Here is a 72,089-nt window from a genome sequence, read left to right as displayed (position 1 = left end):
AATGCAACTGAGCAGATGAGTAGTCTGGTCTCATGAGTCCATACAGGCAGATTAATCCTGATACAGAAACAGAGAGTCAACTATGCCACTAAACTTTATCATTGAATTTTCCTTCTTTCAATGATTGTTAGAAAAGACTGTAACAGTATGTGAGCATCTAGTGAAGGAAGTCTCCTGGAAGGAAAAAAGAGGTCTTAACCCAACCAAAATAGTCAGTTTAGAAAGTTAAGAATAGTAGCCATTACCTATTACTGTAAGGAGTTATTCTTTTAAAACACTTGTATTCACAGAGTTTTCTACTTGAAACTTTTCCTTTTAAATCTCTCAAAATTGAGTCTCTCATATATCCTGTCAGCTTCACAAAAAAAAAAATCATCACACCCAACTAATCAAAGTCCTTTCAGCAGCCAAGTGACAAGTCTGCTAGTGCCTCGAGAAAGTCAGAGAAGTAATGTGTTTTGACTTAGGCAAAGTTTTAGACTCTGTCCTACTTGGCATATACTGTAATAATCTGCTTCTAACATTCCACTGGCTGCAGAATGGAATCTGTCAATTCATTCATTCAGTCAGTCAACAAGCATTCTTTGTGCACTTACTGCATGCCAGACATGGTGCTTGGCACAGTCTGAGTTTCCAGCTTTACCACCGGCAGCACCAGCTGAAGCCTGCAAGAAAAGGGAGGGCGGAATAGAGGAAATTAGGGGAAGTGAGTGGGGAGAAGGAAGAGAGAAAGAGAAGGACAGAAGATAAGGAAAAAGATAAGAAGATTTATCCTTCGTTGGCCAGTTAATATTGGTAGCTGGCTTCTGTCCTGGCCATGCTCTTGGTTGGTGAGAATGAAGGGGAGGAAAAAGGCAGAGGCAAAATGAGGAGAGAAAACTGCCCAAGAGCTCTCTACCATCAGCCTTGGTGCTGTCCTTAATCTTCACACCATCCCACCACCAGCCCTATATTCAGAGGCAGATCTCCAGCACCATTTCCCTGATCCCAGAATGTTGGAGACAACTCTAGTGCCTTGAAACCACCAGGGCTGATACAGACGATGTGATCTTGGCTCCCGAGGATGTAACTCTGAATGAATATTCTGGTAACAGAGTCTCTGTTACCACCTACAGTAGTTCTGTAGAATTAATTTTTTGAATTCGCTGACTCATGCATTGGGGAGCCACTATTGTTAGTCATTCTTCTAGGCTGTGGGATGCAAGGATTACATAGTAGTAGAGGGACATATATAATAGACAAATAAATTAACAAGAAAATATCGAATGATAGATTTTTGAAGCTATACAAAGAATTAAAACAGGATAACAGAATAGAATGACTAGGTGGTTAATTTACATTGGGTGTCAGAAAAGACCTAATAGTTAAGGTGAGTCTACTAGGCAGGTGTTCCCAGGGATATATATATATATAGTTTTTTTGAACGTCTGAAGGACAAGAAGGAACCAGTCTTGCTAACATCAGAAAGACTAGCATCTAAGTGAGAAAAGAAGGAGCTCCAATGCTCTAAGGTGGGAACACACCTGACTTATTCAAGGGTCTCAAGAAAGAACAATGTGATTGGAGCACAGAAGGTGAGAGGAGAGTGGCATGAGGGGAGGTGTGAGAGGTAGTAGAAAGCAGGACAAAAAAGGCATTTTGGGAGAGTGAGGGGCTTGAGTTTTACTCCTGGAGTAAGAGAAGATCATTGAGTCAGAATATTGCAACGCATTGGCATTATTGTATGCTGCTAGCATCATCAGTACATGTCGCACTTCTACTCCATGTTAAATTAAGGTTGTGGACTTTTCTGGGATCCAACTCACCATGAGAAAAATTGCATCCATGAGAAAATGCTTTCTGAATTTCAGACAAAACACAGAATTCCAGCATAATCTCTTCACAACAGATCCTTTGTAACCTGGGTGGGGCTCTTCCCTTGGCTTGGGGATTATCCCAATAATGCATCAGTGTTTACTTTTATTCTTAATGAAAAATTTGGAAAATGAACAACTATAGACTATTTGAATTGTTAGGTCTCAAAGAGAATCTGGGTTATCATTTCTTTCTTTTCCAATGTATATACAATCTTGCCACTGGCGGAACACATTGGAGAGTGGTCACTTACATTAACTAGTGCTGAGTCTACAATTCTTAAGTCTTGTTTAATTGCTTTAAAATGTTTTCTAACAAAAAGAGAAAAAGCAATTCATGCCATCTTCTCCACAGTTTTAATTAAGGTGACTTTCACCTTGAATTTTTTCATAAATCTTTTTGATTTAAGAAGCAGTAGGAATAAATCATCACTACTTCAAAATTTCATTAGTAAGCAAAATGTGAAATGCAATTACATATTTAGTTATTTGTGAAAATTATTCTCTGAGGTTCAGTTACTCTACTTTGGGAAATATATCTTGTTTTTTAGGATTAAGAGATCACTCTAGTATATGTTATGGGCTACAACAATAATTTGAAACAAACTGGGACTTAAATAAATACATAAATGTAAAATGGTCTTCAAGAAACTTAACATGTGAACGCCACAGACCCACAAATCCAAATTGATCAAGTAATTTAGCAAAATTAAAATATGATTTCCCAGTTATGAATACTCATCACACAAAATACTGCCATAACACTTTCAAGAAACTTTATATTACAGAATCTTCAAACATACCCAAAAGTAGAGAACATAAGATAGTGAACCCCCAGACACACACCACTCAGCTTCAATAATTATCAGCATTTTGGCCATTTTGCTTTATTATCTAGCCCGACTTCTGACAATTTTAAGAACTGAAAAAAAAATATATATATATGCATAAACTGGTAGTTAATTTGATGTTAACTGCAAGATCACTTTCGTTTCTAAAACTATTTACCTTTTTATAATTTCCTTATGTTTATCACAAGTATTAGATCGAGATTTCTTAAGTAAGAATTTAGGCCAATTTAAGTAATAATTTACCATATTTTTTTTCACAGCATCACATCTCTGAGTGCCTTGTGGGAATTCAATAAGAGATAAGTACTAATTGTTCTGATATTTCCAGATTTTCTATTTCAGAACCTTAGTGGTAAGAGGTTGGGGGGGGCGGGGCAGTGGGTGGCAAATGAGCAAAGAAGTAAGATAACGCTGATAAGGACAAAACAGGAACTACTTTATTGCTTGATGATACTTGACGAGTTTAGACTAAGGATGTTAATGATAGGAGAAGAATCTCAAGATCTGGGAATCACCATAAAAGAATAAAATTCTTCCTGGGCTTGTGCCTAATGAATAATCTTAGATTTGTTTCCCAGATCGTAGAATCCAGTCTTACCAATCTCCATATCTACAGCCATTCTTCTATGAAGATTTTTATTTCCCCCATGCATTTCTGTGACTGCATCTTCCTCACTCCCTAACCCCAGTATATTTTCCACTTCATCTACCTGCAGTCAGGGAAATGTTTCTAAAACTCAAGTATAAGCATGTTGAAATTCCCCAGCAGTTCCTCCCTGATGTTAGGATAAGGCTGGCTTTAGTATGAGAACTTAGGAGAATATTTTATTTTATATTTTATTTTATTTTATATTTTTAAGATTTTATTTATTCAGGAAAGACACACACACAGAGAGAGACAGAGACAGAGACAGAGAGACAGAGACACAGGCAGAGGGAGAAGCAGGCTCCCCATAGGGAACTGATGAGGGACTCGATCCCAAGGACCCCGGGTCACGCCCTGAGCCACAGGCAGATGCTCAACCACTGAGCCACCCAGGCGTCTCACAGGGGAACATTTTAAACTTGACTCCAGCTTAACCTCTTTGCCACCACAGTATTTTTTTTTTGTTTTTTAATTTTTTTTTTTTATGATAGTCACACACAGAGAGAGAGAGAGAGAGAGAGAGGCAGAGACACAGGCAGAGGGAGAAGCAGGCTCCATGCACCGGGAGCCCGACGTGGGACTTGATCCCGGGTCTCCAGGACCTTTAAAGAAACAAATTTATTTTTAAATTGTATGTTTTATAAACAATACATAAGTGGGCAGTGCTATGCAAAGTGAAATAAGTTGATAAAAACAATGACAATTCACAACAGGTCTGCATCATACAACTACAGAAATCTTTAAACACAAGATCTAATTTCTAGAAGTTGAAGGCATATTGAAGGAATCCAATACAAGGCCTAGGTTTCAAAAAACTACCAATTCTAGAATGGATTCTACTCTGGAACTGTTTGTTTGGTTTTTTGTTTTGTTTTGTTTTTTATTTCTTGTTGCATCTCTTTCAGTGTGAAATGGAACCTTTGAAACTCAGGTGTGGCATCAACAAAGTCAAGAAGGTGGTCCAACCTCTCTCTTACAGCAGATAATTGAAATTCAGCAGTCTGTTCTTCATCTCCTCCTCCTTTCTGAATAACTTCCTTTGTAATTCCACTTTTTGGTTTTGGGAGCTACCCTTTTCTTCATCATCCCCATTAATCCACACCCTATCCTCAGCCAATGTGTTTCCAACTCCCCACATTTCTCAAGGATTTCTCTATAATCTCCATCTTCTAAGCCTTGAAGATCATAGTCAGGTTCCTTTTTGTAAAGATTTTCCCATGCATTTGCTATAGTTATTTGTTTTACTTCATCTCAACTCTTGGCCCAGTTAAAAACTGCACTTTTTATGTTGTAGATTTTAATCTTGGAAACTCCTTTTTCTCCTTTATCTTGTTCATCATCACTTTCTTCAAAAATTGCAAGACTCTCTTCAAGTTGCTTCCACCTATAAAGTCGTTTGCAGCTCAAGATCACGCCTTGATGCATTGGTTGAATCAAGGTTGAAGTGTTACGGAGAAAGAACATGCATTTTATTCGCACATCCTCACTGCTTAGTGATTTGGTGGAAGAGTGAACCAGAGAACTGTCCAGAAGTAACATGGCTCTGACATCCTCTTCGTGGAATCCTAAAACATTAAGTTGAAATGCCTGACCTCAGGAACAAAGTTTTGAAAGAATCATTCTGAAAACAATTATCTGGTGAACCAAACATCCTTACTAGGTTTATATATCACAGGTAATGCCCTTGTGTCCTCTTTCACACTTTTGGGCAGCTTTGATTTTCCAATAATGATTGACTTTAACTTAGAGTTCCATCTGCATTTGCACATAAAATAGCAGACCACCGTTGTTCTTCGTTTGTTTTCCTCCCAGGCAGGCAGATCTCTTTTCTGCTTGCCTGAATGTTTTCTGGCATTGACTCCCAAAAGAGGTCAGATTCATCCCCACTATGCAGCTGAGCTAGACTCAGCTTCTCCTCTTTAATGAGCGTGTATAGTTTTTGCCACCACAGTATTTTGAACTCGTTGCATGAACTAGGGTGACTGGCCAAGGTGTCTCTTCCTGGGGAAAACTAACTTTGCACAGTCTACTTATTTCAAAATGTCCTCTCATTTCCAGTCCTGAGCTTCATCTGTATGAAGTGCTCCCCCACCCCTGCTCCCAGAGCAGTAATCAGGTTATTTATTGTAAAATGTGTTAACTTTATTTCCCAACTAGACAAAACTCCCCGAGGCCAGTGACCAAACTTTGCTCATCACTGCATCCTCAGTGTGTTTCCTGTTGCTCAAAACATACCAAGTGTTTAATAAGTCTTTGTTGTAGAAATGACTGAGTGGAATGAAATACACAATTCTGCACTTATTTTATTTTTTTTTTTAGTAAGATGATTCTGCCAGAAAGAACATCAAAGAATCATCATTTGGGGTGTAATTTGCTATAATAAACCGTGGTAGAAAATTGCCTCCAGTCAAGAATAAAATTCTAGAGTTATTAAGATAAATATATTAATATTCTTATGTTATCCTTAATTTTTAAATCTATTTTCTTAAGTGGATATATTCTAGATCTATAATCTTAAAATATTATTATTCATTGTTATCAATCCACATAAGGGAAGCCTGGGTGGCTCAGTGGTTGAGCATCTGCCTTTGGCTCAGGGCGGGATCCCAGGGTCCTGGGATCGAGTCCCTCATCAGGGTCCTCATGGGGCCTGCTTCTCCCTCTGCCTGTTTCTCTGCCTCTCTCATGAATAAATAAATAAAATCTGGAAAAAAAAATCCACATTAACAATGCGCCTCAGTAGGGTTTCAATGGTACATTTTCATTGTGACCTAAATGTGGGTTCTTCACCTTCACACGCCACATGGGTTACTGTATTTTATTAGCAGCAACCTGAGTAACTCTATGTTCCCTAAGACACTCCAAGGAAATATGAATGGATGAGAAGATGTTGAGTCTATTTTTCTCCTCAAGAAAACCAGCAGACATCCTCCTAGAAACTGATAAGCACAGGTTACTTAGGTTTTTGATGGGATTTATTGATTTATTTGAGTTAAGTTTCAGGGTTTTATTGCAACTTTAAGCCATTTGTGTTCTATATACTCAAGTCCTTGAGAAACAGATGGAACAGGAATTTAAAATAAATAAAAGTGCGATTTAATCTATATATAACTACAGAATTTTCAACACTTATGCCACATAATATGTTGGTATATTTGTTTTATGTTTATGAAATGAAATAATTGATTTTGTTACCTATAGGATGAATTAAAACTTTATTGCCTTATTACCTTAAGGAGAATGTGCCTGTTTCATTTAAATAGCTCTGATCTTAATGCAGTGTATAACAGAGCAAAGATATGAAAAATTATGCACCTTTTAAGTGCCTGGGGAATATACAATCCTTTCAAATACATTTAAGAATAATTTATCTAAAAGGTTATAATTCAAGCTACAATTTATTTTTATGTCCAGATTTTTGCTATCATTTTTTTTATATTGGTTCTTCTGCCAAAAAAAAAAAATTTGCGTCTGTCTCTAGCAATATGTATTTTTAATAAGTCTGTGGAAGAACTTGCAGCTTTATTTTTTTTAACTTGCAGCTTTAAAGGTCCTCTAGTCTTATTTTAAAATAATAGGGAAAATTCTGTGACTCAGATTCAGATTCAGCAAACATTCACTGAAACGCTGCTATACGCCAACCATTGTGCCAAGTGCTTTATCACGATATCTCATCTGATCTCTATAACGGTGTGGGGAGGAAGGTATTATTAGCATCTCTATTTTACAGATGGGCAACAGAGACCCATGGCCATTGAGTAAGTTACTTACTATCACACAAATAGAATGGAAAATATCTCTAAACACTATGACACTGGTAGGCATTCAGTAAATACTTGCTGAACCTGAAACAACACTGCCTTTTAAGATAAATACTGTTTCTTTGCAGCATTCTTAGATCCTAAATGAGTAAAAATGATGCATGGCAAACATTCTGGCTTATTTATGTATTTATATTTTGTAATCTGTTCTTTATGTGAACAGAATATTGAAATGTCTGCCATTTTTAAAAACTCTCTTAGCAAGATTGAAGCCAAGCTTCTCAAATTATATTTTATTGAGGTATCTAAGATAATTTTTTTTCAGTGGAAGTAATTTGAGATTCTTTTAGTCAATCTAGAGTACCATCTCCTGTGTTTAATCAATGCTTATATGTACGAACATTGAAATTGGTTTTGCAAATGACAAATTGCTTTAAAGTCAAGCTTTATGTTTTCCTGATCATTTCTTCCCAGCATCAGATAGTACCTTATACATCATAGATATTCAATAAATATCAGATCAGTGAAATAATGAATGAACAATTTCTACGTTGAATGCCACACACATGTAAAACAAGTAATTCCTCCCTGAAATGTTTCTTTGGATTGATTCAATATGACTAGTTAGGACAATGTTCAATCTCCATCACTTGCTTGCTGTGGGGACTTGATCTAATCATACAACAATCCTAAACCTCAGTTTTCTTCTTTTTTAAAATGGTGACAGTGAATTCTATTCACAGAGCAAATTATGAAGTGATACAGTAAGTAGTTTTTGAAGTTTATACCTAATATGGGTCAGATCATGCCTCTCCTGGAGCAAAGAATCACGTGTTTAAGTCCTAACTCCTATTATCCCAAAATGTGACTTTACTTGGAGATAGTCTTTACAGAGGTAATCAAGTTAAAATGAAGTCATTAGAGTGGGCCCCAACCCAATATGAATGGCATCCTAATAAAAAAGGGAAGATACTCATTACCATGCTGGACTATAATTGGCTGTGGACTTGCTTGAGAAGAAACTTTGAGTCTTTTATCTATTTCCCTCAGGCTGAGCCAAGTTTCTGAATAAAGGGAATGTACAATATATGTTTCTTGGATCAAATATACTAATTAATGTAGAGAAATACCATATGCAAAGATATTCAACAACCTCTACAGGCATGACAAAATGGCCTAAGAGCTGATTTTTGGTATCACATGCATCTACTGCCTGGCCATATGTCACTATGTTCTAAAGGACAATGGTTGATACCACCACCCTCCACATCCTCACGCACCATGAAAGTACCACCCACTAGCAGCCCAGCTTGCTATCTGATGCTAAATGTATGTCTCCATTCAGTAGGAAAGTCTTTGGAATATTGGCATTTATTTTTTGAAAAGTTGTCAAGCACATTCCTAAGGGTGTGTTCTATTTTCCAACTGCACAACGTTTATTTAAAATGTATGACATGGACACTCTGAGAAGTCCTTTAGCATCGAGTCCCTCTCCAGTGATATATCAATCTTTTGGGAAATAGATAAATATGTAAAATAAAAGGAAAATTAAGGTGGTTGAAAAGTCTTAATTTTTATGCAATGTATCTCCAAAGGTATGAATTAATGAACAAGTACTACTTAAAAAAGTCTTAAAAGAATTAATAATCACAAATCCTATATTTTACTGAGCGTCTGCATTGGATTAATCTGCATTACTCTTGGTTTTATTTTATTTATTTATTTATTTATGATAGTCACAGAGAGAGAGAGAGAGAGAGAGAGAGAGAGAGAGAGAGAGGCAGAGACAGAAGCAGGCTCCATGTACCGGAAGCCCGACATGGGATTCGATCCCGGGTCTCCAGGATCGCGCCCTGGGCCAAAGGCAGGCGCCAAACCGTTGCGCCACCCAGGGATCCCTACTCTTGGTTTTAATTTAGATTTTTTTTCTGTTTATAAAATGGAAATGATTTAGGTGTTTCTACTATAATACATATTCACTTTCTACAAAATAGCAGACTAAAAATAATAGAGATTATGGGAAGAACAGAATGGGGCAGATCATTCAAAAGCTGTGGAATTTCATAACCCAACAAGAGCAATTAACAATCCTAGTACAAATATAAGCACAGTTAAATCTCTATTGGTATTTATACATAATCAGTAAATCTTTGCAGCCTTAACTTTTGGTGCTGGTGCTTCTCTGTGAGGTAGAAATGCTGGAGACAAACCATTCAAAGAGATCATTTAATTAAAATCTAATTCATAGTGTAACATTTTACAGTTTTTCATGTTTTATACAAGAGAAATGTCTTTCCACCTTCTTCATCTACACACGCGGTTTCTCAAGGAAGCTCTATATTGTAGAAAATACTGCAATTCTTGAAGCCATTAAACCAGCCTCTACCTGCAGTTCTGTAGATTTCCACAGTTCTTCCTAAGGTCGTTGCAGTTTGCTAAGGCTTTCTCTCAATTAGATGACTTCAAATCATTAACATGAGAAAAATCATCTAAGAAGAACCAATACATGACTAACATGTTAAAGAGATAATATTCTTCTATTTACCATGAGTAAATGGGATAATTAGTATTAAGAAAGCACATTTTGAAGTTGAACAGAGTAGCAAATCTAAACTTTATTTAATTAATGAACAAAATAATAATGAGATCATGTCAGAAAACTTTTCAAATTCCCTGGGACAAATGCATCATGTAGCAACATCCAGTATCACTTTGGAGCTTCACAAATAGTTGTTGCAATCACTTCCACTTTAACATTTAAAGGAAATGTGTTGTTAGTTATGGCAACTCCTATCCTGGCTACCTTCCCAGAAAGTTGTGTGCTAAATATAATCAGGAAAAACAATGAAGATTTTCTCAAATTTTGCTGCTGGAGTTTTTTTGTGGTTTTCAGTGAACACCTTACTGACCAAATGATTTGGAGGACACATTTCTAAATTCTGCAGGTGAAAATGCTTCCGCAGTGGTCTATCATTTTATTTCCCTCTAGGATGAGGACATTTAAGAACCATTGGAAAAGATCTTTGCTGAATCCTGCAGAAATATAAATCACCTCTTCCTAGGGCTACTAACTTGAATCAAAAACTGTTGGAATATAAATAAGTGTGATACTGGAGTGTATTGGTAAAAAATAAAGAGTGTTCCATTACAATCAGAATACCTTTAATTTTACTTTTTAATATAAAACTATGTTTTCTGGAGTTTGGATGACAACAGTGTAGTAACTATGCAGTGTTCTCATACAAAATTACTGTTTCACCTAGATATTTAGAATTCTTATCCTTCTGGATTGGTCTTAGATAAATTTCTATTGCATTTCTATTGTATTGTATATTATATACTCTTAGTCCATCTACTCATAAAATTATAGATTTGCAGAATCTAGATTCTGGATTGGACCTTAGAAATCAGTTGGATAATCTGTAATTTTTTTTCCATTGATCACAAAGTTGATAGAAAAAATGAATGGTGGGGATCCTGGGTGGCTCAGTGGTTTAGCGCCTGCCTTTGGCCCAGGGCGCGATCCTGGAGTCTCGGGATCGAGTCCCACATTGGGCTCCCTGCATGGAGCCTGCTTCTCCCTCCTCCTGTGTCTCTGCCTCTCTCTCTCTCTCTCTCTCTCTCTCTCTCTCTCTATCATGAATAAATAAATAAATCTTAAAAAAATGAATGGTGAGCTATATCACAGGGTATTAGAGGAGCTATTTTAACTAGGACAGTATGGCTTGTTCTTTATAAAATGGCATAATTTTAGCTGACACCTCAAATGAGAGGAAAGAGACATTTGAACATCTCAGAGAAAAGCATTCCAAAGATATGGAATAGCAAGTATAAAGTCCTTGAAGCACACACAAAAAAGGGATGTGTATTGGAATAAAGTGAAATGGAAAAAGAGAGCAATGAGTTCAAAAGGGAAGGCTGAAACCAGACCACAAAGGGCCTTGAGAACAGGATAAAGAATTTGGATTTTCTTGTCAGTTCTATGGGAAGCTATTTGGGGGTTTCATGGAGGGGAGTAAAATGACCTGATTTATATTTTATTTTATTTTATTTTATTTTAGAGAAGGAAGGAGAAAGAGAGAGAGTGAGAGAGTGGGCAGAGGGAGAGGGAAAGAGAATCCTCAAGCAGACTCCCCACCAAGCAAGGGAGCCCAATGTGGGACTCAATCCCAGACCCTGAGATCATGACCTGAGCTGAAATCAAGAGTCAGATGCTTAACCTACTGAGCCACCCAGAATCTCCCTGATTTATGCTTTAGATTGAGAACTCTAGTGTCTGTGTGGACAATAAACAGCAAAGTAGTCAGAACAGAGGCAGAGAGACAGGTTAAGATGTTATTGCAGTAGTTCATGAAAGATAGAATAATGGCTTGGACAAGGGTGCACGGAAAGTGTCAGAGGAATCAGATGATACATCTAAGTGTTTGGTTTGAGCAACCAGGTAGGAGGTGATGTCATTTGCTGATCTAGAGAAAGCTGAGAACAGAGAAGATTGAAGGGACAAGTTCAACTGGGCCCGCTGATCATGTTAAAGTTCAAGGTATCTCTTGGACATCCAAGCGGCAAAGCTGACTAGACAGGAGAGGCTGTGCTTCTGGCCAGAGGCCTGGAGTGGAGATTAAAAATTGGGGGTCTTCATCATGTGGGTAGCCTTTAAGAGTGAAATCACATGGAAAGTATATAGCTAGAGGAGAAACGGACAATGATTAGGTCTGTGGAGAACTCAGGAGGAGGACTGATAGAGAAGAAGTTGCCAGAAAATGAGGCAAATACAGGGTAGGCAGTGAACTAGGAGGATAAACAATGTGGTACCCTTGAAGCCAACTGACCTAATAACTAAATCAAACAAAACAAAAAACAACAAAAAGGAGGAGCAATCAATTGTATCAAGCATATCAAGATGCCAAGCAAGATGAGAACAAAGAAGGGAGAGCTTCCTTCATTTATATCAGATCTTTGTAGTCTTAAACAGAGTCATTTCAATGATCTGGTGGAGACAGAAAGATTGGAGACAGCCAACGAGAGAAGGAAATGAGGACATATAGACAACCCGTCGGGGAAATTTGTTGTGAACAAAGACACAGATTGGTAGCTGATCTGGTTGACATACTTGCCCAAGTTACAAATAGCAAACCATTGCTTTGAAACTTAGATGTTCTGAACTCCAATAGGACAACCTCCTAACCAAATATACTGTGTTTTAATTTTTACCTAAAAACCTAAAGAACATTTTTAAAAGTATTTTCTTTTTCTTTTTTTTTTTTAAATGATGCCTCTTAAAAAATTTTGTTTGTTTTTTTAATAATCTCTACACCCAACATGGGGCTCACACCTATGACCCTGAGATCAAAAGTCGCATGCTCTTTCAACTAACCAGCCAGGCACCCCTAAAGGTATTTTCTTTAAAAAAAAAAATTTATTTATTTATTTATTTATTTGACACAGAGAGAGAGAGAGCACAAGCAGGGGGAGCAGCAGGTAGAGAGGGAGAAACAGTCTCCCCATGGAGTAGGGAGCATGCTGCGGGCCTCGGATCTCAGGACCCTGGGATCATGACCTGCACTGAAGGCAGAGGCTTAACTGACTCAGCCACCCAGGTACCCCCCTAAAAGTTTTCTTAATATTGTTAATATTCTTAATATTTTCTTAATATTGTTAAAACTTTTTTCATCTTTAGCTAAATGTTGCTACAGGCAATTAGTGGCCTAATACTGAGATGCTGTAAGAGCTAACTCCTAGATAAGAGGACTGAGAATATTAGATAGCTGGCAGGGGCCCAAAGAATGCTGAAATGTGGCATAGATTTTATCCCTGAAGTGATTCACATCTGTCACAAGGGAGATGTGGGGTCCCATTTCAGTGAAGAAATATTTCCTATTTCCCAACTGGATTATTGTGTAAAAAGAGTAGAGATATAAGTGATTTCATCATGGCTTCATTAGAAAACTTATCTATGACACATAGGAAGATGATTTCTCTTTGGTTTGTATTGAAGGTCAGCCAGCATCAATAATATAGAAAATGAATGTCACGTGAAGTAGGACTGACTCAGAATAATAAAATATATTGTCATTTAAGTTTGGCAATGCGGTTCTTGAGGTAAAATGTAAAAGTAGGCTTTTTAAGACTGCATGTGATTTTATTGATAGTAAGAATTGGAAAGGAAGGAAAGAGAGAGGAAACCAAAGAAATGAGCAATTATTGATCAGTCATGTGCTAAGCACTATGCTAAGTACTTTAAAGTGCAGTACCTTTCTAGATTCTCACAGAAGGCCTGTTAAGGTTAGTATCTGCATTTTTCAAGGTGGCAAAAAATTGAGGCTCAGGGAAGTTAATCCCCTAATATAACATATCAGGAAACCAATGCATATTATGACGAAATTCCAGCTCTGGCAATTAAATATAAAACTACTATCAAAAAAAAAAAAACTACTATCCGTGCTAGCTAGCAAAAACTTCATCACAGAACTATAACGTATCACTGTATTGCTTGCTTAAGTTTATTTTGAAGAAGAAAAGCAATGGCATCGTGTAGGAATTCTTAGAATTCTCCTAAACACCATTCCATTCCATCTTGGCTGTGACTGTATGTCACGGGGTCATTCACGTGAGCACAACACAAGAGGGAAGAAATCCCTGTACCTCTCGTTCAAAATGCATTTGTAGTTCATTTACAAAGTCTTTCAGGGATGCAAAAATCAAAATGATGTAGGTTTGCTACTCTATTAATGGAAGAGGCACATTTATGTGGTCTCTTGTTTTAAAAGAGAGCAATCCATAAACGTTTCTCCTGTGCACTCCTGAAAGACTGGAAGGTTTTAGCTGAGAGCCCAGCACCTAATAGGAGGAGCTCAGTAAATATCCGCAGATAAATCGATCTTTGTATATGTTAAGCACTTTATATTTATATAAACATATATTTATATTATAAGAAGGTAAGAATAGCTCAGGCTGCCTGAAAAAAAGGGAAGCTAAAAATTCACACAATAAGACAGAGACCAAGACCCAGAAACCCAGACAACTCTGGGGACCAGCTTCTCCCTCTTCTCTTCTGAGCTTCGAGGTCTTTGTATCATAGATCCTGTGTACTGTTTCCTTCCCCTTTCTCTGTCTATTAGACAATCCTCTCATAGAATAACAAACATACTGGTGAAACACAGAATATGGGCAAGAAATTCATTGTTTCCCCCAAAATGAAGATGTTCATAAAATACATTTTAAGATATCAGGGACATGAGCATTGCTTGATAAGTGGGTTTTGTTTTTGTTTTTGTTTCAGTTTGGCACCTACACAAATATGCTGTAAAAATGTCTGCTTCTTGTCAAAGACAAATTTACGTATAATTAAACACATGGGGAAGGTAGATTATGCACTTCTCCCTTCTTTTAAAGTGATGAAAGCTTGCCATAGTCCATAAAATCCTTTAGCAGGAAGTAATAATAAATAAAGTGGAGGCCCAAATAGGAGATATTCAGGAATTTCTGAAGAATATAATTTTTGCTTGGCATCTAACACAAATATTATGTAAAAGGATATTTGAATGGCATTATGGATTGAATTGTGTCCCTCCCCCTCAAAAAAAAGATATATTGGAGTCTCAACTGTCCATTCTTCACAGTGTGACCTTATTTGGAAATAGGTTAAGTGCAGAGATAATTAGTTAAGATGAGGTCATAGTGGAGTAGTGTGAGCCCCTAGTCCAATATGACTTATGGCCTCATAAAAAGGGGAAATTTGGACACAGACACACAGATAGAACCCCCTGTGGAGACTGGAGTTACACCACCACACATAAAGAAACTACCAGAAGCTAGGAAAGGAGCCCAGAACAGATCCTTCGCCAGCTCCCTCAGAGGCCCAGACAACAGCTTGATCTTGGACTTCTAGCCTCTGGAACTCTGAGGCAACAAAGTGTAGTTTAAGCCACTCAGCTGGTGGCACTGAATTCATAAGAATGTTAAGATTGCATGCTATGGAGGAGCAGAGTTGGATGATACCCAACAGGTCTGTTAAAATGAATTAGTTTATATAAGAACTGAAAATCCGCTGTTGAAAAAGACACAGGAACACTGACCCCACTGGGATTCAAGTCTGTAAAAACATGTAAACTGAGTGGCACATGACTAAAATCAGACTGAACCATGAAAGCAAAGGTACCAAAAGGTAAAATAGAGTCTGAATCTCAAGCTGCCCATAGCTTGAAGGCCAAAAGGCCTTGGTGCTGTGGAAGTTTCTAGAAATGTGTGTGTGTGTGTGTGTGTGTGTGTGTGTGTGTGTGTGTGTGTATGCATGTGGTGAAAAAACTGTGTCTCTCAGCATTTTGGAGCACAGATAGCTTTTGGTGGGTAGGTCACGCCAAGGAAATACAACATGTAAGAAAAAGTGATCACCTCTCCCCTTTTTCCCTGAGAGCGTCACAACCCGTGTGAGTTGAAGAAGGCTCACGCTAAGGCCATGCAACTATCAGAGCATAAGCTGAAAGCCCCGACAAGGTTAACAATACTCCAGTTATGTGAATGGGTTCCCAGTACCAGCTGCAATGGCAGCTCTCCAGTTTCCTCACTGGTAGAGGGACACAGAGTCAGAGACCCCATGGGTCCATTACCTACGGAGTCTGCCCACAAGGGATGTCTGGTTTCCTCTCCATCAGCAAGCAAAAATAGCAAATCATGCCTAAGGAACATCCTCTTAAACACATTTAGGTGCTCCTCAGGTCTGAAGAAATACTTGGAGAGAAAGAATCTATCTCAAACCAAACTTTCTACAAAGTCTGTCAGGTAAGATTAGAGCATCAAAAATTTCAATGTGAATATATGTGTTTCCTGATCTGTATACAAATTTGGACATAGCAATTTACTAGTATGCATTTAAAGTCAATCTATCATCTTTTATACAGATATTAAATTATTTCAAGGACAGTGACATTTATTTTTTTTAACATAGCAATTTACTAGTATACATTTAAAGTCAATCTATCGTCTTTTATACAGATATAAAATCATTTCAAGGACAGTGACATTAATTTTTTTTAAAGAGTTTATTGATTTATTCATGAGAGACACACACAGAGAGGCAGAGACATAGGCAGGAGGAGAAGCAGGCTCCCTGCAGGGAGCCCGATGTGGGGACTCAATCCCAGGATCCCAGGATCAGGACCTAAGCCAAAGGCAGATCTTCAACCACTGAGCCACCCAGGTGCCCCAAGGACAGTGGCATTAAAAAAAAAAACAAAACAAAACACATTATAACCTAATGACTGTAGCAACTATTTTGTAATTACTCAGTAAATTTACCTAAAAGGCAGGTAAAAGAACACTTAGCAGATACACTGAAGGCTTGCTCGCTGGTGTAGTGGAAAAGGCTATGGAAATGCTGGAGAATGCTTCCCAGTGTTACCTGAGCTCTAGGAGACCAGTTGGGGGAAAAAAGTGGTGAGCCTGTCAGACCCTGACAGCTCTGTCTCTACAGAAGAAAGCGTCAAATACTTGTGTCTTCACAAACTCATTCCAGGACTGTCATCCCACAGGTGTGGACCATTTATCTGCTGGCTGGTGTTCATCTTAGAGATGTCCCTGTGGGTGCTCCTCAAGTTATGCCTAGAAGAATCAGACATTCCACTGGGCTTGTGGCATGACCAATGTTTGTTCTGAAGTGAAATGCCTCAGTGTGGTTGTTGGAAGTGGCCACATATTCACCTATTTGGTTATGCATTTCCAGAAGCCTGGAAAAAATCCAACTGCTACATCATTATATGGATTTCTGTATAGTTGAATCACTGAATTTTTCATAGCCTTGACTAACATTTATTGAGCACTCGTTGTAAACAAGATATGGTGTCAAGAGTTTTGCCTAGATTGTCTCTAAATCCTTATAATTACCCTACCCAATAGATGCATTTATTATCCTCCATTGAACAGATGAAGAAACTAAAGCCCAGAGCGGCCAAGTATCTGAACTATCATCCCACACTAAGCAATAGTAGAGCCAGCGTTCAAACATCAGTGACCAGGCAGACCTTACACCCTTAACCTCCAACTTACACCACCTGAGTCAGCCAGATGGAAGCTGATCCACAAATAAAGATATGGCTTTAGTTTTGTTTTGTGGGGAAGTAGATCTTATTCTGATTATATTTATAAGAGCAACCATCTATTGAGCAACTTACCATGAGCCAGACTACCTTGGTGCTCTTTGTCCATATCTCATTTACTTCTGACATCAACTCTTTGATATGGATTATTATCCCCTTTTTATACACAAATGAGTGGACTGAATCACTAAGCAACTTTTGCAGAGTTGCACAGTTGGGACATAAGTCTCTTAGTCTAACTCTGAAGGCTATCCTCCCTGCTCTAAATATCCTTATTTTATTTTTTAAAAATTATTTTTATTTGCTTGACACATCACCTGTTAATGCCTGCTGGTAATAATGATGCATATGAAATACCCTTTTCCTCGCAGCTGATATTTATATTTTCACGTCCCATCAAAACTAACATAAGCTTAAGAAACTGCTCTCAGTAGTAATTTCCTGCAGAATGATCCAATAGTAAAACAAGTGAAAAAAAAAAGTCAGTCTGAAACAGATTCATCATCTCCCTTTCAAAAAAGAGCAAAAATGAAGGCTAAAATGAGAGAAAAGGGGGAAAAATCCTGAATGTTTGGAGCTTGTCTCTGATACCACCTTGCCTAAGAATTGTGGAATCGTTCTGTTGGTTCCAATGGGAAAAACTCAGGTGTGACTTAGTTGACTAATAATCACTTTTATTTTTTTTATTTATTTTATGATAGAGAGAGAGAGAGAGAGAGAGAGAGAGGCAGAGACACAGGAGGAGGGAGAAGCAGGCTCCATGCCGGGAGCCTGACGTGGGACTCGATCCCGGGACTCCAGGATTGAGCCCTGGGCCAAAGGCAGGCGCCAAACCGCTGAGCCACCCAGGGGTCCCCCCAATAATCACTTTTAAAATATACCTTTCAAAGTATTTTACAGAAGGCAGTGCAATGAGAAAACAACTGGATTTCATTTTCCGGTTACATAGGGTTTTCTAGATTTTGGAGCAAATGGGGAAAGTGCTTGTTCTTCGTTCATCTAGCCTTTATCAGTTTCTGAACTTAAAAAGACCTCACAGAATCTTAGATCACAGAATGCTATGATTCTGTGATGATGCTATGATTCTTCGTTCATCTAGTCTTTATCAGTTTCTGAACTTAAAAAGACCTCACAGACCTTATAGATCACAGAATGCTATGATCACAGCATAAATTCTTGGGGGCATTACCCAAGAATGCAATATAGACGGTATCCTAGGCATTACGGACCAGAAAAAGAGAAGTGATAGATGAAGTCACTCATCGCTGTTTGAGAGCAGCAGCCTGATCTGAGTTGGACTCATACTGAAGACTTCTCATTTTTAGTCTCTTTTGGGGCCCACAGTTCTTATTAGTTGTAGCCGATATCTTTGGGGTGCTTTCTAAGCATGGTAGTATTTATTTGACATGGATTAGCTCACAAGAATCTTTTGTGATGGCTAGCATTATAATCCTCATTTTACAGAGGAGGAAATGGAGATTTAAAGAGATTAAATGCCCCAGTTCATGCAGCTAAGAGACAAAGAGCCGGGCACTGAATGTAGACAATCTAATTCCACACCCCATTATGATCAACTGCAGCATTTGCCACCCTTCTATCTGGCTCCTGCTGGTGCCACAGTCTTGTTTAAGGCCCTGTCCAACTTTTAAGTGAAATTTGTCTCTATTTTGCACAAAATATGCCTCTATTCCACTCTGTTCAACAGAAGTAAATAATCAGTGGATAATATAAAAGTAATTTACATTTGACTTCTAAAAGGACTGTGATAAAATTTATCATTTTAATTATTTTTAAATTTAGCATTTAGTGATATTAAGCACATTCACGTCATTGTGGAACTGTCCCCAGCATCCATCTCTAGAGCTCTTCATTACATTTGACTTTAAAATACATTTGTAAAAAAAAAAAAAATACATTTGTTCATCGATTCGGTGATAATCTATTCGAAGTGTAGCTGAGCTTCTGCTCTGAGCCAGGCACTCGCTGTGCTGGGCGAAGCGTGGCCCAGTTTGCATTCTCCAATTCTCCCACATGCCTGGCCAGCCCAGCCTGGTGAGCCCTATTCCTTATGGCTTGGCCCCCAAACCCAGCAGTTTACAGAAAGTGTGGGGGGCTGGGGAGTTGATTTGAAGGACAGGCCATGCACCATCAAGCGTCATCCTTCACATTGTATAGTGGGGAGCAAGGACACAAAGCTTGCACTTGCATCCCCTTTTTGCCACATGTGCTACGAGGATTTAAATGTCTCTGAGTCCCTCTGAGTCATTTCATTTGTAAGATGGAAATCATTTTTACTTTATTCTGTTGAGAACATGAAAGATAATACAGGTATGGCAGAAGGATTAAAAATACTAGTGACAAGAAAAATTAATATTTATAGGGGCACTGGGGTGGCTCAGTCAGTTAAGTGTCTGCTTCTGGCTCAGGTCATGATTCCAGGCTCCCTAGATCGAGCCCTGTATGGGGCTCCCTGCTCAGCGGGGAGCCTGCTTCTCCCTCTGACCCTCCCTCTGTTCATGCTGCTGCTCTCTCTCTCTCTCTCTCTCTCTCTCTCTGAAATAAATAAATACAATCTTTAAAAAAGAAAAGGATCTTAAAACAGGAGACACTTTCATTTGCTGGGCTGTAGCATGCTGAAGTGTAGAATGGTATCAAGGGATGGATGTGTGTGCAAGAGTATGTTCATGTTCCCATGCATGCGTGCATACACATATGAGTGTGCACATGTGCATATTAGGAGGGAGGAGGAGGAGAAGATGGAACCTAAATTAGTGAGAGAGAATGAGGAGAAAATGAGGCCCCAGGGAGGCTCCAGGAACAGGGGACCATAGTCCAGGGAGATAGAGTCCTTGAGGGGAAAGAGGATAGAGTTGATGAGTCCCTTTTTTTCTTGCTATGTACCATATGATTTAAAAGAAAAGAAAAGAAAAAAGAAAAGAAAAGAAAAAACTTCACTTCTGTTCTATGATGACTTCAGCCCAATTTTCTCTTTATTTTTAAGGTTATAGTCAAGGTGGGGGGGGGGTGACATGAAAAAGATGTAGCACTAAATTCTACTTCATTATTCGCTCCTGAAAGAACCAGGTGGCTCACCAAAAGAGCTATAAATATCTTATACATCATAAGTTGCCAGCCTGTGTGTGTGTGTGTGTGTGTGTGTGTGTGTCTTTGTGTAACAGAAACTGGTTGTGGAGCTTTACCTATATATGTTCCGTGTGGAGATCTCAGGGCTGAAAGGCATCTTTCTTCCTGCCAGGACGTCCTGAGAATAACCTCCAGGCAAAGCAGACCGACTTGAACCCATGTAGAAGGTGGAAACCCAGGTAGAGTGAAGGGAGGGAAAGGACTGGTAACTGCACATTGTGGAGACCTGCCCTGGGTGAGCGTGTTGACCTCTGCCAAAAAGCCAGAAACATCCTTCTGAGGACCAGAAACAACACCTTCTCTAAAAACATCAGGGACACCGCTCTTTCATTTTTTTTAGATTTTGTTGATTTATTCATGAGAGACACAGAGAGAGGCAGAGACACAGGCAGAGGGAGAAGCAGGCTCCATGCAGGGAGCTCGATGTGGGACTCGATCCCAGGACCCAGAGATCATGTCCTGAGCTGAAGACAGATGCTCAACCATGGAGCCACCCAGGTGCCCTTACATCTCTCTTTCCAAAGACAAGGTTTGTGAAGAAAATCTTCAGAAGCCCAGGCCCATGGGTTTGAAGGGCAGAGGCGGCCGGTTCCAGCCACCGTAAGGGTGAGCGTGGGTACCCCACTCTCTCCAAAGGCAACCCCAGGGCCCTGTCAGCTGGGGGCTGAATGCTTGTTCCTAAACCTTTTCCAGGCATCTCTCCTTATAAAACAGGTCCTTGATAATGAGGCCATGATGCTGTTCTGCAGAACAGAATTCCATCGGAGGTGCGGGATGTGGCCTTAAGCCAACATGGTGTGGGTGTCCCCACCGAATCCCACCGAAGCACCATGCTGACCCTAGAGTTTCATGCATTTAAAGGAAATTGAGTAATTCTCTTTTTGTGGAACATGAACCTGTCAGTATCAGAGCCTTCAGGGTTCTCTGGTTCATTCCACCAAACTATTAAAAGTGTTAGATAAGAGGTAATGATGCCACCTTTGTTAACATATCCAGGCACTACAGTCCCTCATAATGAAGGCAGGGATCAGGAGCAGAGAGAGGATGAAGAGCAAAGGGGGAGAAACACAAAAGAAATTTCTTCCTTCATATTGGATTTTTCCAAGCAGACTGAAGAGACTCCCTGAAGCCTTCAGGGGCAACGTATTTCTTGGTGTCACATAAATCAGAAATTTTGCAATGCTTTCTGATGGGCCTTCCCCCAGCATGAGACCAGTTTTCTTTGCTCTTGTGAGCCCAGGGAAGGGTCCAGATGCATGTCGCCTCCAGGAGGAAGCAGAGTGTAAGGGAAGCTCCTGTCACACAGGAAGAAGGGACAGCTGCCTTCTCTGACCAGTGCAACGTGGCTCAGGTTGTCGATGTGGCAATTCCTGGCCTCCTCCACACACAGCCCTTCAGGGCCAGATCTGGCTGATGGAAATCTAGAACTCCAGGACCCAGGATCAGACGAGTAGGCTGTCCCTGTGTGATTCCTCCTGTGTAATATGAGAGCTCGGGACTGTGCCACCAGAGGCGATGCTGGGGAGCAGTTTAGCTCGAGGCATCTCCACATCAGCAGACACAGATTGGTGCAGGGCCAGCCTAGGCCACCCACTCTGCGACAGAGGCCAACGAGGGTCCCGGGGACCTCTTACCCATCCAGGCCTGCTCCCTATCACCTCAGCACCATCTGCATGGACTGGTGTGGGAGTAGAGATAAGAAATTTCCAGGGGGGCCCTGAGTGGCTCAGTCTGGGACCCTGCTTCTCCCTCTCTCTCTACTCCCCCCCCCCACTCATGCATGTTCTTCATTCTCAAATAAATAAATATATATTTTTAAAATTCTTAAAAATCTGCTTAAACCAGAGTATATTGAGATGCCATTTAGTGACAGGCTTGAGTTTTCAACCCCCTGCCACCACTACATGTAGGACTGGAGATGAGAGTGGTCCTAAGGAAGCTGAGACGAAGCGATGCTAAACAGAACGCCATCATCCTTGCCCACAAAGCATGGAGTCTGAGCATGAGCAAGGCTTCCCCCTCCCCGTCACCCACTCCACTTACTTCGGATCTAAGAAAGAGATGACTCCCCTCAGAAGGCTTTTCTTGACTCATTCCCACCCAACGCACATGTTCCAAACACCAGTTACGTTCACAGCACTCTGTGGTGAAGCACAGGCTGCCTTCCAAGAGCTTCTAGTACCATTAGAGAGACAGCTGCCATCACTATGACAGCACCAAGTCGAGGAGGTCATTGATGTCAGAAGCCACAGAAGGACAAACTCTCCTGAATGAGAGATTGATCAGTGATAAGAGCTGACACTAGAGCTTGGCACCCAAGAATGGTTAAGATTTCACAATTAGGGATGGAGACAAAGGACATGATGGGCAAAGGGAATGATCGCCACCAGGGCCCAGAGGCTGGGCTGGTAAATTTTTGGCTTCCTACAATTTATTCTCATCTGGATTTCCCATGTTAACTCAGTATCTGTATTGCTGTCCATTGGTGCTGTAACAAATAACCACAAACAGAGGGGCTTGAGATAATACGGATTTACTGTTTTACGTTTCTAGGGGGTCAGAAGTCCACAATTAGTCTTCAGAGACTAAAATTAAGGCATCAGTGGGGCTGGTTCTTTCTAGAAGCTCCAAAGGAGAATCTGTTTTCTGCCTCTTCCAGCTTCTAGAAACTGCCAGCCTTTCTTGCTGATGGCCACGTTACTCCAGTCTCTCCTTCTGTTGTCCCATCTTTCTCTGCTTTTCATCTTCTTCTCTCTTATAGGAACCCTCGTAATTACGTTGAACTCACAGGATAAGCTCATCTCAAGATCTTTAATTCAATCACATCTGTAAAGTCCTTTTAACCAGGTAAGGTAATGTAGTCCTAAGTTTGGGGGACAAGAAGGCAGGCATCTTTGGAAGGCCATCATTCTGCCTACTACAGTGTCATTTACGTCTCCTGCCTTCTCACTGAATGTGAATAAGCGATATGGGATCCTTTCAGTGAAATTCAAAGGAGGAGCTCAACTATATTTTTTTAAATATGCTAAAACCAGTTACTATATCCATTATATCCATCAAGTTGATGCGTACTTTATTTAAAACAATCGTCCTTGAAGACTATAACAATTGTCTTTGGAGATCAAATATAATCAAAATCCTCAATATTGGGGCACCTGGATGGCTCAGTGGTTGAACATCTGTCTTTGGCTCAGGTCGTGATCCCAAGGTCCTGGGATGGAGTCCTACATTGGGCTCCCTGCATGGAGCCTGCCTCTCCCTCTGCCTGTGTCTCTGCCTCTCTTTCTGTGTGTCTCTCATGAATAAATAAAATATTTTAAATTCTTCAATATTTAATATTAGGTTATACTTCTCAAATTCGGGGGGCTACCAGGGTCTCAGCAGGTATACCTGAGGATCAGAAATAGTAAGTTGCAGGGTAAACATTCCCAGAGTGCCAATTTCAGTAATTACAATAAGCCAGTTAAAATATTTTATATTAAAGATGAATGTGGCCATAATACAGCATAGAATGTAAAATTTGAAAACATTTAGTAAAGAATGAGACTTTAGGGGCACCTGGGTGGCACAGTTGATTAAGCATCTACCTTAGGCTCAGGTCATGATCCTGGGGTCCTGGGATTGAGCTCCACATTGTGCTCCCCCTCGGGAGTCTGCTTCTTCCTCTGCCTGCCACTCCCCCCCACCAGTGCTCGCACTCTCTCTCTCTTTCTGTCTCTCTCTCTCTCTTTCCCTGTCAAATAAATTAATTAACTCTTTTTTAAAAAGTGAGACTTTAAAGCAGCAACGGTTTGTTTCAAACTGTAACTGAGTACTAAAACTATACTTCTCTGCTTTAAGGAATATTTTGATGGAACATTTGAAAAGCACTTGGATAAATTAGAATAATTTGTGGCACATTACAAATATGGCAAAAAAACTTCCTCAAAAAAAGCCAAGAAAATAGTATCTCCTGGTTAAATTTAATTTTAGCCAAGAGTGAAATAAATGTTTTCACTGCAGTATTTGGAGATCATTTATTATGTGCCAAGCACAAAATAATTCATCTATATATAGAACTCAGATGTTGATAAATTTCTGGTTCAGTATATAACTGAAAACCAATATGTAAAAATATGCACAAATTAAACTCTTCATTTTATATTTAGAAGAGATCCTCAGCCATTCACCTGGCGTAGGTTTACTTTTAGTTTACAAATAATTCTGGTTAAGGTTGGCTATATGGGTTCCATACCCAAAGCAATAAACAGTGGATTAGAGGAGAAGCCTTAATCCAGAAAACTAAAAAAAAAAAAAAAAAAAAAAAAAAAATTGATGGTACAGTTAACAGAATAACACACACACAAAAAAAGTTTAAAAAGTATTTTTGACCACCTCCTATACACCAGACATTACCTCATATAATTATCATAATCCTGGATGTTATCCTCTTTTTATAGCCAGGATCAGAGAGTTTGAGAAGACCTGGGATTCAAAACAAATCAAACTCTAAAGCCTGTGATCTTTCTCCTACACAAAATTGAGCATAGTTCTTTAGTAAAGCAGGTGACAAGTGTAGATGAGTTTAGAGACTTTATTTTTTTTAATTTTTTGAGAGAGAGAGAGAACAAGCAAGGCAGAGGAAAGAGAGAAAATTCTAAGCAGGCTCCGTACTTAGCACGGAGCCTGATGCAGGACTCAGTCTCATGACCTTGAGATCATGACCGGAGCCGAAATGAAGAGTCAGACGTTTAGCCAACTGGGCACCTTGAGTTTAGAAACTTTTTTTTTTTTTTTTAAATCTCAAGTAACAAAGAGGTTTTATTCTATGAAGAGTAGAACTTGAGTTATGTGTTAAACTTGGCTTTCCGGAATAACTCATCAGCCAAAAATTCATTCCATGGTCTAGCACACAGCTAAATCCAGAACAGCCATAATAGTGGGAGATTTTGATTTCATGTATTCATTTCTCTTCCTATATGTAAAGGGTATAATTTACCCTTCTAAGACTCCTCAGATTACTCTTACTTGTGGGTACCACTTGAATTCCCTTTTTATTTTGTTTTTAAATGGACTTTTACTTGTTTTATTTCCAAGGAGTATATATTGATTCAGCATGTGGACCTTTCTCTTGTAGGATTCATTCATTCATGAAGATCACGTGAATGAGCTCTCAGAAAGCACCTAAAAGGGCTCTTGGCAAATAGTAAATGACCTTCAGGATTTTTCCTTTTATGGAAATTCCCACAATTATGAGAACCCAAGTATGATGGCTTATTATTAATAATGAATTAATAGGAGTCATTAAAGTCATTAAAGTACACATTTGCTCTTCCATTATTACCCCTTGCCCAGCATAAAAGAAAATGACCCAAAGTAGAAGTCCAAATTTTATTAGAGAATATATCTAAAATACAATATTTATTAAGTTATGATATATCATTTGAATGGAAATATACTCTGTATCACAACTATAATTATAACAATTTTTACAGATAATACTTCATTTACAGCTCTGTAATTCAAAAGTCACTCAATTACAACATAATTCATATTTAAGATAGCATTGCTACAAATATATAAGAATTTAAAATTTTTTCTTTAATATAACATCTTGGAATCACGAACATTTATTTTATCTGATTTACATTACACAGAATCATGATCATTTTACCTGATTTACATCACATAGCTCAATTTACCTCATGGTATGGATTTGCACTCAATCATTTGACTTTCCTAGGTTTTAAAATTAGCAATTTTAACAATTGTCAACGCTCATCACCCCATGTGCTATGAACAAAGTCAAAGTACTTTTTCTCCTATTCCTTATATTATATTCTCTAGTACAGAAAGGCTGTTACCATAAGCAAAGCACCAGTCACAGAAATGCTGTCAAGCATGACAACTGGTCAAGTTCTTCACATTTTACTAATGAGCACATCAGGTAAAAGATAAAGGATCTAGAAAACCAGACGCAAAGCAGGAAAGGTCCGATTCACCAAGGTAGATTTGTGCTTAGCTAAGGGAAAACCCAAAGATCCATTATTTGGACGTGGGCTCTGGGGCCATTTTATTTGAAAGAAGCACTAATTTGCCTGCTGTGCAGTGGCTGAGCCGGGCGCCAGTTGTCCATCATCAATTCTTCAGGTTCGCCCTCCTTATTGAAATTAAGCTTACGGAATTTCAGCATCTAAAAGGCAAAACAAAAAAATCAAAAATACAGGTTTCACAATAGTATACATTTATGTGCTTGTGTTATATCCTGAGATACATTCTCCAACATTCACAGGACCACGTTCTCCAACATTCACAGGACCACGTTCTCCAACATTCACAGGACCACGTATCGATGTTCAAAGTTCACTTTGGTTCCCCATAAACATATAAACCCATAAACATTATATATGTATGCTTTTAGATAACAAATCAATTTCTAGAAAACACACACAAGATTGCTGGTGCCGTTTGGAAGGAAACTTTCAGTGAGCCTGTTTTTTTCCTCTTTTACTTTTAAAATCAAATCTCAAAAGTCTACAGAACACCTCTGAGATGTAAAATAATAATAAACATTGTAGATGCATATTATAGAGTTTGTTTTCTGTCCCAGGAAGACAAACTACAGCATCCGTACAACTGGATAAAGTGGTCCAGGGTCCACAAAGCCTGGGGAACAAGTCATCGGCTGGCATCTCTGCTTAAATGTATAGGAACACAGAAATGAAGTTGCCCAAACTTGGATTTTGAACCCTTGACATTGGCTGATTTATAGTCCTTTTTAAACTCCTTTCAGCTCCCTGGCTCAATGATGTGACACAGGCAGTCCTCAAACGCTCTCCAACTTCCTTGAGGTTGTTCTTGCAAAATGGAACCTCCCTTTCCTTTTCCCAAGTCTTGATCTAAATGAAAAAGGATGGTTGGGGCAGTAATAAGGCAGCCCATGGATCAACAGCCTCTAACTTGACCTCTTTGATCCAGTAACAGTCCTCAGTCTCACCTCTAGAAGTCAACTTCAATGTCAATCAGCTACTGCAACATTAATTAAATTATCCAGGATCCAGGTTCTTTGGATCCTCCTGAAAGAGGAGTGTCCACTTTCTACATTTCAGTCGTGTGGGGAACAGAGACAGTCTGGGGGTACGATCAGTGACTTAGAAGCTGCACGAATACTTGAACATCATTAACTATATTGTATGAGACAGCGACGAGTCTGGTCCAGCCTGTTCAAGCAACTGGACTGAGTTTTGATAGAGATTTTTCCTCCCAGGGATGCTTTTACTTTTGTCAGAATTCAGCAATGTATTCCAATACAAATAAAACTGCCATAAGCTCTTATGTGAGTGAACAGTTGGCCGTGAGTTACCACCGCTATCCGCGTAAGCTCGAATATGGAATCTCATTGTCCTCAGTTTCCTTGTAGCCTAGATAAAAGCATTTATTATATGACAGATATCTTTCTCCCTTATTGCTCATGATCATCCAATTTTATAGAGCAAACAAACTGCCTAAGGTTGTGGCTAATCACAGCAAATATTTCTTAAATTCTGTTTAACCACTAAGCACTGTTATGGATGCTAGTTCCACAGCTAGAAGCAGCAGGAGGAGATTCAACCCCAGGCCTGTCCGACTCCAAAAGCCACGCTCCACGAAATGCTCTACACCTCAGTTTAGAAAACCCACCTGCTCACTGCTAACGCTGATGGGCTCCTTGAGCACAATCCAGGTCACGCATTCCAGAAGGGGAGGAGTGGTCAGTGAGCCTGGGTAGGTCCAGTAGTCCAAGCTTTCAGGAAGGAGGCCACGGGGGTCAAAGTTAGTGAAGTCAGCACTCTTACCCTAGGACAAGACAAACATACAGGCGACAAATGCCACGTGGTCAGAGTGGGAGGAAGGCAGGAGATTAGGAAACAAATATTCCCCTCTGGTTGCCAGAACTTTTTTTTTTTTTTTTTAAGAGAAGTCCCATGTTCAACCAGAAACCAAAGTAAAAAGAAATTAACAGAAGACATTTGACTTGGAAATATAGGTGAGCAGAGATGGGCAAGAGAGCCCAACTATAGTATTTTCATGTGTCCAATTCTCATCTTTTCCTCTAAAATCATTCCTTATAATTTCCATTAAGCTATTAAGTGTGATCAATATTTAAAATAAAACTGCTGCCACCGAAATAATGCAATTTTAGGCTGCAATAACAAAAATAGAGTATCTTTTTGTCTTGCTACCCTATCTGATGGCTACAACAGTACTAAAGAACCACTTTTCTTTCTGGATACCACACTTTAAAAACAATAGATGCAAACAGCATAGGATAGAGCAACAAGGTTGTCACAAAGAGAGAACATTGTTGTATGAGAGTAGTTAAAGGGAACTAAAGATAACTAGTCTGGGGGTAGATAAAGGCTATGAGAGAATGGAGTCAAAAGAAACAGCAATCACAATCACATTTTTTACTTTTTTGTTGTTGTTGTTTTACTGAGGCACAATTAACACATATTATTATATTATCTCCAGGTGTCCAACATAATGATTTGATATTTGCATATATTGCAAAATGATCACCATGCCTAGTTACACTAATATTTTTTCTCTGCTGATGAGAACTTTGAAAATCTACTCTCTTAGCAACTTTCAAATATGCAGCACAGTATTATCAATGATAGTCACCATGCTGTACATTATATCCCCATGACTTATTTATTTTATAACTGGAAGTTTGTACCTTTTGATCCCCTTCACCCACCTCCCCCCACCTCTGAATAACCATCAATCTGTTTTCTGTATCTATGGGCCCATTTTTGTGTGTGTGCGTTTGTTTTTGTTTGGCGTTGGAGTCCACATATAAGTGAGATCATGTGGTATTTGTCTTTTTCTGTCTGACTTATTTCATTTAGCCTAATGCCCCCAAGGTCCATCCACATTGTCATCAATAGCAAGATTTCCTTCCTTTATTAGGACTGGGCAATACTCCATTGTGTGTGTGTGTGTGTGTGTGTGTGTGTGTGTGTATCTCACATTTCTTTATCCATTCATCCCTTTTTGGACAGTTAGGCTATTTCTGTATCTTGGCTATTGTAAATAATGCTGCAATGTACATATATCTTTTTAAATTAGTGTTTTTGAATCCGGTTAATCTACATGGCTCAAAAGGGTCAGTAATGAATGAGCCTTTCAGAAGGTAAATGAGGCTTCAGGTTGAGGATGAGCTTTAAAGAGCCAGAGCTACCCTTGGTGATTATATTTAAAAGGTGTTCAATGACCTAAACATGGCTCTGCCATAGAGAAAATTTAAACATGGGATGGAAAATTCTTCACGCTCACCATTACATCTCCCAAATTAACAAGGTGATTGGCATGGAGTAAGTACTCAGCAAATATCTGTTGCATGAATGGGTGAATAATTTGACCAGTTGATCTTTCAGTTTCTTTGCAGTCGTGAGAATTCTCTGACTCTTGTATATAAATGTTCAAATGCTGGGGAAGCAAGATTAAATAAATGCAAGCCTAAAATCACACCAGCATTAGGATCAGCTTTTGGATAAAGAAAAGTTAAATAAATATATAAACAACATTTTACCTTTATTAACTCCTCATCAAAAACACTACATATCAAACTACGACTATTCAATGTGATCCAAAAAGTTTCCTAAAACCAGTAGGATATAAAAAATAGGTACTCTATTGAGGTAGCAGAAAATTCAATGGTACCTTTGTTTTTATGGAATCCAGAGCATCAAGGATTTTTTGTAGGCCTGGATTGGCACCACCAATCTATAAGAAGACACAACATACAAGGCATTGTAATCCAGTTGGCACTACATCGGTTTTGATTTGGGCAGCTCTACCATAAAACATTTCCAAGTAGTGCACCAAGGTCTACCACTTGCTAGGTGCCATCCATCCATCTCACTTTGATTACTTTGGCACCATGAACTTCCCTATTTCGACTGACAACTTCCCTCTGCTACCCACCCCCCCCACCCCATAGTTCCCCTGAATCTACCCTCTCAAAAGTCACCAGTGACCTCCAACTGACCTCCAACTGCCATAGCAAAGGACACTGTTCAAGTGCTTACCTTAACCTTGCAGGATTTTATACTATTGGGCAGCCCGGGTGGCTCAGCGGTTTAGCTCTGCCTTCAGCCCAGGGCCTGATCCTGGAGACCCGGGATCGAGTCCCACGTCAGGCTCCCTGCATGGAGCCTGCTTCTCCCTTTGCCTGTGTCTCTGCCTCTCTCTCTCTCTCTCTCTCTCTGTGTGTGTGTGTGTGTGTGTCTCATGAATAAATTTTAAAAATCTTTAAAAAAAAAAAGTATTCAAAGTTGAGGTGCCTGGCGTGGCTCAGCGGTTGAGTGTCTGCCTTCAGCTTGGGGCGTGATCCCGGAGTCCTGGGATCAAGTCCCACAACGGGCTACTGCCCATAAGGAGCCTGCCTCTCCCTCTGTCTATGTTTAAAAAAAAAAAAAAAAAAAAGGATTTTATACTATTGACTTCTCTCCTTTTTGAAATTCTCTCCTCTGGCTTTCCCTCTGTCCTCCAGCCTCAGCAAGTACTCTTGGCTCTTGTATTCCTTTTTAGTCATTTCATTAGCATCTTTCTCACTGTCTTAAATGTCTTACATTTTGTAATATCTCAGGACTGCATGCTCAGCAGCTTTATCATCTCCCTCTTCATGCTTTCCTTGGATGATTTCATATTCAAGTGTAGCTTCCACGTTGACATATGACGTCAGCCCCATGAATCTCCAGCCCAGACCTTTCTCCATTTGCTTTACAACTGTCTAAAGGGCAGCTCAACCTGTATGTCCCACTGTTGCCTGAAATTCTCCAATATCGAGTCACTGTCCTTGAGCCTTCCAAAATGTGATCTTAATTTAGCATTGTCTATCTTGAAACAGTACTATCTAGTTAAGGATGAATTTTAAAACAAAATCAGTAGCCATCTGAAGTATACCACTTTCTCCTTTCACATTTCACATGTACACATCCTTCATATTTACATATAAACAGCACCTAATTAATACCTCTGATTGTTTTTTTTTTGTCCTCCATCTCAACTGCTACTAGCAGATATGGAGGGGGATATAAGCCTGAAAGTATTTTGGAGCCAAAGGCATTTCTTGGCTCTTTGTAGAATGTCCTGTTTATCATGAATGTTCTGTTTGGTTAATCTTTCTCAAGAACAGGGAAAAAAAGAATTGGGCCATCAACTAACCTTCAAAAAAATGCCCAAAACAGCCAGTCCATCAGGTTGCTGCACAGCTTTTCCAAACTCCCCATATTTGGTGTTCCAATGAACCAAGTGAAGCTAAAGCAGTAGAAGACAAAACCATAATAAATGATATACATAATCAAACCTACAGATTTCATTCAGTGATATTTTCTTCAGAGTTAGAGGTTACTAAAGAAGGTAAAAATGTGGATAATTTAAAATATCAACTTTCTTTCATTTTAATTCTAATTATCTACTATTTAGCATAACAGCAAATGACTTCATCAACTCTAAGACAAAGAATTACGTATTTTTGAGGGAAGACACCGATTTTACTTCTAGATTTATATTAGAACAGGATCCTCCAATTTGAAATCATTTTACTTTTTGCAAATGCTGTCCTCGGAAGTAGTAGAGGGTGTTTTGCAGCATTAATTGTAATATCACCAGTAAAAGTTATAAGAAGCAAATGTGAAGGTCCTTTGTAAAAAAAAAAAAAAGTGGTTCACTTAGATTGAGTCGAATTTATAAAATTAAGGTTTTGAAATGAATGCTGAATATCAATTTACATTTTTCCCTGGAAAGCAAAAAAGCATATCTTACCTCTGCAGCATATTTCTTTTTATCCACAGTATGCTCAGAACCTTGCCCATCAGATGAACCCCAGTGAAAGTGAAACTGAATCAATCTGTAAGTGCCAGTGAGGGGTCCTCCTTTCAGCACTAAAATTTAAAATATATATATATATATGTAATATATGTATATGTATATTATACATGTGCATATGTATGTGTATGAGTGTATGAGTGTGTATATGTATATGATTGTATTTACATACACCCAATCCCATGTATACACACACACATACATACATATGTACATGAAACACACACAGTACTAAATATTACAATCTAACTTAATCCTGTCTCATAGTTCTAAATTTATGCCTGTAGCAACATTTTCACTCGGTGAAAACTAAATCCAGACTCCAGTTTAGTCTATAGTGCTCAGCGAAATCATTTCCACTGGCTTTTCTCCTCACTTGTGTTGGCTCGAAGGATGGGTGTTTTGCCCATCTGTTTTCTGAGCACAGTGATACTTCTCTCCTGGGTTTGTTCAAGAGTCATAGATTCTGGTTCAGAGAGAGGAAATTTTAGGTGGAATTATTAAGTCTTCTGTGAATCACTGAGGAACTGCCCATGCAGCTGCTTGCCAATGCAGGTCTGCAGCACACACTTAACAAACGTGGGAACCTCGGTTCTACACGGCCCAATGGCTGTCCCACCACCTGCTTTGCTAACCACCTGTTATTCCATGCCAGAATTTGTGAAACAATAAGCATTCCATTGATCTTAGTACAATATCCAATTTTCCTTGCCCTGGCTTCCCAAATTCCTCAGAATTTGGATTGTCACTGCTACTAACTAGCTTTGTCCCATAAAGAAACAAATTTTTTAAAGATTTATTTATCTATTTTAGAGTGAGGGAGCGAGAGAGAGAGAGTATGCACAAGTAAGGGGAGAGGCAGAGGGCAAGGGAGAGAGAATCTCAAGCAGGCTCCCAGTGGAGCCTGACCCTTGTTTGGTCCCAGGACCCTGAGATCGTGACCTGAACCGAAACTAAAAGTCAGCTGTTTAACTGACTGAGCCACCCATGCATTCTTCCCATTAAGATTTTTTTATTGGAACATTTCTGACCTTAATTTCCTCATCTATAGAGTGGATCCATTCAATTGCTTCACTAAGAATTTGCTGGTCATGTAACATACACAATACTCTATTGTCTCCAGAAACTTAAAATTCTAACTTTAGTACCTGTCTTACGATTCTACTCTTCTGGTATTAATGTACTTTTGTTAGAGTAAAACATGAAACAGAAGAATATGACTAGATGTCATCTTCTTAGACTACAATCTCTTTGCAGATAATTAATGAGCTATGTGTTACAGAGAATTAAAATAGTAAGAAATCAGTTTCTCCTCCATCCTCTCCATAAAACTTTTTAAGTTATATGCACATTAAGGAAATTTTACCAATATATTTAAAAGCTTTTACAATCCGTTTCATTCCACAATCTGTTGTTATAAGTGTATTATTTATTGGCTTTGGGTTATAATTCTATAAGCTAATAAGCTCAAACTTACTTTGGCTTTGCCAAACAAAGCAACAAAGTCTGTGTAATCAACTTTGCTTAACTTCACCCAAATACACATAGATGGTAGCAACACCCATTCATCTACCCAAAGTAAAAAATAGAGCTGGCTGGAAGACATTGAGGCCTTTCCTATGGCTTTTGATGTAATCTCTGGTTGCCAGTTCTGCTTTACAATAGGCCAGGAGGAAAAAAAAAAAAAAAGAAGGAATGGAAAAAAAAGAGAGAGAGAACCAATTATAAGTTGTGTTATATTATAGATATGCTAAGAAATATCAATTTGGATATATTCTGATAAAATCACATCTTTTGAGACTTAAAAACAAATTATTGTAAAAGTTTTTTTTAATCTAGGAATTCTGCTGTAAGGAAAGAATTAGCCTTATCTGCCCTTTTCTCTAGGCTTTTTCAAAAATGAAAGAATTTCCATTTTTCAAAATGATATACCCTCAACGCAAAATATATATTTATGAAATAAATTCGTACTGAAACAATTCCTTTACAATGACTTTAAAGCTACTAACTGGCTGACCATAAAAGCAAATAATCTGCATCATTAATTCTACCAAGTGGCAAAATAAATGAAAATAAAATGAAACTATATTAGGCATCCAAGATAACGTATCTTTCTAAATGTATCTCCTTTCCCTGTGAAGAATCATATCAGAATCTTAAATTTTAAAAACAATAAAGCTTAGTTGCTATTTCCTATTCTTATTCACTCCCTTGCAGATCTTAAGATTCCAGCCTAATTTACTTATTTCAGAGAACATTTAGAATTAGGCAAGACTGTATATGAGCTTTTATTAAATAAGCTTTGCTAATACTAAAAAAAAAAAAAAATGCTCCAGGTTCAATAATTAAACACACTCAGTGCTTATCTATTATTACCAGACACCTGTTTTAGCTCCTGTTAAAATAAAACTATGTTGCTATGTAGATTAGGAGCCCATGGTACCTAGGAGAGGTTATTCAATTCTTAAAATTTAGTTGCACTAAAAAGAACCATTTCTCATCTTCTTCAGCTCATTAGCTATTTCTCAGCCAATTCTTAGCATGGAGTTTAGTCAATGAAGCCCTCCCAAAAACATTGTTATAATAAATTACTACAAACTATAATAAAGGTAGCATATTTTTTTAAATTTACAAAATAAAAAAGATATTTGGTTGAAAGATAGAGCTTGCACTTTTTCCAGATCTACTTATTTATTTACTTATTTTGATTACTATATGCCACTACTAAACTGTCCCAGTTTAAAATCAAGTCTGTTTTGATGATGCCAAAAAATTTTGAAAAAAATAGCAGAAACTGCAGACTGAGTATATTTTTCTTCTTTAAAATCCAGCCATGTTAGTGGGGGCTCTGGAGAGTCAATGATTTATTGTATCACAGAAATGTGTTCCACGGGAATGGGAGAGATACAAGTGGGGTTTTCCACAAGGACACCTTTTTCAAGATTCCCAAAACTTAATTTAAATCCAAATCTCAACACCAAGAGCTCCAGCTAATTTTAATTTCTATGATCTGCCATCAGTTACACAATGCATATACAACACACAAAATAAGCACTAATTATATTATAATCTGTCTTCCCATATATATATTACTTAGAGAAATTATGTAAATTATGTTTTTTGAGAAAATTAAGACATTCACTCCAGTTACAAGCAAACTGAAAATTTAACATTTTTAAATGCTTTCTTCCTAATCACTTTATTATTAACATAAGATGTAGCCAAAAAACAAACTAAAGACCTTAACAAATATCAATAAATTTGATACAAAGAAGCCATTTTCAATAATCTTTAGTTTAAAATTCAAATTTAAAGGATTTCTTATTAATGAAGTAAAAGACTAAGTCTACTAAAAATGCAGCATTTTTCATCAGATAAACAATCTTTTATGAATAATTGGAAATTATTAAATCATGCATTGCTGTTTTCCTTTTTTTTAACACTAGCCAATAATCTGAGGGTTGACATACTAGAATCAAGAAAATGAATGAGGAAAAGATGTCCACAATCCATTTCTTTTTAAATAGTGAGAAGTTTAGCTGTCACTTTCACTAGGGTAAACAACAATTAAAAATCAAGAGAAGAGAAGTTTTAAGTTTCAGGTGTATGGAAATTATATGAGAGTAAAAAAAAAAGAAAAACTCTTTTGACATGAACATAATTAAATATAGTGTTTGGAATGCTTTGGTCAGTTTTATAAATACTTAGGTTTCTGCTTACACCATTAACAATATGCAGGACAAATCTTTTCACTTGTTGCTATTATGTTTCCTTTTAACTTAAAATTATTCGTAGAAAGATAATTTTAAAGCTTCAAAAACAAGTCCTTGAAAATCAAGCAAGACTCATATATGTCATGCTGACAGTGGTCTGCTTGAAATGAGCACAGGTAATCTGTTCCTTCCTTTTTTCTTGCAATAATATATACAGATAAAAATATTTCAATTTCTAAAGAGCAGAAATGATACAAGAGTTGTATGTGGGTCGGCTCAATAATTTCAGGCATTGGTTTTTCAATATTTGCATCTAACATTGCAATAAAGCAGGAGAGTTTTAAACTCATTAATAAAAGTTAATGAGTTAGCAGAAGTTAATAATTTGACTAGTATTCTTTTCTTCCAGATAAAGCTAGTAATAAAAGAACTCAAGCAGGGAGAGTTATTTTTTAATAATTTTTTTGAAAGTCTAACGGGATTAGCCATTTTTCATTAATTAAAGGTGATTTATTTTTAAAGGAATTTAGAAGATTGATGGGAACTTCTAGTTAAAGCCTGTTAACTCCACATTTTTTTTATTAACTCCACACTTGAAAAGGATTCTCTCAAGTTAAACATACTAATAAACTCAACCACCCCAGTTCCTGATACCTTAGTTTGAGTCTAAGAAAATATTTAGGATATATTTGAAAACTTAAACCTATGAGAACTTCCAGAAAGCTGAAATCTCACTGAGGTAAAAATCAATAAATCAATAAAATGAACTGACACACTTAAATGTAGAAAACAAGACATGAGAGATATCTAAAAATGTTAATCCCCCCCAAAAAAATAAAATATAAAAATGTTAATCCCATAAAAATAACTCCTAAAAAAAAAGAGATGTTCAGTTGTTGATTTAAAATATCGAGGGACCAAAATGAATAAATTACTTTTAGACTTAAATATACAGAAAAGCATATCAATTTTTGAAGACATGGTATGTACACATTAAATATTAAGTATGGTTATCATTCAAAGATTTCTATTCAACTTCCATTTTTAAGTGATGGGCATTGAGTCTCACCCGACAAACTAGAATGGAGACGACTAGCAAGTCAGTTAAACATTGTTTCCTCATGTTTAAGTGAATTTGACTGAAGTATCTCCATCATTTGTTCAAACTTGAAAATCTAAGATTCCTTTTTTTTTTAAGATTTTATTTATTAATTCATGAGAGACAGAGAGAGGCAGAGACATAGGCAGAGGGAGAAGCAGGGGGAGCCTGCTGTGGGATTCAATCCCAGAACCCCAGGATCATGACTTGAGCCAAAGGCAGACACTCAGACCACTGAGCCACCCAGGTGCCCCAGGCCTAGGATTCCTTTTAAAAAAAAAGTCTAAAGGGTGTTTCTCTGCATGTTATGATTGCTCGTTTTATTCTATAGGTGTGTTTTTCCTTAATGCCAACATTTTAATATAGTCTGCATCCTAGTGGGGGAAAAAGAGCTTCCTTCTTTAACCAAAACAACTGGCAATGTTGAAGAGTATGGGCAAAGTTACAAAGGGATCTTTCATACCTAAACGAGAGCAAGTCATTCTAACACTAACTCTTCCTTGTTTTTATGGCACCTCCTTGCCTGTCAGAGTACATACTGTGCTCTCTCAAATCCCCTGGTCTTTCCTACTTCTTTTTGCCCGGAGTCTCCTCCAAGACACCAAAATCCTTCAAGCCTCAGCACAAGTTTTTATCTACCCTGGAAAGTCTTTCCTGACTTTACACAGGATGACTCCTAAGTCTCTTTCATGTTTCCATAGCTCCTTGGAATATGTATGTCCTTGTTGGGCTCACCAATGTCACTGTCAGCATCAGTTTTTTTCTGTGTCTTTCCACTTTAGGTATCCCCAACCTGAATTCTAGAGAACAGGAAAGAGGCCAGGCCTCTATGGTACCTAGCTGATCTTGCATTTAATTGGCGTTAGGAAGGGTTTTGTTATTGTTTTATATATATATATATATATATATATACATATATATATATATATAAAAAAATATAAATATATAAAACTTATAAATATATATAAATATATTTAAAATTTATATATATATAAATTTTATATATATAGCATATATAATATATAAATACATTAATATATAAATATATATATAAATATATATATAGCATATAATATATAATATATGTAGTATATAAAAAGAGAGAGAGAGAGAGAAGAAAGAGAGAGAGAGAGAGAGAGAGAAGAACACGGGTGTCTCTAAAGACATGGGCTTGAGACCCTTTTAGAACTACTTGTTTCACAATCTAAACATGGGTTTTAATAATATATGTGTTACTCACCAGGAGAAGTAGTTAGAAAAGTGTGGCTAGTTCTAACCAGTGACTGCTTGTGTAGAAATCGATCAGAACTTGACATATTCATGTGAAAACATATAACTATGTAGTGACATCACATATAAAATCAGTACACACTTTAATACGACAAGCGAGATGTTCAGGAGCATGTTCAGGAGCTTACGTTTAAGTCCCATCAAGTGATGGCAGGTAATCTGACAGCTAATTAGAAACTTTCTTCAGAAATCTTACCACAGGTTCAATCACTACAGCAATTGCCTAATAAAAGCAGTCAAATGGTGTGAAGACATGGAAACAGCAATCATCAATGGTCACTTATTGAGGAATTACTATGTGCCAGGTGCTGGGCGAGGTGCTTTATATCTACCATCCCATTTAATCCTTCCTCTGGGGTAGATCCTACCATTACTCCAATTTTACAGTTAAGGAAACTAAAAATTAGAGAGATTAAGTTGCTATTGTTCCCAGCGCCACTGAGCTAGATAGCGGCAGAGCTAGAATTGGATTCCATGGCTACCTGACCCCATTCTATCCTCGTAATTGCTACACTAAATGCTGAAATCCACTTTCCAGTAATAATATATTACTGTAACAATTACATCATGATCAGATTTGTAAGGAATATAGGGAATTATCTCATCTGGTTCTATTTGTTAGACATTTGTTTCCTCACTACTCCAAAAAAGTACCCAATTTCTACGTAGCATCCAATGAGGTTTATATCTGCTGGACATTACACTCGTTGAAAACAATGATTCCACTGGCAGCACAGAAACATACATTCATTGTACCCCTTTTTTTAGAAATCGATAAAGACCAACATAGCTCACTTTTTTGGTTTTCAAGTAACTAAACATGAAACTTTATAGCATCCCTTCTATATGGACACCACCACCAAGACCTATGGCCTTGTCATATTATAATCAAAATATACAGTACCCTTAACAAAAAGGAAAGAAATTTGTTTTCCTTATACTTAATCACTTGAGCATTGTTTCTTGGGAAGTCTTCAATGAACATCCTCTACTAAATCTAATTAATCAAAGTCTAATTAGTCATTATACTATGCCAGAATATGTTTGTGCGTGTGTGTGTTCTGGGGTGAGGTGCACACAGGCCACAGGTAGCTTGAAAACATTTCTCAGATGATCTTCACATTATTCCCCATCAAATAGGCTTCTAGAATCACTATTTCAGACAGCCAAGTGTCAAAAAAATTTTTTAAAGAGGCGAGGAGGGAATTTTTTTCCAAACTGGACTGAATACATCAGACAGCTAACTAAAAAAGAATAGCCAACTCAACTAAGGTGGTTGTAATTACACGGTACATAGTAGTACTATGGTCATTACTCCAAACTTTTTTAAGTATTATTGACTGCTTCCTTGTCCTCTGTGTTCCCTTTCTGCCCCGGTGCTCTCCCGGTTCCCATACCACCAGCACACATCATGTGTTTGCAACGACCTTCAGAGGAAAGCACTCAGGAAAATAGGCCACTGGCAATTAAATCAACCAGTGGGCAAAGAAAGCTGCTACCACGTCTGAATGGGGTTGTTCTCCTGTTTCTAAATAAGGAAAAAGAAGCATTCAATGGGCATCCTGTAAACAGCTCTATCACAGATAAATTATGGCAATTGGTTTTGTCAGCAATGGGCCAAGTATGCCCACCAACTCTAAAACATCTTCATTTGTGGAATGAATTCCTGGGCGGATGCCAAAATACAGGGCCCCGGTGTAGCACATCTGTAGTCATAAATACAATGTCTCAAAACATTTCACTCTTTCAAGTGGTGAGGCTTGCATCACTTCCCTCACTGCCACCTTGAAGACAGCACTAAGATACACTTTTTATTGGAAAGGATCAATTCTGGAAAGCAACTCTTTTACAGAGACCCTCAAGAGTTCAGTTCCTGCAAATCCCGTCGTTGCTGAGCTTCACTTCCAGGGGACCTTGCCTTTTGTGACTTTTCACAAGCAGCAGATCACAATTATTCAATGCCCTACATCGCAACCAGGAATTTTACAGGGGCGCCACAGCCCCAGGCCACTTGGAAGTAATTAGCCTACTTGGCAGAGCCGGGGACCTAATGAAGATTAGCAGAGTGTGGCATCTTAGAGTACTGAGACAAGCAGTGGTGTTGAGCCACTGCTCCTGATTCCTCCCATTAACTTGGGGAATAGCTCCTGGGCAAAGAGGCAAAGAGTTATTTTTTAAACACTGACCTGTTTTGTCCTGGGAGTCATCAAATTCCACGTTGAAAGAGTGACCGTTGTTGATGATCCTCTGAGAAACCGCTTGGTCGTAGCAAGGGCACAAAGACTTCAGGGCAGGGTCATGAACGGCTGCTTTGGTGTCGATGTCAACGGGGGACTGGCGCTCTCCCTTGGCGATGGGGAAGTCCTTATGCCAGTGCTCGGGTCCTAGCGGCCAGAGGAGACCTGTGAATCCCCCAGCGTGGGAAAGGGCACAGCAGACCCCTAGGAAGGCCAGGGATTCTGGAGCCAGTCTGCTCCGTCGGGTTTGGCTGGCACCACTCGGCTGAAGGGCCCCGCAGAAACCCTTGTGCCTCAGTTTCCTCATTTGTGTTATGGGGTAATAGCATCTGCATCGTGTAAGTTGTGAGCGCTGGAATCAGTGCACGAAGGCTCCCTGAGCAGAGACTGAGTGCCGTATAAAAATACTAGCGGTTTTATCAAATTCGGCAACTGAAATGGGGCAGATACTACTGTCAGGGCTTGGGCTTAGCATTTAGGGTATTCGAGCCCATTCAAGACCCTGGAGCAGGTTGGGGTTTCTCCCTGGTGCCCCCCAACTGAATGTAAAGGCCGAGTCACTGCTCGGGCCCCTGCACCTGCCTTCCCAAGGTGAGGAGCCGCAGCACCTGGGGAGCTCCCGCCCCCCCCCCCAGATGCGCAAGGCTTCTCTCCCCCCCCCCCCCGGCGTGGCTGGGGTGGCTCTGGGGAACCCCATCACCCACCGCGCTATAAAGCCGGGTTCCCGGTGACACCCTCTCTCCAACCCCCAACATTAGGGGATGGGAGATGATGGGAAAAACTCAGAAATCACCGCCAGGGGCTCGAACCGACCCACGAAAATGCCCCGGGACAGTCGGTGTCGGGCGCCCCAGCCACAGGTGGTGCTGAGGCTGAGGTGTGTAGGCGGGGAGCAGGAGGGGGGCGCCCTAATTTTGTGCCATCAACCACCGGGATGCTCCCCCTGCGCAACCCTTCCTCGCTCCCTCCTGGGTCCGGGTAGGATGCTCGGGACCGTCCGGGCTCGGGCCCGGGGCTGAGCTGCGCGCCTCCGGCGGCCGCGGGGATTCCTCGACGGTGACCGGGGCGCGGGGGGGTGGGGGGGGGGCGGGGACACCTCGCCGGGGCGCTCCGACTGCAGCCGCGCGGAACGGCAGGTGCCGGGCCGGGCCGGGCCGGGGTCGGGGCCGGGCCCGGGGCCGCCGCCTCCGCGCAGCCCTCCGTGTGCACTCACCGTTGTGCTTGGCGTAGCCCCAGTGATGGGCCATGGTCGCGCCGCAGGTCGAGGCAGGGCGGGAGCGGGCGCCGGGCTAGCGGCGGCTGCTCGGGAGCCTGCACCGTGTGGCCGCGGGTCGCGCCGTCAGCGTCTTTTATAGGCTCCCGCCAACTCCGGGTTCGGGGGCGGCCCGGGGGAGGGCGCCCCGGGTGGACCCGGCCGCGGGGAGGCGGCGGCGGCGGGCGGAGGTGGTGTCCCCGGGCTCGGGGCGGGCCGGGCGGGCGAGGCCCCCGGGGGCGGGGAGAACGCGCAGGCGGCGGGGCGCGGCGGGGCTCGGCGGGGCTCGGGACCGCCCCCCCCCGGGGGCCCCTCGGCCCGCGGCCGGGGCTCCAGGTCCCGGGGCCGACGACCGGGCTCCGCGCTCTCGGCCGCTCGGGGCTCGTGGCTCGGGGCTGGGACCCGGGCGGGCGAGCGCCTACGCGCACCCCATCCCCCTCCGGCCGCCGACTCTGGCGGCCGCGCCGACTGCTCGGGCCCCGCGCCCCCGGCGCCTTGCATCCGCCGTTCCCATTGTGATCGCATCCCTGGCCTCGGACACCCCCCCAGCCCCCCCGTCCACGCGTCGGGGCCTCCAGCAGCCCCCGGGGGTCCCCGGCCCGGGCTGGGAGCCGGTTAGGAGCTATGACCTTGGGGCAAATAGGGCTACGGGGCTGCAGGCGCTGCGAGCCTCGCGCCCCCTGCCGCACGGCCGCGGAACCGAGCACGCGGCAGGCGCCGCCGTCCCCTCTGCCCGCAGGCCAGACTGCGAGGGCATCTCCGGGCGTGAGGTGCTCCTCGCCCCCGCCCCTCCCTCCTTCTCTCTAGAAAAAAAAAAAAAATTCACTTTGGAGACACTTCCTAGCTGAATGCATGCATGCTCATCTGAAACGTGTTCCCCGAAACTTCTGAAACAAGTCACTGTTTTTCAGGGAAAGTGGGTAAAAGGAAGTCTTTCTTTCTTTCCTTCTTTTTTTTTTTTTTTTTTTTTTAGATTTTTATTTATCTATTCATGAGAGATACGGGGGGGGGGGGGCAGAGACACAGGCAGAGGGAGAAGCAGGCATGGGCCTTGATTCCAGGTCTTCAGGATCACGCCCTGGGCCAAAGGCTGCCCCTCAACCACTGAGCCACCCAGGGGTCCCAAGAAAGTATTTCTTGCAAAGAGGTGAGAACTCTCCCTGGCTGCAAAAAGGAAACTTGCCATCTGGGATACCTAAGCAGTAATTTAAAAAAAAAAAAAAAATTAAGAGGACTTTTTGGGGCAAAATGGGTCCCCTTTGTCCTATACATACACACATCTATATTTATGGTTGTATTGCTATGAAGATGAATATCTGAACATTATGTATTTCAACATTTTCTTTGACCTAATGTTCTTTTTTTTTTTCTTCTGACATGGAAAGGAAGCATTTCTGTGGACCTCTAAAAGTGTTGTGGGCTTGAAGCACTGTCCTTACTGTATCTAATAGATAAGTCAGGACTTATCTATTAAGCACCAAATTGCAGTTCACCAAATAGAGTTTTTAGGTGGGGACAGAATTCACTTCCTTCAAGGGACTTTGTCACAAACGTGAGAGAAGGGTTTTCTTTCTTGTGGATCTCTCTGACCTTTGAGGGATCGTATTAAAGTTAAAATTGAAGAAGCAGGAAGAGTTTTACACAATTCTTGAAGAAGCAGGAAGAGTTTTACACAATCCTATGAGCCTTGGCACCATATTACTTTTACTGATAGAGAAATAAATTATAACATTCATGTAAATTTTTGCAATGTTGATTGCAAAATCTGTATTTACTATATATTCCAGTCAATTCCACACAAACAAATATGATTCGTGTTTGGATCTATTGGTTCTTGGCCTAAGAATCTAGAAAAATATGTACCTCTGGTTTTGGGGGTAGGGAGAGAGGTCTTTTGGTTGGTGCCACAGTGAATTCTTAGGCAAGAGTAACAATGAACTACTTTTGGTTTCTAGGGCCATCACAAAACGTAGTTTGTAGTTAATAAATACCTTTTATTTGTGCCTCTCTAACTACATAGTCTCTCATAGGGCTCAAGGAAATAATTTGGATTCTTTGCACAATTTTCAAATATTTATTCAGGGCCTTGCAGTTGCCATGAGACTCTTCTCTAGGCCCTAGTGATGTAACATTGATAAGTACTGAGAGTTGATAGTTGAGGAAAATGAGTTCTAAAGATTCTGTGAAGGTAGCCAGGCTATCAGATAGGCTGGCATCCTTGCCTCAATTTCTACAAAGCTGGATTGTGGCTTTACTAACATAGAGGAAACAGGAGCATATTTTGGTTGTTAACGTATCTCCAAAACTTCAAACAGCACCAAATTGCAGTTCACCAAATAGAGTCTTATTATCCAAGCTTCCCCTTTCTCTTTCACCTCTAGAGAATGAACTAATTCTCAAAAGAGCAAGCCGTCCCCACAGAGCTACTAGTGGGGAGAATGTCATGTGCTCACTGCGGGGCAGAAAGTGGTTCCACTTTGTATGTCAGCAGAAATCTAAAATTTCTTACTAACTTTTTTTGTGTTACGGTGATTGTGTTAGCATTTATTTCTATCCAGTTTTTTTTTTCTATCCAGTTTTTAAACTATTTTCTTTATTTGTATTTCTTTATTTTATGACGGTGATGGCTTTGTACCCTCAGGTAGCTCATTCAGAATCAAACTTCATTTTCCTGAGAGCATTCTTCGCAGACAGTTGTGATTGAGTTACATGCAAAAAGACTACTCTAATCCTGGATGTTTAAAACAAAAATAGTAATGATCTTATCATACACCTATGTTTCTGCTAGAGGGAAGGACCAGTTCATTTAAAAATAATTCTAAGTAAACTATGTAGTACTTGAAGTAAGGTGCTTTTTTTCTACCCCAGGAGGGAAGAAAGGGCAGACTGTATATCAGGGAAATATAATACAAAAATCTTGAGGTCTGTGTTCTAATTATGATCATGAAAAGAGCTTCTAACATCTTAATCTTGGTAAAAATATAAAATAAAATGGAAAAAAAGAAAAAATAATAAAATAAAATGGAGAAGTGCTTTTCCTCCCCAAAAGTAAAGATACTGTTAATATATTGCACAAAGTGAGATATCCATGGTTTATTAATGTTTCACCACAAAACCAATAAGATAATAAAGAGCCAGTTAGCCTCATGTTTGTTACAATATCTATGGGGGCTCAAGAGCCATTCCCTTCCTGGGGCTCTTATAGGTCTTTACACACACATCCCTCTATCATAGTATTTGTGACACAGTATTCTAATCAGACACTGTATCAGAGTCGTCAGGTTGTAATCCACCACCCCAAAAAGCTGTTGGCTGCTCATTTGTAAAGGAGAAATGATGATACCCACCCAGCTCAGAGTTGTTGAGGATTCAGTTACTACAAATCACCTGTTACATGAAGGCATTCCGTAACTCGTGGCTATTCAGTTCTTCCCAGTGCTAAGCAGTTAGAATATAATGTAATGAACACAGAATTAAATACCTGGGCAAGGTTTAAGGGAATAAGTAAGGAGGATGATCTTCCAGCAATACAAGGGTTTTTGTTGGGGGGATAGAGGAGGGCTTGGGTCATGGAGATGTCCACTCTAGCACACTGGCATATTTGTTTTTCTTATTAAACTGAGCTATATCCCATTATTCACTTTGGCATCCTGGGCACCTACCACATTTTTGTTACCTGAGCCCGAGGCCACAAGTAGGAACTACCCAAGAATTCTCTTTGAAATTATGTAGTCACTAATCTAAATGTAGGTAACCTCGGTTTCTCTTTACAGAAATCGGTCACTTAAGAAATAACATTGTGCTGAAATTAGACTTGCTTTTGAGTCGGGGCTAATTAATCAGTCCTCTGACCTCGGTCAGATTGCTCGGTCTTGCAAAGATTCAGTTTCCTTACGTGTAAAGCTAGGATATTAATGATATAGAGGTGTGGTGAGGACTGTAGGAGATAATTCATACAAAGGATTTTTAGCACAAAGCCAATAATGAGCTCAATAAACATTAGTTATCATTATTACTATTACATGTTTTTGAGGTCCATTTACATGCCTAATGTTTTTTAGGGACTACATAAGCCAGCAAAGCTTTAGTCATCTATCTGTTCATTCATTCAGCGAATCTGTCAAGTACTATAATGTGCCAGGCATCAGCACAGGGGGTACAGCCAAGAACCAGAGCAACAGGATCCCTGCCCTCGTGGGAGCTTACATGGGATGGGGATGGATGCGGGCAGTATACAACATATAAATAAGCAATCAAAAAGAGTGAATTTCCAACAGTGGTAATTACCGCAAAGAAAATAAAACAGGAATGAGGTAGAAAATTAAGAGGGGGAGGATGCTACTATAAAGGCAGTCAGGGATTATGGAAAATCTAGTGAAGAAAGTGCCATTTCAGGAACCATTCAGGAGATCTAGGGAAAGATGTTTCAGGCAGAGGAAACAGTAAGTGGAAAGGCCCTGGCTGAAGACATTTCTAGAACAGAAAACTTGTGCCTGGAGCATTGTGAATGAGGACGGACAAGGGATCTGCAAAGCCTCACAGACCGTGATACCAGGGAAGGATTTTATACCAATTGCATAGGGAAGCCACCAGGAGGTTGTAAGAAAGGGAATGATACAGACGGCAACAATAGAGTGTTTCGGAAGGAAAGGGAGTTTAGAGATTTATGTGATCTAATTCTTTATTCTATAGATGAAGAAGCCAGCAGAAGTTCCCAGAATGCTTCTTGCTGTTCCCCCACTTCCTTGCCTTTGATCATCTGACAACGACCTTTCACAAAAAGATCCAAACTCCTCTTCCTGACATATAAAGCCACTTTAATCCAGGCTCTGGCTTTTCTCTCTTTCTTGACATTCTTCTACATGGCATATGGGAGGCAATATCTCACGGTAACCAAGGGCCAAGGTTTTGTGAGTCCGGATTTCAGCTTCCAGGACTTACCTGCTATACAACCTTGGATGATTGACTCCAACTTCCCAAGCCTCAGTTTCCACATGTGGAGTGTAAAAGGGGATACACTGGGCTGTTAATGTTAAATGGACTAAGTTGCGTGACTTAGTCATGTAAATTAGCATGATGCCCGATATGCGCCTGCTGCTCCATTAGGATTCTTCTCCTTGCAGCAGAGACATAGGATTCTGTGATGACAATCAACTTTGTGAGAAGACAGACCTGAGTTCAGATTCTCCTTCAGCACTTACCTGTACCTCCTTAGGCAAGCTAAGTAATCTCTCCGAACTTCACTTCCTTATTTGTAAATTGCAGGGTGGCGGGGAGGTGGCCAGGTGAGAATTAAAGCTCTGGGTCAGGTGGCTCAGCGGTTTAGCGCCTGCCTTCAGTCCGGGGTGTGATCCTGGAGTCCTGGGATCAAGTCCCACATCGGGCTTCCTGTGGAGCCTGCTTCTCCCTCTGCCTGTGTCTCTGCCAGTCTCTCTGTCTCAAATAAATAAATAAATAAATAAATAAATAAATAAATAAATAAATAAAGCAAGCTCTGGGTCATTATGGTGAGAACTAATGTCTGGAAGATAACCACTTATGACTCTGGCACTTTTTCAAAATTGAACAAATAAATCGTTATAGTACTTCCTATTATAAAATAATAGATTTTCTTTTCTGTTTCTCTAACTTACATGAAAACAAATCACATTTACTTAGTGAACATTTTTGGAGTTCCTACTCTTAAAAGAATAACATTTACTGAAAACTGATTATGCTTCAAGCATGGTTCTAAATGTCTCACATAGGCCTACTTCATAGCCAGGGACACTGAGGCATAGATGTAAGTCCATTTGCCCCAGGTATCCACTAGGAAGTGATGAGCCAGGCCTGAAACCAAGTAATCCTACTTCAGAGTTCAAGCTTTTAGCAAAGAGCCTCACTGAGGGCTGGCTATGTGCCTTTAAGGAGTGTATAAAGGCTTCTTCCTCACGATGTTGTAGTAAAAATGCACGAGGATTACATCTCAGTACTACTCTGTAAAACAGAAAGTTATATCAACATCCTGCTCATTTTGAGGGTCTCCTATCAAACCGCTGCTAACCATGAAAGTGGCAGGAAATAGCACTAACTCCACATCCACTGAACAGATGAGTTCACCTCCTTTGCTAAACTGCTTTTCAGCCTTCAAAATTTAGTTCCTCAAGGTGTCTCTGTTTTTTTATGACAACTTGCAGCATTTAAACTTTTCTAGAAATAATTAAATTCATTTAGGTTTTAAGAGGAGTTAGGGAATTCAAACATTGCTACCAAGTTTCAATTTCAACCAGAACTAGGATGGAAATATTAAAGGGAACAGTTACACTAAAAAAATGCAAATTTTTAATGTTGTGCGATTGCCACCACAGGGAGCACCAAGAAATATTCAGTTTAATAAGAATAAAAGTCTATCTCAACTCAGAGCCTTGGTTCTCGGCAGAAGGCAATTTTGCCCCACACAAGACCTAGACAATATCTGGAGACATTTTGATGGTCACAACTAGGACTGTGTGTGTGCTGGCGTTCAGGAATGCCACTACACGTCTTACAATGCATGGAACAGCCCCTTATAACAAAGAATTATTCAATCTAAAATGTTAAAAGTACCAAGATCGTGAAACCCTGCCTTAAGAGTATCTGTAAGATTATGCTTTTGTGGAAGGTCTGAAAAGGAATTAGATATGTTTCCAGCGACACAGGAGCCCTACGACAGCTTTGCCCATACTATGCCCTCACTGATTTGTTGTTGTTGTTGTCTAGACCAGATAGAAAAGAATAAAATCCCATCCCTGTACCTTAAGGTCATTGCTTATTCACTTTGCTTCAGCATATTCCCACTGATGGCTTTCCTACCAAAATTGTGAGAGCTTGATTTGGTTAATGGTAGCTTCATCACATGATGGAACTTCTCTTTGGCTTATAAATCACCACGCTGTACGTGGAAAGTTTTTACTTCCTTTTAGAAACAAGAGCAATCAAATATTTTCCATGCAAAGGGAATTGTAAGCATTGCAAGTAAGTTTTTCCTCCTGACCAAGGGCAACCATCAGGATTCAGCAATGTCATAAACTAGAGGCAAAACACACTTTCCCTCCCCAAATTATCCTCTTCTACCTCTACCCTCAGCTAATCCCTACTTGGTGAGACAGTGAGAAAAACAGTGGCCCAACTCCGTGTAGAACCATAGAATAGAAGAAAGTTGCCAGCTGGCCAGAGACTGTGGAACCTGATCTTGTCAGAGGAAGGTTCCAAACCAGCTATCTCCATGGTGCAATGCATATACCCTGGGGGTGCACATGACAGGCCACTCCAGGGCAGGAAGAAAATGTGAGACTACTATGCATAGTTATTTTTTCACTCTCTAAAAATCTCTACTTTGCTTATATTTTATAATACATATAATAGTACAACACTGTGTGTGTATTATTTATTTTTAGAAACGCTATATTGGGGGTTTGTGCCCTAAAACTGTGCCCTAATGGCCTGAATCATCCAAAAGCAGTATGGAGTCCATTGCTGGCCTAGAGGCCCAGGTGACCTAGAGCCTTGTTTTGTGGGTTGCCTGTACTCCAGGTTCTGCTATCTGTTCTTTCTTTCGAATGGCATTGATATCACTATTGAACATATATTTCGTGCCCAGTGTGCTGGGTGCCGTGGTCACGCCTGATAAGCCCTTCCTTTCCCTGGTCACAGCCATGTTTAGTACAATTTCTTTTCTGCAATGTTTAGACATTGCCTTTTTCTTTTTCTTTTTTTTTTTTTTTCTTCTCCTTGATGGCTTCTCGGTAGTTCCTTGATTTACTTTTCTTTCTTTCTTACTGGGTACACTTTTGAAAAGCATGAAATCCTTTCAAAAAGGTTTCTTTAGTCACTTGCATATACTTTTTAAATTATCTATCAGATACTGTATGGTTTTTCCCAGCTAAAAGCACTGCCCTGTGAGCAAGTTGCAAACTTTGTTCTTTACTCGTTGTGGTTATATCATAATTCCTCTGAAACTCCTCTACCCCTCTGAGGGCCTAATCAATGTTTCATACCAATTAAGCTGCTAAGGCAAAGGGCTTAGTACACTTGGCAATCTTGACAACAGGCCCTGTTCTAGAGAAACCAAATTAAAAGGAGGAAATGAGAACTTCTCTGATGAAAATATTCCTTTAAATAAAAAAAATATTTGTAATAGGCAGCCAGAAATTTACATATCAAATTATGAGTTTGAGCCACAATATACCACCCACCCCCAACCACAACCAACAACCAAAATGGAACCTGAGTCTGATTTCTGGTAAATTCACCATCCGAGTAAATGTTTTTCTCAAAGAATTCTCAACTATACTATAAGGTAAGCTCTGGGAAATAATTACAAGAATACCTATGTCTGTGTTGTGTGCATAGGACAGGAAATCTACCTGAGTTGACCATCTATTGATTAGGGTGGGCGGAATGTATCTGTTGAAGATGTTTATTGAATTTTCAAAAGTATCACACTTTGCTTACCTCTGGCCATGCCACAAGGATTTGAGCTAGGGAGAGTTATCTTTATTATGTATGTACTACTGCTATGAGCATCTTCACACAAAGCTGAATGAAATGGAGAACCAAAGTCACTAGTGAGAAAATTAAGGCAAACTCATAAAAGTTCAAGCAACACTAGTGTGAAACATGCCAGTTAGTATCAGCAAAGTCCAATGCCACAGGCTCCTTGCCAACCTACCTCCTCAGTTTGCACAGTAGAAGCACAAGTGCTTAACGAGATAAATATTCGGGTAGATGATCTTCTTTTATATCTCTTAAAACATGTCTCTTCTACATTAAGTTAGTTTTTAATATTGAAATTTGCAAATGATGAGTTTTGAATATATGTGATGTGAAACTGCTTCTCTTCTCCCATCATCACTCTTTTTACAGAGAAGCCTGGACTTAACAAAGAAACTCTTGAGTTCCTCCAGAAACTCTTGGAAATACCAGTCTCTGACATTCCCAGGATGATGGCATAGGTCCCATCAACTCATGGTCTTAAACGGACATTCAATATTTTAAGATTCTTATTGCCCCATCCATCCTTCCATCCATCCATCCATCCATCTGTCCATTGCTCCCTCCCATCAACAAATACTTTTTGAGCGCTGACTAGATTCCAGATACTGTGTTAGTTCTGGGTCCTCAGTAGTATAACAAGACAGATGAACTTCTTATCCTCCTAAAACCTCCCCATCCCTATTGCTCATCACACACACACATTACATTATATATATGCATGTACGCATGCACAATGCTTCACATCAGCCTACATTACAGATAGAATGTAGAAATATTCTTGTTACTCCTAAGATTGGCTCCCGGTGCAAGAACCAGACCCCTACATGTTCACTGAGCAGCAGGCTCCTTATTGCTGACTTTCTGCTGGCCCCTTTACCCCCTCAGTTCTCAGTTCTTCCCCCTGGCTGGGCCCCGATCTATGCCTATGCTGCTTGGCTTGTATCATCACCCTACCCTTGCCAGGCCCACTCTTTGGGGTCTCCAGGGAATGCCTTAGGTCCTCCATTAAAGCAAGCACACAGAGGAGCAGAAGTGTGAATTTTATTAGCCAAAGTTGCATAGTATTTTCAAACACTTCCACTTGTAATATACTTCCATGGAGTCAAGTGTCCCTGGGGGAATGACTTCTCTTGAACAAATGTGTTTAGAACCATCCAAATTTCATATGAGTTGAGTGCGTATGATAGAAATTTTTGGACATGTTGAAACAGAGAATATGTGCATTTAATGACCAAAATGTTTTCCCTGAGTTTCCAGCCTTCTCTACCTGGAAATAATTTGAATACAAGGGAGAATCTGATTTTCTGTTTACTGCACAGAGTTGATTCTCACCTGGCTAAAATTAGCTTTTAAATCACTGGGTTTTATGCCTCTGCAGTGCACTTGGTCCCCTGTGACTGCACAGTTAGACTCGCTCTTACTCCTGCTGATTACCTGTGATTATCTAGCTGGTCAAGTTGTCAGGTGGCTGCCATTAAACACCTTCGAATCTAAAGTAGTTCATCAGCTCTCAAGTCATCCATTCCCTTGATCCTAGATTTTATGCCTACACTGTTTTATTTCCTTTTATAATTGGAGTTGAGTCACCCCCAAATGGATAAACTCTCCTCCCAGGTTCACTTAACGCACCTCATTTAGGATCCTGATTTTATGACATGCCCAGACAAGACCCAAATTAATGTCATGGCAGGAGACTTTCTGTATTTACAATTAGGATAGATTTTCCACTTCATGCAGCACTCCAAGGGACTCTATCCTGCCATTTCAAAGTCAGTAAAGCAGAATGAATGCCTTAGTTTTCCCACCTCCTCTCTTTGGTTTATTTTCTGGTGTTTTGCCACTCATACACTTCCTCAGGTAAGGAACAGAGCTCCTGGAACAGAACCTTCCTCAGAAAAAATTCTCTGTCATCCTCCCAATCACTCCTTTGAGCATCATGCTGGTTTCTAATGTGGCCACATCTTGATTTTCTGCTACATGGGATGGGATGGGGCAAGAGTTATTGTCATTGTCAATGCCAAGCAGAGAGGAAATCCATTAGGGGAGCCCTTTACTGTAACGACTTTACCATCATCTGAATTAAGATGTGGACTCATGCTGTTACTAATCGATACATGAAGAAAAAACATGATTTTAGATGCCGAATAAGCCATTAGAGTTTTTCCTGGTTGAAGTAAAATTAAGTTTCCAAAGAGAATTAACCCCTATTGAGAGTTTTACTATATGCTACAATAAATATTCTAAGGAGCTATATGTACCAACTCATTTAATTCTTAAAAACAAACAAAAAACCCTCTGAGCAAGTACCATGATTATTTCCTACTCACAGATGAGGAGACTGAGGCCAGAGAAATGAACTTGCTCGAAAGCACATATCCAGCAAGTGTTGTGTGACTTGCACCCAGGCCTCCGGAAGACTGAACAGGGCTAAAAAATGTTTGCTTCTCATTTATTTTGGTTTGGGTTCAACAACTACCAAACTTGAATCTCTAAGGGCTCACTTTTGGCTTTTAAAATCCTCAAAAATAAGAAACCCTCGCCATCTTTTCGATAGATATTAATGGTTAATATTAAACATCTGAGAAAAGGAAAAGGAATTTTCTGGATTAAAAAAAAACAACAACAAGCAAACAAAACCCCTTATTGCTCTGCAACAGCCTGCCTTTTCATTTCAAAGTCATTTTTGTAATTATTTTGCTGCCATCTAGTGACCCAAGTGAAAATTAAATACATACAGGATTTTTGCATTTTCATTTTCATTTTAAATCTGTGAGTGCTAGCTTAGGGATAGTTTTTAAAAATCATTAAATTTTCTTATATTAAATCTGAAAAATTTTATAATTTTAATTTTTAAGGATTATTTATTTGAGAGAGAATGTGTGCGTGAGCGGGGAGGTGGGAGAGCGGGGTTGGGAAGAGGGCGAGAAAATCCCAAGCGGACTCTGCTCAGTGAGAGCCCAGCAAGGGACTCAACACCAAGTTTGATCCCATGATCCTGAGATCACGACTTGAGCTGTAACCGGTCCCATGCTTAATCAACTGCACCACACAGGCACCTGTTTTCTTTTCTTTTTTTATTTTATTTTACCTCTTCTCACTTGTTCTTCCTCAACTAAAATAATATTTTTGCTCATGTCCAGAATTCCTCTTTAGTATAAATATGAAGACATTCAAAAAGAAAATAAAATCTAATTTATTTATGTGGTCTCTGATGTGGTTTAGGATTCTATTTGCTTTATAACAATTTTATTTGTGCCAATTTTTTACATGTATCCAAGCCAGTTTATAGCTGATCAATTTCATCCATGTTTATTTAATTACCCAAATGAGTAAAGTTAGGCATTGAAATCTGAAGTTTTACATATCCTATGTAGAATGCTTCCCAATGGGAATCCAATGGGAATCCAATTCAAATATTGGATTCATCTACATAAATATTCACTGATTGCACATAAAAAGTTTTGGATCAGTGGTCATGAATATTTACCTTCTCATAAGTATATTGTCCGCCCATTAAAGGAGTAAGATTATATTTGCATACCCTATATTCAGTAAATTCTTATTGATTATGTGCCATTCATAAACTCTTAAGAATACGGTTATCTGAATATTCTGACACACTTAATTCAAATTAGTTTCTGTTCTATGTTGACGTTTAAAAATATCTACAGTGACTACATCCTAAAGAACAAAAGTTGGCAGATGCTGAAACATGTTCAGCACACCTCCTAGCCACGTCCCCTCTACAGGTTGTGTATGCCAGAGGTGCAATTTTTGGGGATCTTATGCGTGATCGTGAAGATGATCCCTCCGTTGAATAAGGACATAAGTGTGGTTTCAATATCCCAATGAACATGTATAATAACTCAGCATTTTGAGTGCAGGGAGAAATTTGAAGTTTTAAGTTGGGTGATAATTGTGAGCATTGGCAAAGACTCAGACTGGAAGGAAAAATATGTTCCAACAGGAAAGCTGTCACCTGAAGCTAAAGAGAACATTTTCCCAAGGAGGTCTAAAGTAAATAAGATGAGCAAAAACAAGCATTAGTCTTCATTGTGTAGAGTAACTGGTTATTCAAGAAGATGAGTATTTGCCCTGGGGTTATCTATGTTCATCACATCATTTATTCACCAAATATTTTTGAATGCTTCTAAAGTGCCAGGCATACTACTAGGCAATAAGGGGAATAACAATTTATAAGACTCACATCTGCACACTCATGGAACTCATGGTCGAGGGAGATAGCCTCTCTTGATTGGACGTTTTCCCTTAAAACAGTTCTAGCCTTGTTTAGCTATGTTCTTGAATAAGGACCACTGTAGCTGGTTTTAAGTTCTACGTTCCTCTCCCACACTGAGTGTATCTTGGGTGCATTTTTACAGTGCTTTCAGCATTACTAAGTATCCTGAGAGAATCAGCTGGTATATTACCACTAATTGATGAAAGCTCCACACCTCCTAATTTCAAGGGATTTAATTAACACATCCAGTTCGCACTGACCAACCTGGTTTTACTTCACCCAAGTGGTAATCTATTAAATAACTTTAGTCTCTAGGGCTTTGTCACATGAATTGACTTCCAGCATCACAGGACTCTCCTGACCCAATACCATTTTCATTCGTTAGGATGATGAAATTATTGTTGTCATTTTCTAACATAAGTTAACATACTAGCCAGTGATGTGATAAAAGACATATTAAAGGCATTAACTGCAAAGTTAGACTTTATGTCTAAACATATTAAATGTTTTGAAGGTCTCAATGTATGGACTTTTATAGTATTAGACTAGTGCCATCCCAATGCACATTTTAAAAAATAGAAGCATAAAAGCTACAGTCTGACTTGATTCCATGCCCTTAAGTAGCAACCATGGTACTGGGATGGACCCCGGAATCCTAAATCAGCCTTAAGGCTTCTGGAAACCAGTCCACACTCTCGAATATATGGCCACACATCCCTCTTCTCAAGTCTGCTATTTTCCCCCAAGGACCTTCACTGATTCTTAGCCACCCTGTGAGGAATGTAACATCCAATTAAAAGCAGAACCTGTGTGTTATCATCACTCTTCAGTTATAAACATAGACTTATAAATTCTGCCATTTTTAGTTTTATTCCATTACTGCCATTTAGGACCTTTTTCTTCACTAAAAAAACACAAGAAAATTTTTTTCATTCATGTCTTTATTAGTTTTGATGATCAGTACAACTGCTTTTACTTCAAGTGCAGCCATTCACGCCTTCGTGTTCTAGGAATTATTATTCCACCCTCAAATTAGAAAGATATCAGAGGCAATTTTTAACTTAATACGCATGCAAAAGAGAAAAGTAGTAAAATTAAAAATAAATGGCCCTCCTTCAGGTAAAGAAAAATGTTACGATAAAGTCAACCATCTTTTTATGAAGAAGAAATTCAAATATTGGATCAAATTTTTTAAACTCTTGGATGAATGTGTTTTCCTTTTGTTGACGATCAAAACCAGGTAATCTTTACAGTAGCTAAAATTGTAATAAGTAATGGATCCCTTGGTTTTATTTAAGGATTAAAATGCATCTTTTCATTGCTCCGTGTATATAGACATTTAAGTGTCTGCCTTATATTTAATTCAGATTCCTTCCTTCGCTCTGCAATCTTCATACACATCTGCTTCTATATATAGAATTACTCATTATGTCTTTAAGATGGACAACTCAAAATATAGAAAGAATAAAACTGAAGTTCTGTGAAATTTAAGATGACAGAAAAAAATGGTGCCCAATACCCATTTTTCTAAAACTTTCCTCTTTCACCTGTTTCTTCTTTGAAACCTTACTAACAATGCTACTTTTATAGGAAAGACGATTATTACAAAGGCCAAATGCTTTCGTATTATCTTGTCAAACGTAACTTTGGTTTCTCAATGATTGCACTCTTGCATACATTGCTCAGTGTGAAAAACTGAAGCATACTTGGAGTAAGGAGCACCAAAAGGAGACAAGGAACCAAGCTCTCCAATGGCAAGTTTCCTTTCCTGAAGAGGGCAAGCTCCTGCAGCCTCATTTGAAGGAGGCTTTCACCACCCTGCCCTTGATAGGCTGGGGAGGGCGCCAGTTCCCCACCAGGGGCACTGGGGGTTCATTCTCAGCACTGGAGAAGAGGCTCCGCAGCTTTGCCATCTGCAAGGGACAAGGGAAAGCTGTCAGCATGACGTTCAGACCAAGTGGACATAGGCTACATGTGACAGAAACTTCTGGCTTTTACTTTTTAAAAAAAAAAATTTTTAAAGATTTTGTTTATTTGACAGAAAGAAAGAGAAAGAGAGCACAAGCTGAGGTCATGGCAGGCAAATGGAGAGGAAGAAGCAGGCTCTCCCCAGAGCTGAGAGCCTGAAGTGGGCTCCATCTCAAGACCCCAGGATCATGACCTGTCCCAGGACCCCAGGATCATGACCTGAGCCAAAAGCATACGCTTAACCAATGGAGCCACCAGGTGCCCCAAATTTCCGCTTTTAAAACAAGACCAGCAAACCACAAAACCCGTTGGTCCAGAATTATCTGGATAGCAGTTCCTGCATAATATAAACCTTTTCTTTATTTGTAAAATACATTTTTCTTCATTTTATATAAGATCCTCATGCCCTCTGGTCAAAGTGTTTGCTCCTGAGTTCTGAAGCAATTATTTTAATTTGGTGGGTCAGTATGAAGCATATACTTTATGTAGGAGGGCAATATCAGTGCAAATAATAAGCTTAATTGGCCTTCATTGTAGAAGTTTATGGAGTCTCTTTTTAACAAGAGAAAGAAATTAGTCATGCTGTACTTAAAATTTTAAGAACATTTTTGAAGATTTTTTTTCTTAAGGGAGAAGAATTTAGGAAGTTATCATCAGTACTATATCTCTACATGAAAATGTTTTTAGCTTTCTTCTTAAGAAAACTTCGTTCCTCTTTCAAAATACGTATATGAGTGAACCTATTAAATCTGATATTTTGGATATACTACATGTTGCTAATTGATTTTAAATTAAAAAGAAAGAAAGAAGGAAAGAGAAAGAAGAAAGAAAAAGGAATGAAAGAAGAAAGAAAAAAGAAAGAAAGGAAGAAAGAAAAAGAGAAAGAGAAAACACTTCTAACTTCATGAAAAAAATCTGATCTTTTGATAAAAATGATCATATGTACTTGAGCCTGTAACTGGCAACAATAGGAATACTCCTGTCTTAAGTAAGGGAGACATACTGGTAAACTGACTTTAAAAATAGATATACATGATCTATGGTGTGGATTTCCAAGTTGTCCACTTGCTTTAATCAGTTCTTCTCCATATCCCTGCTCACACATTTTTTCCCAGTCTTTCCTTGAAAGTCTCTTTGACAAATGTTGCAAGGACATTCTTTAGATGAATACTAAGAAGAAAGGCCTGAGCAACGAGGTTAAGAGGTATTGGAAACAGACAGACACTGGAATCTCAGCTCCTCAGATCAGCTGTGTGATCATGAGCAAACTTAACCTATCTGAACTTAACCTATCTGAACCACGACTTAGGTATCTGTAAAAACTGGAAAAAAAAAAAACTAGAAAAAAATCATATGCAGCTCACAGGGTTGTTAAATCCCTTCCATTAGTATCCTTGTCCCCAGGGCCTGTATTTATAATCTCCTACCAGTGCTTAGCATTTGGAGGGAGTTCCAAATTAACAAAGGCTAATTCATTTTAATGATCTAAACCCTTATGTGTTTCTAGAGCATAAACTCAGTCACTGTTGAGGATGACAACCACCTTCAATGATCTGTGTTTATCCTGGTACTTTTGGAAGCCAGATTTTAGAAAGTTGAGCAAACTGACCCTAATCAACTGGAGCAAACTCTGCAATGTCTAGTCATGGAGCTTTTCCGAAAGCATCTTCCATCTAGCATCTCTATCATACAGCCCCTCAGCGATGCAAGTTCGTCTGTACTCAAGGCTTTTGCCTGGGGCTGTGCTTACCTGGTCGGAGCTCACGGTCATGGGCTCCTTCAGCAGGAGCCACACGATGCACTCCTCGCAGGGCGGTGTGGTGAAGGAGCCGTGATAGGTCCAGTAGTCCCGGCAGGCCGGGAACAGGCAGGATGGGTCAAAATTTGTGAAGGGCGCCTCTTTGCCCTGGTAGAGAGCAGGGCAGGGTGAACAGGTGCACCCATACTGCCCACCCCCAAGGGGCTCACCACTTTGTGAGGATGGATTTCAAGTGCAATAGAGAAAAATGGAATTTTTTTAAAAAAAATTTAAGTAGCCCCCACACTCACCATGGAGCCCAAGTCGGGTCTTGCACTCAGGACCCCGAGATCAAGACCTGAGCTGAGGTCAAGAGTGGGACCTTAACCGACGGGTCACCCAGGCACCCCAAGAAAAACAGAACTCTTAAGCAAAGTTCATGCCTTTCAGAACTAAAAGTCAAAGGGGGGAGGCCAGTTTATGTTATGACTTTGGCACAGTCATTGTAACATTTTATTCCCTATTAACTGTCAGTAGAACTATAATTGCGCACTTCTCAAGAAAAAGAGAACTCACATCTCACCGGAACAGAAATATTTCATATAAGTTAATGCTTAGTTCTCAATGATAAAAAAAAAAAACAAGCTTGCTTGAATATTATATTCGGAATACTTTTTCTGGTGGTAAAAATAGCATTTGATTAGAACAGTTCCAAAGGCTTTTAAAAGGAGTCTGTTAATTAGAAGAGTCTACTGTTAAGATTTAAAATATAAAGATGTCACCCAGGAGAAAGAGGGCAACAGCAGGACCCAAATATTTAGTACTTCTGCACATGTGTGCATGCGTGTGTGCGTGTGTGTGTGAGTGTGTGTGTGTGTGTGTGTGTGTGTGTGTTGGGGAGCAGAGGATGACCATTCAACTTCTCTTACAACCACATCATTAAGAAGGTCATTATCTGACAGAGAATTTAATAAGCTGATATATGTGAAATTGCACTAAAAAATCATAAACCACACAAATAGAACGGCATTTGTTTGTATACATTTGCTTAGCATATTCATCAAACTTTGTAACCCTTTAAGTGGAACAAATACACTTGAAAATGTAAAAATAAAAAACGGACATACCCTGCTTTATGTTCTAGGAGGGAACATGATTTATTTTTACCTTTGTCTTAACTTTGTCCAATGCATCAAGGAACAGCTGGAACTCGCCCTTCTCACGTCCTATCTGTAAGTAAATCAAAAGCCAATAATTATATTTTTCCCTTCTCCGTAATTGATGATTGTCTTGGAAACTGACTTTGATCCATCCATCTGCAACTAGTGTTTATAAATCTGCAAGAATATCTTGTACAAAGCAAAAAACAGAAGTTTATTTCTCCCCTAAGATCTTAGGGTATATATTTTCTGGACTAAATTTAGATTCCAGGCCTCTGAAGCACAAAACCACAAAATTACATGTTGATTTATTTCTATGTCCTTGACCTTCCCTGCAGTCATTCTACTTTTTTTATTTTTTTTTATAGAATTAAGCTAGGATGGATTCAATGTATGTAAAGCTAAATTTATTTTCTTCCAGTACAGACCCTCTCCATTTCCTGTTGTGTTGCATTCAATCACTGAAAATGACCCAATGAGTTCAGGACATAAAACAAATTAGGTCATTCAAAAAGAAAGAAGCTAGATTTTCACCTCTGGCTTAAAATCTAGATTATGTTACCGCTAAATTCATGTGTTAATGACACTAAGTCCACTTTAAACTAAAGTTGGCCCAACAACACACACATTCCATGTGCTATCTTAGCCTGGGATCATGTGAGTGGTAGCCACCCTAAGCTGAGGGGATGTCCAGCCAGGAACTTGGCATCACAGTGGTTCCCAACATGGGCTTTTCTGGTTTCCAGTGCAATCGAAATAGAGTAGCAGGAAGGGATAATGAAACAATGCTGCTTTTGCCCTCCCCAGCCCTATAATAAGCTCCTTCCAAGGCTCTGTCTCCGTTGCCCCTACACACACTCACACACTCATTCTTGAGAGAATTTAGAAGAGTTAGGGGCACTGACATATGGCAAAAGGTACACTTGGAAGGAAGGGCTAAATATTTTGAGCTGACTTTACCAGACATATCTTGATTAGTTGATTGAGTAATGACATTCATTCCTCTCTCCCCTTTACATAAAAGGAAGGAATGAAACTCATGTTATCCTAACCACGGATAAGGAACAAAGTTTTGACAGAGAAACGTAGTCAATTTTTACCTTACCTTCAGGAAAATACCAACCACAGCTATCCCGTCAGGTTGCTTGAGAGCTCCTCCATAAGTGTTATACTTTGGATTCCAGTGAACCAAATGAAGCTGAAACCACAGAATACAGGTTATGAGGTAAATTTCTCGAGTAAGAAAATGAGTATAAAATTATTCATAATAAACCTGATCATTTTACAAATCTAAAGTTGCCGAGCACTCTCATGGGAAGTTGATAGAATTCTAAATATTAACAGGCACTATTTTGGTGACATTTTTAATGGTACAACTGAAAAGTGTATGAGAATATTACAAGTAGATCTAGAACTTTGTAATAAGTGGTGAAGCAACACCGAACTTTTGTGAAACTAATTCAAAATGTAGTTTCGTACAACATTACTCCTTTTTCTAACAAATCAAACTGTGAAACGCAGAGTGATAAGCAAGAAGCAGACAACATCCTAAAGTTACAATTTAATTGGGAAATGGGGAGAACAAACAATAGTAAAATTCTTGGGCATTTTCATATTTTCCTCCTTTTAGCAGCCAGTGGTTACTGGTGGTAACCTAACCTTAATGTAGAACACAGGTACCAGCTTAATTTTTATTTATTTATTTATTTTTTTTAGGTACCAGCTTAATTAGTCAAACTTCTCACATCGAGTTACACAGAATGGTAAGAGAATACAATAGTTCACAGCAGTCAAGAATATTGTATTCAAGACCAAAAATGTTGAGATAATCCCATGCCAAAGGCCAAAGAGGAAGCCATGCCCACAGTTGTAAGGAATACACCAAACAATTTCAGGGGGAAGTGATCCAGAGGGCGCTTTCAATCGTTTATTTATCCTGTCACTGGCTTTCTAGATGAGCTGTAGAAAAATGGAACGATCCTAGTGAAGTACTTTGGGTCTCCTGGAGTTTCATTTAAGCTACCTCAGCATGCTGCCTGAGGGAGTGAACACAAGTATCTCCGAGGTCCCTGTCCCAGCCCCTATGTTGGCCGGAGCCTAGGACCAGAAAAGAGTGTGGCAGTAAAAAACTGGAATGATCCTCACCTCTTGGGCATTTGTCACCTTTCACAGGCTTAGCTTTAGAAAAACAATATGCACTAGGCTTGTCTTATGTCCCTGTAATTTGCTGCCTTCATCTCAGCTACAAATCATGCTTTTCTTTACTGGGTTAACGGAGACAGTAGTATTTGCTCATATTAAATTGTAAGAAGTATTTGCTCATATTAAATTACCTATTCACTTGTGTGTGTGTGTAAATATATACATATATACAATCATACACACTATGTATGCACACCCTTCATTAAGAGATTAGAACAAAAGCATTAGCCAGAACTTCTAAATGCTATTTTTAGAGCACTATGTTCTTATAAAAGAAGCAGCCAAAGGGACTGGACAAGATGACAAATTCTGGGGACCCCTGGGTGGATTGGTCAGTTAGGCAGCTGGCTCTTGGTTTCGGCTCAGGTCATGCTCTCAGGGTCTTGGGACAGGGCCTCATGTAGGGCTCTCTGCTCAATGGGGAGTCTGCTTCAGATTCTCTCCCTCTGCCCCTCCCTGCTCTCTAGTGATCTTGCTCTCTCTAAAATAAATAAACCTTAGAAAAATAAAAAGGTGATAGACTCTGAAGCCCACCTACATAAGGTAGAGCACCAGGTTTAGCACCCAGCTTTGTGACTTTGTCAAGTAACTTTTCTGTGACTCAGTTTCCTCATCTGTAACCCATCTCATTGAGTTGCTGAGAGGATCAAATGAGTTAATATTTGGAAGCACTTAATAAATACTAGCTATCCTTATCTTTTCTGTTCTGTTCAGGACCTTGGCCTTTTTTTTAATTATGAAACTACCATCCGATTTCTTAATATAACCTTGACAATTTTCATACATGATACTCACTCACCTCCACTCTTTCAATCGTCTAGCCTAGAATATGCTTAAACTACTACAGCTCTTTTCACAACCTCAGGCTTGAAGGAAGGACAGTGGATGTGACTTTTTTGTTATTTTTCACTTTTCAGTTTTCACTTTGGGAGGCCCAGAGTGGGTCACGGCCATTCCTCCTACCTCTGCTGCATACTTGACTCCATCCACGGTGTGCTCAGAGCCGTGATCATCGGAGGCGCCCCAGTGAAGATGAAACTGGCGAAGCCGGTAGGGTCCAGTGAGAGGACCACCCCTCAGCACTGTGAGTCAGAGAAGCTAGGTCAACGGTGAATTCATGCTTTTTTTAGAGTCCTACTTTAAACAAGTTCTCTTATAGCCAAAGTTTGAAGGGCAAAAGTGGTCAATCTGCTGGGTAGATGATACTGTTCTCAAGCACACTGGTCTCTTACTCACGAAGTCTTGGGATATATCAAAATAAATGATTTCTCTTTTCTGTCTTGTTTCGTTTGCTTGTTTTATTATGTTTAAAATGTCAATATAACATCTATGATGATAAAATTAAAACAAAAGATGGGCAATAAGGATGTGGACAGTCAACAAATGAGTCGGTTGTGTGGTGCGGTGAGAAGAACATGACAGTTGAGAGCCAGACAGATGGAGGTTCAAATCCTAGCTAATTGTGTGATCTCAGGCAAGTTGCTAAACTTCTCTGAACCTGTTTTTGCTTCTCTATGAAGGTGATAATAATATCAACCTTTCAGAGCTGCCGTGAGGATTAAATGAGATTAAGGACTTTAAAGTGTTCATCACATTGCCCAATACACGAATCCCTGAGCAAATGTGAATTCCTTCCCCATGTCTTGCCTCCAACTCCACTCATCTTTAAGACTACAAGCAAGAGCTGTCGTCGACATCAAACTTAGACTGTGTCTATTCAAATGAGGTAAAATGACAAATTCAGAAATTTCTCAGGGAATCGATCAATGTGGATAACTAAACTAGATAATTCTTGGCAGCATTAATTTCTTTAGTTTGTTGTCCAAATACTTCAACCCATCACATTATTTTGATCTCACTTCATTCACCTGGAGAATGATTTAGAGGTCCAAATATTTTCTGCAAGACATTGGAAATTATGCAAAAATCCTAAAATCAAGATTTAGCAACATAAACTAGATCAAAACAGAATTCAGAGAGTAACTATTCCAGAAAGGATTGACCAACTATTGGTGCTGAAAGGGCACTGAAAGCCACATACCATAAATCTAAAACAATAGAGCTAGACTTGTATGAGCTTGGTCATGTAGAAATAAGTGGTTTGATTCACGGCATTTTTCCAGTCCAAGCACTAGAACAGTTATTTTCTGGACATATGAGTCCAACTTAGGATAATTCATATGGAATTGTCCATATTTTGCAAGCAAAAATGGTATTTTCATGTGGTTCAACATAATAGGTACTATTTATTTTGCTGCATATCCTTCAGAATGGAACTTGATTTAAAGGGACAAAGGGAAAAAAGTAACAGTAACATGAAATTTTATTGTTTAAGAAAATATAAATTTCTATGATACTCATTACTGGGAGCCTCCTAATAAGTAGAGATTATGACACTCTTGCCCCTTACTATAACATCCTTGGGAATATTCATTTATATATATATCAATAAGGATAATTTTAACTTTTTTACAAATGTGGTTGTAAGAAAATGTATTCTTGTACATCAAGCACCAAAATATTAAAGATAGATTCTTTCTTACCTCATTTACAGTGAAATGAAGGATTTCTAAGTAGCCTGCTTTTATTTCACTGGTTTGCTTAATAATGTAGTAAAATAAAGAGTCTTTTAAAATGTGATTTTTCATTTTCGTGCAACACAAATCACTACTCACAAAATTGTCAGATACTTCAAAACCACTTGCCAAAAGGATTAATCAAATGAACCCCACTGAAGCATTGAAGGCAATCTTCCTGACTCATGCAATGACCTCATTCTCTCCCTTGGATTGGCCCCTACCCACACACCAGGGAGAGAAAGTGCCTACTTTGGGGTTTTACCCATGTTCCTTGCTTTGTAGAAAGGAATCTCTGCCACACATGGGAATGGGAACCTTGCTCTCCAGACTGTGGTCAGAAACCTCAGGTGTAGGCCATCCAAAATGACATTCAGTTGGCCTCATCGCCTTCTTATTAAGCCGCATTTCAAGAACTCATTGCCAGCTTTTAGCTTGGGCATGGGCCCATTTTGCAGCAGCGAAGTTGACCAGGTTAGAGAGAGAGGCATTCCTATTCAATGCATGAATATAATTCTTCATGACTAGAGCCAAACAGAATGTCATCTCCATTTTCAGAGATGAAGGGACCCCTCTTCCCACTAATTCTGTTACTGTATCCTAAGTCTAATTTTGCTGATACGGACATTGGAAATGTCTGTGGGCCTTTACCTAAGCGTCATACTTACTTGACCGATCATAAGTATCATCAAACACAACCCTGCAGGTCTTCCCATTGTTCAAGATGGTCTTGCAAGAGCCAGGATCATAAGAGGCCGACCACGGCAGCAGAGAAGGGTCATGCCTGATGTCTTTAGTATGCAGTTCGATGGGTGACTGGTTGTCTCCCTTGGCAATGGGGTAAAGTTCATGCCAGTGGTCAGGACCTAGGAAATCAAGTTGAGGAGATTTATGTATTTGGTGGCACATTCCAAGTCGTCTTTCTAACTGACCAAATCAGCAAAATACATGGAGGCTAGTCTGTGCTTATGAAAAGGTCTTGGATTTCAGCTTGGGCATGCCAATGCTCAGCATTTAAGACCTTTTCATAGTTTCCTTAATACTATACCTAGAAATATAAAGCATCTCCCTGTTTGCTCAAGAGTAGAACCTCAAAGGCTTATTTTTGAAGTGCGCTGCATCACCTGTTTTACCAATGCCATCTTCTACCATAAAGCTGGGATAAAATACCCTCAAAGCTGTGGTATTCAAAGCTCACCCCTATTTCTTTTACTGCCCGGTGAGCAAGGGAGCAGAAGCCAGCAGGCAGAGCAAGGATTCTGAAGCCACCACCAGGCTCAGAGAGGTTAAGTGCTTGCCCAGTAGTAGCTCAGGAGGAGTAAGGAACAATCAGAACTGGACCTGGTGTGTGTGTGTGTGTGGGGGGGGGGGGTCCTGACTTCTCAGTCAGAGGTAGTGTGACCCTGGGCACGGTACCCAGCCTCTCTCCGCACTTCTGTTGCTTCCAGTGGAAGTAACAAGGGCTCCAGGGAGAGCTAAATGAGATAAAGGTAAAAGGGTCAGCAGCTTAAGGCACTTGCTAGGTGCTCAGGCAATGTTGGTTTCCTTGGACTCTTCCCAAAGTTCCCCACGCACTCCCTGGGGTCGCGCACTTTCCGTGCAATGGCAGGGGATCCTCCGGCAGCATCCGGGACCAGGGCTGGGGCTGGGGGGCTGGGGGCTCCCCTACTCACCGTTGTGGCTGGCGTAGCCCCACTCCTTGGCCATGGTCGTCTCTGCGGGCCCTGGGCCGCCGCTCCCTCCTCTCCCGGGCTTCGCGCAGAGTCCCCGCGGAGCGCGCGCCTTTTATATAGGGCCCCCGCAGCCCGCCCGGCCTTATTAGGTCAGCGGGGGTGGGGCAGGGGGGCTGAAGTGGATTGGGGTGGTATTTGGGAGGCGGGGTGGGGGAAGCCAATGAATTCCGAGAGCTGGACAGCTGTGGGGCAGGGAGGAGGGGGGCGGAAGGAGGGCCCCCCAGCCCAGCCCACCCCACCCGGGGAGGGGAACCTGGGCCCGCGGCTCTCCTAGTCTCCCTCCCGCCCCCCCAGGCCGCGCTGCTGTCCTAAGGGGGGCGCCGCCGACGTGCACAAGTGCGGGCAACTCTGGCCCCATCCTCCCTCCCTCCCTCCTTCCCTCTTCCAGGCCTTTCGGGGCTGTTCCTGCAGGAGACCCGGGCGGCAGCTCAGCTCTGCAGCCGGGCGGCTATGCAGCCTCGCCTCGAGGTCTGCTTCCAGCGCAGGCTGCTTGCTTGCGGTCCCGGGCGCTCCGGGGACTGGATTCCGCGCCAGCGATCCGGTTACGGTAGCTGGAAAGAGCACGTCTGTTTGCCTGACCCGTGTCTGACTCCCTTGCAGGCAGCTTGTAAAATCTTAGGAGCAAGAGGATGGGGAGCAAGAGGCCGGGAGGGAAAATAACCTTAGAGAGATGGACCGTGACGCCCTGTCCTTGGTACCGCGCCAGCAGCAGGTCCCGACCCAGCGAGTCCCTTGGGTCTGCGGGCCGCGGGGCCCCGGGAGCGGGGTGCACCCCAGGGTACCCTGGAGCAGCAGCCCGGGTCTGATCTGGCCCTCGCGGTGGGGGCTGCACCTCTGCTCACCAAAAGTCAGGACATTAGAGGGTTGGGAGGCCACAAACATAAAGCAGGGCCTCCTCTTCCAAGACCTAATGAAAGATCAGAAGAAAGGGAAGAGGAAAGGCTTCCAGAATTGCTTTTTTTCCCCCCTCTTCCCTTTCCAAGTTGTTTTATAAAATGATGACCCATGCGAAAGGAGAATGGAACTGGCACACATACCCAATGCACACATGACAGAGAAATTCTTAAACGTCTGCGTATGGTTTACATCGAAGAAGTCAGTGTGGCAGATATCTATAACTCTAAGAGTAGGTTGTAAAATTTCTTCTTTGTTCTAGGACGGTAATGATTTTTATTTATTAAAAAAAATACAGCAAAGAGACACGAGCCTAATTGCAGTGCTATCTTGAATAAGCTTTGCAATATACGTTTTCTTAATTACTTTGACTTTTCTGGATGCTAGTACGCGTATTTGGGGACTACTGAACTTGAAAAGGAAATCTCTCATCATGGTAAAGATAGCTCATCCCCAAGGCATGTGGAATGACTGACCACACTCATAACCTGGACGCCAGGGGAGTCACTCCCCAGCGTATTTTTGTAGCCAGGGATCATTTGATCCACACAATAGCAATGTGGAATCAAGAACTGAGATAGTTCGGAAAATCCAAGCAAACAGCAAAGCAAATGCCCTTCGACTCTGAGCTCAATTATGTCCGCGTGGGATCAGAAAGCCTGCAGATGTAGGACATCTGGGGTCAATTTTCTGCTTTACTGTGATAATGTGGTGCTATGGTTTGTGGTTAATGGAGGTGTTTTATATTTCTTATTAAATGCATAATCATTTGTGTCAGTAAACTAGGATCTGGTTTCAATTCATGGAACCAGGATAATCTCTCTTTTTCTGGTATGTGTGGTTTAAGGTTGGAAACTACATTTCGTGTTACTGGTACAGTAGCAATAGAGATAAAGTGGATTTTTAAAATATTTATTTATTTATTATTTATGATAGACATAGAGAGGGAGCGAGGCAGAGACACAAGAGGAGGGAGAAGCAGGCTCCATGCCAGGAGCCTGACGCGGGACTCGATCCCGGGACTCCAGGATCGTGCCCTGGGCCAAAGGCAGGCGCTAAAATAAAGTGAATTTTTTATTGAAGTATAGTTGACATACAATATAGTCTTAGTTTCAGGTGTACAGCACGGTGATTGGACATTTAGAGACATTATCAAATGAACACCGTGTAAGTCTGGCTGCCATCTGTCCCCATACAAAGCTATTACAATATTAGCGACTATATTCTCTATGCTGTACTTTACATACCTGTGATTTATTTATTTTATAACTAGAAGTGCATACCCCCTAACCCCCTTAGCCTATTTCAGCCATCCTCTCCCCTGTCCCTCTGCACCAGCAACCAATGGTTTGTTCTCTGTATTTATGAGCCGTTTCTGCTTGGTTTTGTTTGCTCATCTATTTTGTTTTCTAAATTCCACAGTAAATGAAATCATGTGGTATTTGTCTTTCTTCATCTGACTTATTTCACTTAATATAACACCCTCCAGGTCTGTCATGCTGTCACAAATGGCAAGATTTCATTCTTTTGTATGGTTGCATAATATTTCATTATATATCACCCGTATTTTCTTTATCCATTCATCTATTGATGGACACTTAGAATGTTTCCATGTCTTGGCTATTGTAAATAATGCTTGAGTAAACATAGGGGTATATATATATATCTTTTCAAACTGGTGCTTTCTGTTTTCTTCAGGTAAATAGCTGAAGTGGAATTGCTGGATCATGAATTTTTTTGAGGAATCTTCATACTGTTTTCCATAGTGGCTGCACCAATTCACATTTCCATCAACACTGCACAAAAGTTCCCCTTTTCTCTATAGCCTCAACAACACTTGTTATTTCTTGTCTTTTTTATTCTAACCATTCTAAATGCTGTGAAGTCATATCTCATTTCTGAGTTGTATTTCCCTGAGGATTGGCGATGTTGAGCATCTTTTCTCATGCATCTGTCGGCCATTTGTACGTCTTGGGAAAAACATCTATTCTGGTCCAGATCAAGCGTTTAATAAAAATCTTTATGCCAAGCATAAAGCGTTTAATAAAGCGTTTAATAAAATCTTTATGCCAATCATATCCTTACCCAAAGGATAAACACCTAGTAGAGCAATTTCTGGGTCATAGGGTGGCTCTATTTTCAACTCTTTGAGGAAACTACATACTGTTTTCTGGAGTGGCCGTACCAGCCTGCATTCCCACCAGCAGTGTAAGAGGGCTCCCCTTTCTCTGTATCCTTGCCAATATTTGTTGTTTCCTGATTTGTTAGTTTTAGCCATCCTGACTAGTATGAGGTAGTATCTCATTGTGGTTTTGATTTGTGTTTCCTGATGCCGAGTGATGTTGAGCACTTTTTCATGTGTCTGTTGGCCATTTGTATGTTGTAATGAAGGAATTTTAAAAATAGGTCGCCATTAATTCAAATAAATAAAAGCCTCTCTACCATGAGTAAATAATAAATTAAAGACTGTACACAATGCCATATAATTTCAAATAAACACTAGATAGAATTTGCAAAGTGAAATATTTAACAGTTTGGGTACATTATCTCAAAAAATGGTGGTTGGTGTTTTCATTGTATTTTCCTGTAAGAAAGTCAATAAAAATGAGGATTTCAAAACAATTAAAATCAAATCATGTCATTTTAGATCATAAAATACTGGGACGCCTGGATGGCTCAACAGCTAAGCTCTGCTTTCAGCTCAGGGCATGATCCTGGAGACCCGGGATCGAGGCCTACATCGGGCTCCCTGCATATGGAGCCTGCTTCTCCCTCTGCCTATGCCTCTGCCTCTTTCTCTCTGTGTCTCTAATGAATAAATAAATAAAATCTTAAAAAAATAGACCATAATACACTTTTTAGAAGCCACAGATTAATCATCTGCATCTCAGTTGATTTACTCCAGCATGTTTGCCTATAAATTTCAAAATTCCCTGTCAATGGTACAATGAGATAACTTGGAAGTGTGTTGAAAACTTTGAGATTTCTGGAGTTGGTTTTTAAAAGAAAACTGAAAAAGAGCTAGGAATGATTAATTACAAATTATCTCCTAGCATCATGACAACATTTCTCCCAACACCATTATTGGAAAGTTGATATAGTGAGCAATTTATAGGATTTTTCCCAAAAAAATGAGTGTGCTTATAAGAGGGAGGTCAGAGAAAGAGAGTAAAAGAGAAACAGTGAGACAGACCACAGAGCAACTAAGAAAGATAATTTAGGTAAACAAAAGTTTTGGAGGGGGGTGGAATGTTTGAATGTGGAAGTCTCAGCTAAGCCAAAAGGCTAATTAAAATCAAAATCTTAAATTAATCTATTTAACTTTCATATATAACATAACTTTCACCTTCCTCCTTGACAATGTTTTTTGGTTTTGCTTTTTTCCCAAAAAGCTATCAGGAAGCTTAACTCCCCATATTAGAGAGGAACACGATAGACCGAGTTCTTGAGGTTGTCACCAGTAACAACCGAACCTCTTGGATTGGATCCTAAATTTTGATTCCTGCTCATGGCAAGTTTGTAGAAGGCCTTGTCCCAACTAGTGTCTGTTACTAAAATGTATCAATTTAAGAGAGTTACTTTATTTGAGAGGGAGAAGCATGAATCCAAAGGTGAGGACCCCCAAAATCTATGCAGTGAGATGTGATCATCTAGGTTTATAAATTTAAACTATTTTCTTTTCAATTCAAATTCTTCTTTTAAAATGCAGTAGTAGCATCTTAAGCAGTGGAAAACTCCTTTAACTTTCTGGTATCTCTCTTAGGATCAAATTTAGATGGTCAAATACAGTTTTCAGTAACTTAATGATAGTATTTGCTTGCAAAATTAACAAGTGGAGTTGTATTTTATTTTGCCATTTCATAGCATTCACGTGACCCTTTGCCTGAATCTTTCTTTGACCTTCAGGCACCCCATCTTTGAAACAGAATAATGCCTGCCTTACAGGAGTCTTATGAGGCTTAAATGAGATAATATAGTAAAGTACTTTTACAGCGTAGGCCAGTGTATTTTTTCCTCAACAAAGCTAGTACCTTCTGTGGCCTTTTTCATTTGTCCAATTTCTCTTTGGGCAAGCACTACTTTAAATAACTCTTGTTTCTGGTTGGTCACAAACAGTGCTTTCTGTGTACGTTGCAGAGCACAGGTGCTAAAGCACAGATATCATGTGGTTGAACTTGTGTAAGATCAAGTTGATACCCACAGCATCCACCTTCTCCTTGAACTCATTTGAGCTGCTCAGTCTAATGCCCAGCTGACCCTTCTAAGGGTAGGAGTCAAAGTAAAACTTCCTCTTTTAAAAAGATTTTATTTATTTACTCATGACAGAGAAAAAGAGAGAGAGACAGAGACAGAGACAGAGACATAGGCAGAGGCAGAGGGAGAAGCAGGCTCCATACAGGAAGCCTGATGTGGGACTCGATCCCAGGACTCCAGGATCACGCCCTGAGCCAAAGGCAGACGCTCTACTGCTGAGCCACCCAGCCATCCCTCAAAGTAAAACTTCTTAACCATATATGCCCATTTATGTGCAAGGTGGATTAATCTAATATAACAAAATTAACTGAAATTCTATATATTGTGGTAAGAGTTAAAAATCATATAATTCCTATAAAACTGAACACTTCTTTGGTATATTTTTGGATAAACAAGTTTTTACAAATGAAATTCAAATTCCTCTAAATGACATTCAGGGGTCTTCAGAAGTCTACCCTCCCTACTTTTTAGCTCGATCCTAGTCTTTCCTTCCAAATTTATCCACCCTCCAATTCAAGGCCACACTGCTGTTAGAGTTGTATTGTTTTGTTTTTTTGTGTCTTTAATTTTTGTGGGGGGGAGGTTTCGGATATTGTTTCCAGTGTGATGTAGATTATATTTTCTTTCCCTGGGAAAAATCAAACATCAGCCCCACCTCTATAGGAGCAAAAAAAACTGAGTTACTTTTCTGTCTCTTCCTGTGAAGCATTGCTCCCCTAGGCTAGTCAGAGTAACAGTAACTGCTCTGGACACTTTGCTGAGTTATTAGCAGCAAACAAAGTAATAAATGTGCAAGGACTTGAAACTAACATATTGCATTTATCATTATCATCACTTTACAAATTTAGTTGAATAAATGTTTTAAGCACTGTGGAGTTTGGGGAGCATCTGGGTGGCTCAATTAGTTAAGCGACTGACTCTTGGATTCAGCTCAGATCAGGATCTTAGGGTGGTGAGATGGAGCCCTGCCTCATGCCCCACAATCAGCAGGGAGTCTGCTTGGGATTCACTCCCATCCCT

General features: G+C 39.9%; 2 protein-coding genes across 2 annotated transcripts; both read right to left on the bottom strand.

Moving 5' to 3' along the window:
- Positions 1–25,708: 25,708 nt before the first annotated feature.
- CA2 (carbonic anhydrase 2) lies at positions 25,709–41,984 on the bottom strand. The gene is made up of 7 exons (XM_055303525.1): positions 41,752–41,984; positions 40,488–40,685; positions 32,137–32,255; positions 31,537–31,629; positions 30,031–30,093; positions 28,006–28,161; positions 25,709–26,518 (listed from the first exon to the last, which is right to left on the bottom strand). Exons 1-7 carry the CDS (start codon positions 41,783–41,785, stop codon positions 26,399–26,401), a joined length of 783 nt encoding a protein of 260 aa, XP_055159500.1. The 5' UTR covers positions 41,786–41,984; the 3' UTR covers positions 25,709–26,398.
- Positions 41,985–55,452: 13,468 nt separating this feature from the next.
- CA3 (carbonic anhydrase 3) lies at positions 55,453–65,976 on the bottom strand. Its single transcript, XM_055303534.1, has 7 exons — positions 65,862–65,976; positions 64,857–65,054; positions 62,576–62,694; positions 60,516–60,608; positions 59,418–59,480; positions 58,263–58,418; positions 55,453–56,457 (listed from the first exon to the last, which is right to left on the bottom strand). The coding sequence occupies exons 1-7, from the start codon at positions 65,893–65,895 to the stop codon at positions 56,338–56,340; spliced, it is 783 nt and encodes a 260-aa protein (XP_055159509.1). The 5' UTR covers positions 65,896–65,976; the 3' UTR covers positions 55,453–56,337.
- Positions 65,977–72,089: the final 6,113 nt, after the last annotated feature.

Source organism: Nyctereutes procyonoides, unplaced genomic scaffold (genome assembly GCF_905146905.1).
Source record: "Nyctereutes procyonoides isolate TBG_1078 unplaced genomic scaffold, NYPRO_anot_genome, whole genome shotgun sequence".
NCBI lineage: Eukaryota > Metazoa > Chordata > Mammalia > Carnivora > Canidae > Nyctereutes > Nyctereutes procyonoides.
The sequence above is the reverse complement of the archived record's forward strand: the minus strand, read 5'-3'. Positions and strand labels throughout refer to the sequence as shown.

Bases quoted from the DNA above. Each gene is read 5' to 3' on its own strand.
- CA2 (XM_055303525.1), bottom strand. From the start codon at position 41,785: ATGGCCCATCACTGGGGCTACGCCAAGCACAACG. The intron at 40,686-41,751 runs GTGAGTGCACAC...TCTGGCCGCTAG, and splicing joins GGGCTACGCCAAGCACAACG to GACCCGAGCACTGGCATAAG. The intron at 26,519-28,005 runs GTGGGTTTTCTA...TTTGCCTTTTAG, and splicing joins TCAGCGTTAGCAGTGAGCAG to ATGCTGAAATTCCGTAAGCT.
- CA3 (XM_055303534.1), bottom strand. From the start codon at position 65,895: ATGGCCAAGGAGTGGGGCTACGCCAGCCACAACG. The intron at 58,419-59,417 runs GTAAAAATAAAT...GCTCTCTACCAG, and splicing joins TGGACAAAGTTAAGACAAAG to GGCAAAGAGGCGCCCTTCAC. The intron at 56,458-58,262 runs GTAAGCACAGCC...TGTCCCTTGCAG, and splicing joins TGACCGTGAGCTCCGACCAG to ATGGCAAAGCTGCGGAGCCT.